Source organism: Mus caroli, chromosome 15 (assembly GCF_900094665.2).
Source record: "Mus caroli chromosome 15, CAROLI_EIJ_v1.1, whole genome shotgun sequence".
Lineage (NCBI taxonomy): Eukaryota > Metazoa > Chordata > Mammalia > Rodentia > Muridae > Mus > Mus caroli.
In genome coordinates this window covers 19,177,104-19,249,192 of record NC_034584.1, presented here as the reverse complement: position 1 = coordinate 19,249,192, position 72,089 = coordinate 19,177,104, and positions in this window count along the sequence as shown.

Sequence of the window (72,089 nt, the reverse complement as noted above, 5' to 3'; positions counted from 1 at the left end):
GCTATACACTGAAAAGGAGTAAAGACAGTTTCATAGTAAGACTTTAGTTTAAAACATCCAGGAGAAACACTTACCCTAGGCGGGAGACAGCATGATCATGAATGTGTGTCTTATCCGGTGTGTTCTAGATGTGCTGATTCCTGCATTTTCCTCAGTAGTGCAACATTGGCTTGTAACCTGTGATAGTGAATACTGGTTTCGTGCTCCTCCCTGAAAATAATTTCTCTTTTACAACCAAGAAAACCTTTACAGATGTTCAAAAGTAAGAAAGACTTCCCTATACAATATATAGACTTTTCTGAGATATGCTGTACTTCCCAAAACTTTTTAAGTACCCAAAGTGTCATAATCAGGAATTAAGTAAATATGGGAGAAATGCAGCTACTTTAATTATGTTGTAGACTAGTGGTTAATGGTATGGGTAGAAGCTTAGTGTATATCAATTATTGTAAATTATTGAAATATTTTAAATGAAAAATAATTATAGCATTTCTTGTCTATTAGCTCCTCTTTCCAATCTGTGCCATTCTTCTTCCCTTTCTTTTTCTTTTTTTCCTCTCTCTCTCTCTACACACACACACACACACACAAACACATACATTGTATATATATATATATATATATATATATATATATACTTATATATATATGCACATATATAATACATATATACATGCATACATATGTAAATACATATATGCAGCAGTAAATGGACACAGTAATACAGTAGGTTGTACTTATATATTAATTTGTGTGTGTGTGTGTGTGTGTGTGTGTGTGTGTGTATGTGTTTTCAGGGCTGTCTACCTGGTGTTGAATAATCAATTAATACTCTTTGAAGTTTAACTGTAAATAAGTTTTTAAAAATTCCTGAAAAATAGCTGATAAAAGGAAAGAGAGAAAGGATCTATCATAAACAACACAGCAATCAGGAATTTACACCAAATAGGGAAAAACAAAAATATTTCATGTAAACTATGGAGGAAAACATTCATATACAATATAGTGCTATTCTCAGGCAGTAGGCAGAGGCAATGAGTGACGGAGGTTCAAGGAAAGTTAACAAACTCAGATATGAACAAGAAATACACAATGATGAATTAGGCCACTGGCATTTGATCTTGCATTGTAATTTGATCTCTCTCTAGAGTAATCAAATCAGTCAATGACATGATTTACTTTGGTCTCATATTTTTCTTGCACACTTGTGGAGATTCATTTTGTTGAGATTTAATATACTGCAACAGCAATAATTTTCTTGCTTGATACCATATTGTACAAGCATAGCTGGCACGAAGGTCAGTCCTTGTAGAGGACAATGTTTATGATGGAACCTCCTGAACAAATTACAGACTAACACGAAGTTGTTTTCAGGTCTGTTGCCATTCCTGAACTTACTAAGCTGTAATATATTGAATCCTTGAAAAGAATATCCCTCTCCATTTCTAAATTTGCCACGGGGGGTTCTGATCATTAATCATGAAAGACAGCTAAGAGAAGATCAGCTAATATGGGGATTTTAGTGATGTGGAGCAACAATCACCACAGAATATATAACAGTAAACTATTTAAACGATCCATGTGTTACAGGATTTATATCTGTCTGTCTTCTCTCTAACTAATTTGTTCATTGAAATATTACCATGCACCATTTATACTACACTGGATACATAGTTAGGGATTTTTAGCCATCAGTGGAAATTCACACAGATCAGAATTAAGCCTAAAAAAATCAGAATCTAGTGAGTCTATTCTTTTAGAAAAATATCAGTAAATTTTAAACTAGGTTTACAAAATGACTCAGATAAGGAATATTTATTTGGTAGTGAACACATTTTTAAATTTCTTGGGATTCTACAGGAGTGCTCTCTTTAAAAACATGCATATTTAATGAGGACATGAATTAAAACAAATGGGAATGGGGATACTATAACCAGGTGTTGGCTCTCCGAAGAATGGATTCTTTATAAAATATCATCCAATCTGGTAAATGTTTCTCTGCATTTTGCATGGAAACAGAGTCCCCTTTTATCCAAAACAGACTTATTTGTCATGATTTACATTCATAGGGGAAAGAGATGTGGAAGGTTGCAGTGTTCTAAATCTGTGGGCTTGCTATCACCTCAACCATTGCTCAGTAAAGAAAAGAAGAAAAGCAACAGACTACATTTTCCTAGTAGCTCTAACTAACTTTTAGTATGTTTTCAAGTTGGATCTTTAACAAGAAAAAGTCCATTTCTTTATTTATTTCTTTAATTTTTGAGATCATAATATACTTGCCTAATTTTTTCTTTAGCTTTTCTATCATTCCTACATATTTATCTTTGCTCCCGTTTGAATTCATGACCTTTATTTCCAATTTCCATCAACAGCTATTGTAAACATTATATATATATATATATATATATATATATATATATATATATATATATATTGAGAGAGAGAGAGAGAGACAAATGCCTGTATATATGATGCCTGTATTTCTTTAAGTAGATTTGGAGCTTCAAGGTTTCTTTTCCATCCAGTTTGGCATGCCAGTTGGTCTCATCTTTGTTCAGCTTATGCGTGGGGAGTCATTTTGGTGAGACTTTATGGTGTGGTTTCTGATGTTGCTAAAAAATGCAGAACACACACCTTGATCATGTCTTTGCATCTAAGAAACCTGAAAAGGCTGAGTTTAGCTCACTTGTATACCATTAGGAACGAGGACGTGAGTTCTAGACATGGAAGAGTAAAATTAAGAAGGAATAAGAAAAGAAATAAGGAAAGACAAAATACAGTAGGGAAAGAGGATAAGATATTTGTAATCATGTCTAGGAAGGCTCAGTAAATAAACGTGTCTTAGCCTTGGCCTTTCTTGGAAAAATACCAAAAGCTGTATAGTTCACATAATTTACCATATTTATATAAAATAATAAAATCATTTGCCCTGGGCCATTGTGTTATTTAAAATAGATTTAGAGGGACTATCTTATAAGCCTTCAAGTAAACATGCATAATGTAAAAAGTCTGCTAAGAAGATAAATGTTATGATGCAGGTTAAAATAAAGTTGCTTTTCTCTATGGTAGACTGTGATACTCATGAGGAATCACACCTCTCAAACAGATCCTGGCTGAACTTAAACACGTGGGGGGGGGGTGTTTGGTCTGTCCTGAAATCATATTATTGCATTTTTTTTTATTTGCTGAAGTGCTCATAGTTTCCAAAACATAGATTAAGGAATTAAAAATGATATTTTCCTATCACTCTTGAATGAGCATTAAATCATTAGTTATACTGACAGTAAAAATGCACTAATTTGAAAAAAAAAAAACATTGAAAATATTGCCAACTTCAATGACAGATTTTGCTCATGTGGTTTCTCCCTCAGTGGAAATGTAGCTCATAGAATAATCAACTGCTTTTATTTTATATATGTAGATAGATAGATAGATAGATAGATAGATAGATAGATAGATAGATAGATAGATAGAGAAAAACATAGATTAGATAGAGGCAGAGACAGAGAGAGACAGAGAGAGAGACTTCTGTGTTAATGTACCCATGATTGCAAGTGTCCATAAAGGCCAGATTCTTCAGACCTCCCTGAAACTGGGGTTACAGCTTGTTGTAAGCTGCTAAATGTGCTTTCTGAGAGGGGAACACTGGTCTCCAACAGCGTGTTCTATTATTCAACAAGCCACTTCTCTAGTTCCTAGATATTGGATATTTTTTAATTATATCCAGTATATTGAGATCATATTCTTCCAAATACTTTTCTTATCTTCTTCCAAATCCTGCCAGTTATTTTGTCTCAGCCATGAGAAAAGTGACTAATGAAGGAAGTAAAATATTTGAAAATATTTGAACATATTTTCTAAAAGGAAGTGTCATAGTTTGTGTGATCAATTCTCCCATCCCCTCTCTTGGGAATTTTAACACTTGGTCCCCAGTTGTTGATAGTATTTGTTGATAGAGGTTTATGAAGTACATTACTGGTTGGGTTTAAATAATAATAATAATAATAATGATAATACACAATTCTTACCTACTTCCAGTTCCCTGTCTCTGTTTCACACTTGCAGTTCAAGATAGAAGCTTTCAGCTTGCTGCTCTAGATGCCATATTTGCTGCTCACTGCCAGTCTTCTCTGTTATCATATTCACTCTAATCCTCTGGAACTGTAAATTCAAATAATCACTGTGTTGCAAATCGCTTTGGTCATGAAGTTTTATAGCAGCAACAGAGTAGTGGGTAATACAAACATTATACAAAAGACAAGAAAGTATGTGGAAAGTTGTGATTTCATATCAGTTAGGATAGAGCATAGCAGTTCTACAATAAGATAGTACCCCATGAGATCATAACGACAAGTGATAGGTAAATCTGTATCCCAATGCAGTTCCAAGAGTACCATAAAGAAGAATATGTTCATAGGTCTTCAAATATTGCAAGTTTTCCAATTGTTGGAAATAGTTCTTCAATTTATTGAAAGTAATTCCATAGTCTGGCATTTTCACGCTTTACTCAAGAAACAAGGAATCATAGCCTTAAAACTACTGTATATAATAAATATTTACAAAAATATTATTCCTGAAATCTATAATCTAGAAGGAACCAAAATGTCCACTGGATACTTGACTGATGCATAAAAGTAGTATGGCTACACATTGGAATGATATTTAGTTATAAACATAATAATATATAGATATAGTCCACAGAAATAATACGCATTATAGTAAATGAACAAAGATAACTAGAATAGGTTATTTTGTAAATTCCAGTTTTATAACCCTTAATATTTATGAAGTTTTTCCAGGATGAAGAAATGAGACACTTATTTTTCTATATTTGACGGTTGGTAAGTTATTGTGATTGAAATAAAGCAGACAATGAAAAGCAAGTTATTGACTGATATTTGTACACCCAATAGATGAGATTTTAGTTTTGCGAATTAAATATAATTGAGTCATAACTGAGTGAATGAAGGTATCAAAAAGTAGGAGTGGTGACTATTGTCGTTTTAGCATGAATTACCATTAAATTTAAAAATCCAATTGACCTATAACACAAACAATTCTCTCCTGTTCTGTTTATTTCCCCATAAACTCATAGTCACAGTTTCTTCAGTGGCTGAAAAATATTAATATATTAATTATTTGATGATATGATTATATTTTAAATAATTGATTTAATTGATTAATAGATAACATTTATTAACAGTCAACAATAAATAAAGATTAAGTTATGAATGTAAGAAAGAGTAGAGGGGACAAGAAAAGGGCCAGAGGTAGGAAATACAGTGATGAAAATTATATAAATATAGTACTCATATAAAATTCTCAATTGTTAATTTATAATTTTATATTACTACATATATACATACTTTTAAAATATGTAATTTTAAAATTAAATATTTATTATAGTTCATAAAAGATATTGTATTTGAGCAATGCTATTTTGCCAGTTATAATATACCTGTTACATCACGTTTATTTTTAAAAATGTTATAAATTAGGAGCATTCCATCAAACATAATTTTGATCTGTTATATACATTACATTTCAAGATACTTTAAAATTTAATCCACAATGAGTAATCTATATATCCCCAACTACTTTTCTTTAGTATTCTATGTAAAGTGACATTTCATCAATTTTTTCTTCTTACATTGATGGAAAACAAGCATTAAAAAATCTCCATATCCATCATTACATGGGTATTTTTATGACAAATTTATTAACAAAATACACACTATATATTCATTCTTCTTGAAATTTATATCTTACCCCCAATCAGTTATAATAATTAATATTACTTGACGTTTCAGGATCAGTTTGACTTATAAATGAAAATATTGTCCACCATTTTCATCACTTAAAGCCAGCACTTTTGATTTATATTATGTTCATCTACAATATTAACTTTTCTCAGCTGTTTAATAAGCAACTTTCATTCCAATAAAAGCTCTTCTTAAACATTCACAGTGTCCCTCCTTGATCCTATTTTTAGTAAATATTATAAAATTCTTTTAAAACTGCAGTTGGATAGCTCATTTCAGAGCATACATTTTTTAATATACTCTGCTACTTTATTTGTGCTTGATTACTAGCTTTAAGATTTGCAAATATAGTTTAAAGTGCTTGAAGTGGTTTCGACTCATATTGCAAACCATGAACAGCTTCATGGTGAGCAAATTACCCTAAGAATTTGGCAGTCAGCTCAATTTGAAATAGAAAAATGTTTTTGTTTTTTTTTTTTAAATATTGTAGGATAGCAATTGTGGATACATGCAGTTAAAGCAAAGGTAGCTTTTTTTTTATTTTTGTATGGGAGTGAAGTGTATAAGCACATGTGGTGTGAGTCTTAAGTGTCACAGAACTTTGAATGTCAGAAGTCTAGGACATATGACTATTTCTGGAATGTTAAGATGTCAAATGAAGCTTGGGAACCTCATTAGTCTAAGGGTATAAACAGAGTCAAAGGGTAGTTTACTGCTATATCAAATTAGGTTTCTTGCATCACCCCAAACTCCCTCCATTATCCTCCTCTTCCACTGAAACCTGTTTACCCAAGTCCTCTCCTTACTTCTAGACATTTTTGCATGATAGCAGCTGAGCTTAGAATTCTTGGAGAAGAGAGCATGAAAAGTGTGATAGTTTGTATATTCTTGTCACAGGGAGTGGCATTACTAGGGAGTGTGGCTTTGTTGGGGTAGGAGTGGCCTTGTTAGAGAAAGTGTGTCTCTGTATGACTGGGCTTTTAGATCTTCCTCCTAGCCATGTGGGAGCCAGTCTTCTCCTGTTCCAGGCCCCATATATATCTAGCAGCTATCTGAGTCACTTGCCAAATAGGCTAAGTAACACACCCAAGTGAGAAATGTGGTGCCTCTGGAATCCAAATATACCCACTAAATGTCCATCTTTCTTGGTGGTGGGAGGGGCCAAGTGAATAACTTATCTTTCACTTAAGGCATACCTCTGCATGCCCCACACCACTGGATTCCTAAGAATTTCACTCAGGTTGAAGGTCCTTGAATTTTGGTTGAATTTATTTCCCATCCTCTGATATGTGTATGTTTTACCAATAAGTCCAAAGTGGTTGCTACTTGCTCCTCACTTTGTTCAACCAGCATGATGTCATCAATATAGTGCAACAATATGATATTTTATGGAAGAGACAGATGTTCAAGATCACTTCTACCTAAAGTGTGACACAGGGCATGAGACTTAATATATGATTGAGGCAAAACTGAAAAGTTATACTGATAGACTTGCCAAGTCTAACAAAATTGCTTCTGGTGGTCCTTAAGGAAAAGTACTGAGAAGAAGGCATTTGCTACAACAATAATTGCATTCCAAGTACTAGGAGATGTGTTAATTTGCTCAAGTAAGGAAAGTACATCTGGTACAGCAGCAGCAATGGAAGTTACTAACTGATTTACTGTTCTATAGTCAACTGTCATTCTCCTTGATCTATCTGTCTTCTGCACGGACAAGATAGGAGAATTAAAGGAATATTTTCCATATTACTTCTAAGATGTAACATTAAGCCCCACTTAAAGCATTCTACCATTTTCCACATCCAAAGTCCCAAATCCACAATCTTCAAAACAAAAACATTGTCAGGCCTATGACAACAATACCCCACTTCTGGTAAAACCCGCTGTATTAGTTAGGGTTTCAATTGCTGTAAAGAGGCACCATGACTAAGGTAACTCTTCTAGGAACAATGCTTAATTGGTACTTTTTTTTTTTTTTTTTTTACAGGTTCAGAATTTCAGTCCATTATCATCAAGTCAGGAAGCCTGGCAGTATCCAGGCAAGTATGGTGCTGAATAAGATGCTGAGAGTTCTACATCTTGTTCCCAAGGAAAGCAGCAAAATACTAGTACCCACAAGGTTAGGAGAAGGGTCCTAAATCCCACCTCCACAGTAACTCTCACACTTCTTCCAGCAAGGCCACACCTACTGCAACAAGGCCACACCTTCTAATAATGTCAGTCCCGGGAACAAGCATTGGCAAACCAACACAACTAGTAATTCATTGGGATTGTACATGGAAATGTTGTTGTCTAGATCCCTCTCTGCCTCTCTCTCTCTCTCTCTCTCTCTCTCTCTCTCTCTCTCTGAGCCTCTTAGAATATTCATGTTGCTGTCTTTATTGTGTTGCTATGCTGCAACAAATTTCAGATTCGAAAAGAAGCATTCATGAGATAGAAGTACAGGAAGTAGTCACTCTAGCCATAGAAATTTTGAAAATTTCTTCAGATACTATGTGGGTTGGAATCTGTCATATTTACTGGTCAATGTCAAAAGACAAGAAAAACTGAATTCAGATTTGGATAAATAAAAGACATGATAAAACTGACTTTTACAAATCCAGAGTAGGAAGTTGATATTCATACAATTTAATATTAAGTACACATGTATTAGGATGATTCAAATAATTTATGAGCAAGATCAATTTCATATAGCCATCCAGCTAAATCTGCATATTAGATTTTTGTTCTAAAATTTTCCTCTTGATTCTAAACACAATAAAACAAATAAACAGAAAATATTTCTTTCCCAAAATGATTTCTCTGTAGAATAATTTTAATCCAGTAACATGACTGCTCTGGCAAAGGATCACATTCAAAGATCTTCTAAGTCTGTGTGATTATTTAATCCCAAACATTAAAGGTAAATTTAGTTTTTAGAAGGAAGCAACCATGTTTAAAATTGTCAACTAATAGAGGGACAGACAAAGTGATGAATCAGAGAAATATTTGATAGAGTGATTCAGAGATAATGTATGCCCAACTCTCAGGATAAGAGGGAGAGTAATTAAGAGCAGTGCTGGAAGAGAGAGTTAGTCAGTGATTTGGAAATTGAATCAGTAGGGAGTCAAGTCAGTGCAGTTCAGTGCCCTGGAGTTGAGTTCCTTTGTGAGTTCATCTAATTCACTGAGGGTCAGCAGAGGCAGCTGAAGCCATATAAGAATCCCCCAGAAGATTAGAACAAATTGCCAGAGTTAGATTGAGGCCAAGCAGAGCAATTCAGTGTGAAGCTGAAAGAAGCCGAATTGAGTCCATCAGCTTGAAGAAGGGTTTGAACAAAATAGCTGAGTTGAACAAACCAGTCACAGGTTCAGGAAAAAGTAGAAATGGAACTTACTCAGCAGTAAGCCTCCAAGAAGATTACATCTGGCAAATAAGAGGTATTTTATAATTCTCTATTTGATGTATTTAATTTTATTCAAAATGCATTGAATGTTTAAACTTAAACCCACATTTTAAAATTATATATTCACAAAAATATTCAAAGTAATATTTGCAAATTTGTCAATATGCATTTACAAGAGTAATATTCTAGCTAAAGACTTGGTTCCCACTAAAAAGTACAAAAAAGCATAGCAATTTATAATGTAGATGAGAAACATTATGATGTAAAAAATTAACACTGGATATTAGATGACAATATAAAATAAAAAGTATAACATTAAAGCTTTTTGTTAAATTTCTCTAACTAATATTCATAGTCACAGTATAGATTTATGATATACATTGAAAACATATGTAATTTCTTTTTCTGTTACAATATTGATACATTAGTGAAATGGATATTCAAGTGTATCCCTTTTCTTTTTTAATACAGTTAAGAAAAGCGTCAACATTGTTAAAAAATTGTTCATTTTAAAATTTATGTTTGTAGTATTTAATGCCTTATAATTGCTGTTAATCAAGGTACTTTTTTATTGAAATATCCATTTCACTATTGAAGGACTCATAGTACCCTATTTGTTTTCTGTAACAGAATTCATTTGCAAGTGATACAATTTAAAACGTGGCTTTAGAAATGTACACACTAACATAGATGTATCAGTTTTGTTTTTTATCTCCATACATATGCAAATGAAATATATGTAAAACACACAGACATACACATAGCTGTTTATGAGAATTATTAGCATGGACAAGATTGTGTGTTCAACTCCCAAAGCATTCCAAAAAGAAAAAGTATTGATTTAAAGAGTGTGAGTATGGGTTTTTCATTAAAATTCAAAGTAGAAAACACACTGATTTGTATAATAGACAGCTATCCCAGTTTCAGGAATGCTGCTACAGGATTCAAGAACAAGCACCAAGAGAAAATGGAATTATTACATGAAAACACACAATAATATCTCTATATTCATTTTGTTTCCTATGTCGAACAAATCACTTGGAGACAAGAATATGGGCCTAGAATGCAGGTGATTAGCTGCATAGCTGTTGAACCCTGAAGACAGGAAACACTGGGTTTTTATTTTAAGATGTTGAAATCAATGCCTATCTGTGCCTAGAGAGAATGTTCACATTATTTAATAAACACATGTTCTCTTTGCTCTTGAAAGACACACTGTTATGATCTTACAAGGTTGGTTGTTATACACATATACATAAAAAGACGAGTCCAGAAAGAGCTATTGCTGTCTCTCCTCACTCAGTCTGGAGAAATGTATGAGGTTCATGGTGAATTTCTCACAAATAAAATAATATTAATTTTACTGTTCACTCTTAATTATGATATGTGTGCCCATTTATTTGTGATTATGAAACAAACACAAAAAATGATTATTTCATGAAAAAGCAATATAAGTATAGCTTAAACTTGAATGCAACACAAGCAATAAGATATTTGAAATGATAAAGGCATGTCAGAAAAATTACAGTATCAATGTAGTTTTAAAATACATGGTTGTACTAGTTCCCTGGTATGTTTTTCGTTCTTTCTTTCTTTCTTTTCTTTCTTTCTTTTTTTCTTTTTTTTCTTTTTTTCCGAGTCAGGGTTTCTCTGTAACCCTGGCTGTCCTGGAAATCACTTTGTAGACCAGGCTGGCCTCGAACTCAGAAATCCGCCTGCCTCTGCCTCCCAAGTGAATGGATTAAAGGTGTACACCACCATGCCTGGCACCCTGGTGTGTTTCTAATGCATCTCTGATAATTTTCAGATAGTTATCAAAGTGTACTTGCTGAGATCATGGTCAAAAGTGAGTGCTTTTGTTTATTTGCAGAAGTAAAACAGTCCTTGTCTATATTTTGATCTTTAACTTACTTTTTGTTAGATATTCAATCAATAGTTTTGAGGAATATTCTCCTGCTTTCTCTCATATATATAGACATTCAAATTTACAACACTTTATTTTACAGCTTGTCTTTGACCCATTGTTTTCATGTCAATAATTAGACTTAATCCTGGGTTACCTTTTATTTTATAGTCCATTGGTCTGTGTGTCTTATATTCTATGAAAGTCTTGCTGCTTTTCTTATCATGACTTTAGAGTAAATTTTAAGTAGTTTGATATTTGTGTCTCTACTCATTTTCAATTTTCCTCTGTCCATATAGATCATCTGTAGTGATTGTTGCTGTATAATTATGAATATTTTTAGTTAGTTGATATTTGTCTATGAAAATAAGCATTTGCAAAAAAGAAAATATATATGTCTTGCAGTAAATCTCAAATATGTACAATAAAATTTAGTTTTTGAAAAAAGATTGCCAAAGTTTACACATACACTCAAAATAAACTATGATAAAAATAGTTGAAATATTTGACTGTTTCTACTTAAAATTGACACTTGTATATATTAGCCTCCAAATTAGTATGACTAAAATATATGGTAATAAATTAAAACCATTTGGGATATTAAATAAAGCTGTTAATTATTATATCATGACATCTTCAAATTTTGATACAATTAACTAAGCCATTACAGTTGCCCTTCTCACAACCTCAGTTGTATCATCATTCATACTATGTAATTTTATTTTCAAGGATCCCACCTTTTTCTGGGCTCTTATTTGAAACATTTAACAGTATTTTTTTTCTGTATGTTATAAAACTTTGTTTTTGTTTTTGTTTTTGTTTTTCCTAGACAGGGTTTCTCTGTATAGCTCTGGCTGTCCTGGAACACACTCTGTAGACCAGGCTGGCCTCAAACTCAGAAATTTGCCTGCCTCTGCCTCCCAAGTGTTGGGATTAAAGGCGTGGACCACCACTGCTCAGTGTAGAAAACTTTCAATGGATACTTGCCAGTATATATTAGACAATTAGTCAGATCCACTATTTCTTACTTATTTTTATCCACCTTACCATAATTACATTCTAGTACTCAAATCATAAAGTTCTATATTCTGTGAAGCTTTCTGTACTGAGCACTATCCTGTGGGCATATCACCCACTGACTAATATGTCTTCACTCCTTACCATTGTGGAAGGTTTATTTATTAATCTTAGTACTTCACAGGCATGAGACTAGGTTAAGTAAGCTGGGTGTTATGCATAATGTCTCACAGTCACTATAGAGTGGAGATACATAATCACTCCAGTCAGTCCCTTCCTACAGTATGTTTTCAGAAACCGTACACTTTTAACTCCTATATGGATATATTGTTTTGCAGTCAGTCTTGATTGTCACTGATGTGGTAAAGTTTGGAGAGACGATTCCACAGACAAGGCACTAATACTATCAGTTTGTTCTCAAAGGACAATTGGAAAATAGAAGGATTCTCTTTTTTTTTCTTTTTCCACAAGACTCTTGCTGATTAAGATGATTCGAAATAGTAGATCAGGATGAGCCACGCAGATCTGGAGTGATTAAAGTTTGATTCCAGTACTTCCCACCATTTTCCACAAGTTCCATGTTATTACTCTCAGGAAAAAAAAATCACATTTGAACAGTGAGTGTAGAAAATCCTGCCTGCTAGAAATGAATACATACTACCCCAGGGAAGGATAAAAGTAGTAGCCATCTGAAATCATCCATCAGCTCCCTGCTCCTTCAGTTATACTGATTTATACTTCAACTGCTGGATACCATAAAGCCAAACTGTGAACTCATACAAATGAGTCAGCAAGAGAAGCATTTAATGTATCTGTCTACTGACAAATGAGGAAGCATCTAAACATTAGGTTTTTTTGTTTTGTTTTGTTTTGTTTACCTTTCAAACTCTTGAGAAGAAATTATGAGATCCCAGTCCAGATGTGCTAATGGTCTCTGTGTAGAATATCAACACAGACCTTAATGAAAAAAAAAGTCTTTGATTTTAAAATCACCAAAGAGTTGGAATAACAGGCAGGAAGAAAAATTATCTTCATGTTCTCAAATTAAAGTCTGTTCAAAGTAGGTTCAAAAGAAGATGTGTTTCTTAATCATTTGCCAAAGTGTAACATCGGCTCAGAAAATTTGCAGACCACATGGCAAAAAGATTCTGAGATCCAGAATATTAGAAATCCTGTCGTGAAACCATCTCTCCTAGAAGTGTCTATTTGGGACAGACTAGAATTATGGCAATATCAATGGCCATGTTAATGTAGAAGGAGAAAAAATTCAGGCTTTCAACTTTAGAGGAAGAACTACAGACTACTAAAGACTATTGAGATGTGAATTATCCTCTCTCAGACTGAGCCCCCCCCCTTTACTGATTGTCAAATGCGGTGTGATAAGACCTGAAACCTTATCTGCACTAGAAAAAAAACAGACTAATTAGGTTATATTTATATAATTGTTCACTCACAATCATGTACGTGTGTGTGTGTATGTGTGTGTGTGTGTGTGTATGTGAGAGAGAGGGGGGGAGAAACAAATGGGACTCTGCATGGGTTTATTATTATTATTTATTATTATTATTATTATTATTTAATCCTTTTTAACAGTCCAGTCATTATCCCTCTTCCAGTCCACCCTCTGACAGTTCTTCATCCCATTCCTCCTCACTTGTCTCCAAGAAGATGTCCCCTCCAACTCCCCACCCCAAAACATCTGTCCTCTCCCTTGGGCCTTAACTCTCTAGGGTTAGATGCTTTTTCTCTAACTCAGGCCAGACTCATCAGCTGAATATGTATCAGAGTCCTCATATCAGCTAGTATATGGTTGGTGGCTCAGTGTCGGAGAGATCTCGGGGGTCCATGCTAGTTGAGACTGCTGGTCTTCTTATTGGGTTGCCCTCCTCCTCAGGTTCTTCCAGCCTTTCCCTATTTCAACCACAGGTGACCCTAGCTTCTTTCCACTTGTTCGGTGTAAGTATTTACATCTGGTTCTTTCAGGTTCTAGTTGGGCCTCAAGGAGAGCTGCCATGCTAGACTCCTGTCTGTAAGCATACCATAGCATCAGGCCTTGCAACACTCCAGAGATGGATCCCAATGTCAGAATTGTGACTGTGATATAGTAACTCCATCCCTCCACTTGATGCCCTGTCTTTCTACTGGTGATGGGCTCTATAATTTTCCTCTCCCCACTGTTGGGCATTTCATTTGTAGGCCCTCCCTCTGAGTCCTGACCATCTCTCAAACCCCCCCCCCCAGGTCTTTGGTGCTACCTCCTACCTTCTGAGCTTGCCTGTTTCCATTCTTTCTGCTGGCCCTCAGAGCTTCACTCTTGATCCCACCCCAAGAATATCTGATCATGTTTCCCTTTTCCCCTCCCTGTCCCTTCCTTCCTCTGCACCCTGTGATTGCTTTCTTCTTCCTCCCAAGTAGGATTGAAGTATCCTCAGTTGAGCCCTTCAGCTTGGGAAAAAATTTTCACCACCCCACATCCAGTAGAGGACTAATATTCAAAATATCTAAATAATTCAAGAAGCTAGCCTCCAAAACTACCAAACAACCTAATCAAAAATGGGGTATAGGACTAAACTGAGAATTTACAACAGTAGAATCTCCAGTTGCTGAGAAGCACTTAAAGAAATGTTCAAAGTCGTTAGTCATCAGGGAAATGCAAATCAAAATAAAAAGGACCTTGAGATTCTACCTCACACTAATGATAATGGCTAAGATAAAAAACACAGGTTACAGCTCATGTTGGTGAGGATGTGGAAAAAGAGGAACACTCCTCCATTGTTGGTGGTATTGCAAAGTGGTACAACCACTCTGAAATGAATCTGGAGGTTTCTCAGAAAATTGGAAATAGGTCTACCTGAAGATCCAGCAATGCCTCTCTTGGGAATATACCCAAAAGATGTCCCACCATGCCACAGGGGCATGTGTTCCACTATGTTCATAGCAGCCTTATTTGTGATAGCCAGAAGCTGAAAACAACTCAGATGTCCCACAAGGGAAGAATGGATACAGAAAATGTGATTTGTTTACACAATTGAATATTATTCTGCTATTAACAATAAGAACACCATGAGTTTTGCAAGTGGAACTAAAAATAAAATATTATGAGTGAGGCAAGCTTGTCCCTAAAGGACAAGCATGGTATGTACTCATTAATAAGTGCACTGGTTAATTTATATTGTCTTCTTTCCTAGATTTCGAGGTGTTATAGAAAATTTGATTGAGTCTTAAAAGTAGGATCCAGAAAGGATTAACTGATAATGGAAGAGAACTAACTTTAAAGGGGGAGGTATATACTGGGGTCCTGAATTGAAGAACAGAAAGCCAACTCAAGGGTGTTGAGTGTGGGTGTATGAGACCAGTACCTTAACGTGCCTGATACCCTATCTCAGACACTGTGATGGAGTATAGTCTCAAACTGTGAGCCTTCAGAAACTACTCATTCATTAGATTGATTTTGCAGTATCACAACCACAAAAAGGTAATTAATAGAGAATATGAGTTTAAGATAGCTTATATAATATTTAATTGCAATTATTTGTTTTATCATAGTACATAATAATTATATGATGAGTGAACAAAAAAAATGAGTGGAAAAACTCTTACTCTAACCAAAAGGACGATGCAATGAGTGGGGCAGACACACCTTCACTGAAGTAGAAGTATTAAGGCAAACACATGTGTAGTCATCAGATAGCTAGAGGAGGCATGTTAGAAGCACTATTTGAATTGAATGTCATCAAAGACACATTAATTACCATTATTCTTTTAGATGAAAGAATATAATTTTAACATTTCTTTCGATCTCAGCAAATGTGGAAATACCCTTCCATTTAACTATGACTTTTATCAAGTAAAAATACAGTTTAAAAATAGTCATTCAGTAGTTTCTTTTATACCAATAAAATCATCTCAGCTAAGTCATGGAATCCTGTGACACACTGATGATAGTTTCTATACCGAAGGGAATAAAACAAAAATGATTAGATAAAAAGTTATACAATCATCTCAGCTTTGTTTATTTTAAGATGTCATAATGCATGTTTCCATATGTTTGAAAAAGTAGAGAGATATGACTTTAAAGAAGGGATACAATTTACAAAGTAGTATTTTTTTAATAGAGATGATGTGGGAATAGTATTTTCCTGATGATAATAGTCTATATAATATATAAATACAAATGATCGAATAAAAGCTTTATTAATCCATTTTTAATTTTAGATTATTTACTATTGTGGGTAGTATGCTTTAAGTTGCAAGGGTATCTAACCCTGGGCCGGGGGTGAGTGTGCACATGTGTATCAGAGGAAAATTTCATTTTCATCATTTTCTTTAATACTTTGTCACCAACTTTCTGAGAGAGAAATACTCATCCAGCTAAAATTTTACCAATTTCAGAGAGAGGCTGTCCAGAAACATCCAAAATCTACCTATTCCAACCTCCCTATCAATGGGATGTTAGAAGTATACTGTGGTGCTTAACTTTTGGGATCCAATGATCTAAACTCAGCTTCTCATTTTTGCCGAGGAAGCATTCTGTATTCCGAGCCTGTCCTACTACCTAATGCAGTCCTCAGGAAGTTCTACAACACTAACAAAGATCTCTCTTACTTACCATCATAACACAGTACAGAAAATTGTCTGTAATGTAGTAGTTCTTTGAGAAATATATGTAGAATCAATGATATAGTATGGTGAATTTTATCAGTTGCAATTAACCTGATAATTTAAATGAACCCTGAAGGGACTTTGCTGTGCCCAAGTAGCTAGATTAGTAAGATTTAGAGACACAGTGCAGGTACTTATCTAGAGCTGTAAGTAAATGTGTTTTTTTTCTTTCTGTATCAGTAAATGAACTTTGTTCTGTAGTGAATAAAGAAAGAAAAAAGATACATGACAAATTCTCCAGTTTTATCATTTCTCAGGCACAGGCAATTTTCAAAATCCTCAATGCCCTAGAAATTGTTTGAGTTTGCTGTAATTGATTAATGGTTTAAAGGACAGAATTGGAATAGTGATTTTATATTTAAAGATAGTAAATCTTTTAGTAAAGAAAAATCAAAGAAATCCATTAAGAACACATAGCAAGCTGATTCATTCATATGCCCAATTATTCTTGAATAAAGATATAACAATCACTGGCTATACTTGAGAATGTATAACTTCAGAGAGAAGCTATGACTAAGAGAGCACTTAGTCTCTGTCTTTGTGAAAATGGTTGTCTGAAAAAGCAAAGCAATGGAAAAGTAGTGAGATTGAGTCTGATGGGAAATTAATAAAATTACAGCAAAGTGACCTAAGCCTGTATGAAGACAGAAGTGAGGTAGGCACAGAGGCAGAAGTCTAGAGAGGGAAGAGAGCTCCACCAAACACCGAGAGCAGCATGGGCGAGACACAGAAGAAGAAATATGAGTGAAACAACAAAACAATAAGAAGTGTATTAGAGAAATGGGCTGATAAAAATTTGAGTATTTTAATACAATGAAATAAATAATGTTGAAGGACTATCTAATTGTAAGAAAATGAGAAATTATTGTGGCAATTGTTAGACACAATGTTTGTGAAGCAGGTTCTTGCTAAATAGTCGCGATTAGCAGAGTTCTTCATGGTTAGATAAGACAAAATAATGATAGCAAGTTTAGTAAGAAAAAGCCAAGATAAAATGGTCAGTAGTCAAACTATAACTATTCTGAAAATGATAATAGTTTTAAAATGCTAAATGTTTAAGTAGAAAAAAAATTCCAACTACCCAGAAAACTGAACTTTAGATACAATCTTAAAGTTCAGATTAACTGAAACAATATGAAAAGTCTTAGAAATAGCCATTGCCAACTGTTCTTCAAAATAAAGAAACAATAGGAATTTAATGAGAACTAGAGAGAGAGAGAGAGAGAGAGAGAGAGAGAGAGAGAGAGAGAGAGGTTTCACTTAATTCCTTCAAGTAATTTCAGAGACTGACCACCAGGAGGCTAGACATTGAATACGTGTTCATGTTGCAAAGTTAAACTCAAAGGTTGTAAATAAAGAACGTCCTTGCCCAGCACTCAGGAGGCAGAGGCCGGCAGATTTCTGAGTTCCAGGACAGCCGGGTCTACAAAGTGAGTTCCAGGACAGCCAGGGCTACACAGAGAAACCCTGTCGTGGAAAAAAAAAAAAAAAAAAAAAAAAAAAAAAAAAAAAAAAGTACTTCCTTGCTTCATTCAGACAGAATGGCAGAGTTTCTTTATCTCTCTTCTCCTACATCTTCCAAGAGAATCAGTTTAGCTAGGCGTGTCTAAGATATAGACGTAATATGTTTCCTTAAAACCAGTTGTTAAGAATTCAGTTGCAGCACCATCTAAATTAGTGTTTGAGCAAATGAGAGTTCCCCATACTTTAGCCTAGTGGATGCATGACATTAAGCAGCCCAAAGTCACACAATGAGAGATGTCAACAGTGTTATAAAAAATGAGTATCAGAAAAGCAATTAAATAAAAACTGTCAGGTCAAATACACCAAGTATGAAAAAAGCAATGTGTCTTTGACTGAGATGATGATGAACTGGGATGCAAATATTCCCTGCATTTATATTTGGTTATTGGGTTCTGTTGGTTAATGCCGTTTAAATGGAAGAAAACTAGGAGGGAGATAAATGTGGGGCAGTTTGAAATATACAAGCATTATTTTTGTAAAATATCTAGGAAAAATTTGAAATTATTTAATTCAGACAGAACCATTTTCCGGGGGAAATTTTTTCAAAAGGATAACTAAAAGCAAGTACTTTATACATTTAATTAACATGTTGGAATTAAATTTAATCAAAATGTAGTCTTTCTCTTTCCCTTTCCTTTCTCCAGCATCTCTCAGGTATCTACCCTCAAACCACTTCCATTTTACCTATCCCGATTCTCAAATTGAGAGTTTTATAAATTTTATTATTATTGTCATATAGTGAGTTGTAAATGTATATGTATATAACTGAACAAATCAATAAATGCAATCTGCTGAGGTTTTTTTTTTTTTTTTTTTTTGAGTAAGTGGTTTCATGAACCATTTTATATTGGAAAACCAGCAAGAGGGCTCATCATTGCAATAAACAAAATATCCCTTTCCAACCATAATTGGTTGCGTATAACCCCTTGTCTAAAAGTGAGAAGTTTCGAATGCTCCGGCCTTCTGTGTTAATGCGTCCATAGATCTTGCCTTTTCTCAGGTGTCTCATGAAGCCATTTATAGACTATTTCTCAGCTGATTTCCTCATATTTCCTCTTGTTCTGAGTCTCGCAAATTTCCACAGCCTCTTCTATGATATTCTGTGATGCATAGATGCAGATATAGGTACAGATAGAAATTTAGATGTATCCATCTGAGCTGAACATCTCACCCTCCATTCATCTCTGGCTTGTGGTCTTCTGTGATGGTATCCCTTGTCTGTAAAAAGAAAAAAAAGGGCTGGTGAGATGGCTCAGTGGGTAAGAGCACCCGACTGCTCTTCTGAAGGTCCAAAGTTCAAATCCCAGCAACCACATGGTGGCTCACAACCACCCATAATGAGATCTGATGCCCTCTTCTGGTGCATCTGAAGACAGCTACAGTGTACTTACATAAAAATAAATAAATAAATCTTAAAAAAAAAAAAAGAAAAAAAATTTTAATAAAGAGTTTGTGGGGCTAGAGGGGGAAAAGTCCAGTAGAGAAAAAGAAAGAGGGATGAGGAATATACAAATCAAAGGTTCTGTGATAAAACCACAAAAATCATATTATTTTATATTTTCCTAAAAAGAATTATAATACATGTAGACATACACATCTATTTATTATATACACATAATAAAGGAACATTTGCCACTAGGGCTGACAAACTTCCCACAAAGAAAAAATGGACTAAACATAGAGTATCAAAAATCTCAGCATAATACATGAGAAAATACCTTTGAATGATTGATCAGGGTAGTCCAAGTGACAGCTACTTCTCAGAAATTGAACATAATCCACTATTGCTGAAGATACTATACATTCAGAGTATAGGACTTAGGTGATTCAAATTTAATCTGATCTGAAAGCCTCCTTCCTGCATTCTAGTTTCCAGAAAACAGTTTGCAAGCTGCCAAGCTAGTGACCCAGTTAATTTTACAGTCCATTTGCAATACCTATGAATGAGAACAACAATGAACATTTCAAGATATTAATAAAGTCCCAAAAGTGGTGGTACTCACATGTTTGGTGTTAACCACCAAATTTCTATTTAGACTTAAGGTCCAGTCAACAAGAGAAAACTCATCCCAGGCAGAAAAAAACAATCCAAATTTCCAGGGATAATGTTCATGCAATTCTTTTTTATCCTTAGCCTACAGATAAAAGTATTGTTTTAAGGTATGAAAGATGGCTCAATGAAAGCAGACAATTATTGCCAAGACCAATAACCTAAAACTCATTCCTAGAATCTGTGAGATACAAGAGTGCTGACATGTACAATTTGTTTTCTCATATCTCCTACACACACTCATTATGGAATTTAAACACATTTAAACACATGTGCGCGCACAGACACACAGACACACAGACACACACACACACACACACACAAAACTTCCCACTAAAAATATGCATTTTAAAAAAATATAATAATGGTTTTGAAGAAAATTAACCTAAAGCAATGAGTCAAATGATAATGGGCAAAGGAAGAGCCCTAATTAGGAAAGGAAAGGACAAGCAATACAAAAGGAGAGAGAAATGTAAAATAAAATAAACTATGTCTGAGAAAGTAATAAGGGATGCTATTAACTACCTCACAGTCAACTATTGGATGGATCACAGGGCCCCCAGTGGAGGAGCTAGAGAAAGTACACAAGGAGCTAAAGGGATCTGCAACCCTATAGNTAGAACATCATTATGAACTAACCAGTACCCCGGAGCTCTTGACTCTAGCTGCATATGTATCAAAAGATGGCCTAGTCGGCCATCACTGGAAAGAGAGGCCCATTGGACTTGCAAACTTTATATGCCCCAGTACAGGGGAACTCCAGGGCCAAAAAGTGGGAGTGGGTGGGTAGGGGACTGAGGGGGAGGGTATGCGGGACTTTTGGGATATCATTGGAAAAGTAAATGAGGAAAATACCTAATAAAAATATTAAAAAAAAAAAACTCAAGAGAAAAAAAACCCATATTGAATATTTGTCTCACCAAACACAGTAAGCAGCTGCTGAGAAATTCAAAGTTCAAGGTGAAGCTCTTTCAAACATTCAAGAAAAACACTCAGACTTCAACCATCCAAGAGGAGAGTGAAGAAGGGGTTAATGAAATGGGTGTGAATTTAAGGACATAGAATTGGCCATGTCACAAGTAAATGTATCAAGAACAAAGGCTGTCTGAGCCATGTAAAACAACACTAATGATGTTGTAAATGCTATTATGGAATTAACAACGCAGTTATTTGACAGCAAGAACACCCCTCCCTCATCTTTCCCCCCTTTTTAGTATTTGAAAGGTGGGACTACAGCTTGGTTTAAAATTTGTACTGTTTCTATCACTAATAAAGCTGTGGCTTCTAAAAAAAAAACCTATAATACATATAAGTCTGTGTAAACATATATATGTATAGATTAAATGAAATGCTACCATCTGGAAAGACAATACCTCATTCAAGACACAAATACCTCAAAAACAAAAAGAAAACAAAAAACCTTCAACACTAAGTATTAAAAGACCTCTTTTAAATTGTTGGTAGGGCTATCGCAAAAATAGTCAGAACATAGGCTATTGTTCTTGATCTTGTTTGCCCCTAAAGATAGAAGATACATTTCTGTAACTGAACACATTATGTTCTTCTGATATAAGGCCCAGAGTCCCATGTGCTGAAACTAATTTGAATACTTCCTCCCTGGGAATTAGTTCTCATGGTACCAAGAAGTTGTTGTGCAAGCTTACAAAGAAGGGAAGCAACCAACAAAAATTCTATCCATTTATGACACCTATGAGCCATAACAACAAGGATGGCATTAAGGGTACATTAGTGGCATACATACCTTGGCAGCAAATATGTTTCTAATTGGTGTTAAGACCAAGAGGAAAAACAATCCTGTACTGGAAGCCTAGCCAACTGACTCAAGATGCAGAAATGAATGTTGGGGAAAACATGGAACCACCAGTTTACTAAGCCAACATCATCCATAACTACATTCTAATAAGTGCATTTATAACTATAGGGAAATGTAGTCCTCATCTTTTATCAATACAATCTGATCAGACATTATCTATGAATTCAGAAATATATGTTTAATATATATATATATATATATATGTGTGTGTTATACACACACACACACACACACACACACACACACATAGTGTACTGGATAGGTTTATGTCTCAACATGACACAGCTGGAGTTATCACAGAGAAAGGATCCTCCCTTGAGGAAATGTCTCCATGAGATCCAGGCTTATGGCATTTTCTCAATTAGTGATCAAGGTGGGAGAGACAAGCTCATTGTAATTGGTGCAATACCATGGGCTGGTCATCCTGGGTTCTATATGAAAGCAGGCTGAACAAGCCAAGGGAAACAACCCAGTAAGAAGCACCCCTCTGTGGCCTTTGCAACAGCTCCTGCCTCCAAGTTCCTGTCCCGACTTCCTTTGGTGATGAACAACAATATGGAAGTGTAAGCTTTTCTCCCCAACTTGCTTCTTGGTCTTGATGTTTTGTGCAGGAATAGAAACTCTGACTAAGACATATCAATACAAAAGTTACATTTAAAAAAAGACACTATGAATTTGAAAGACAGCAAAGAGTGATTACATAAAGTAAACAGGAGAGAATGATTAAATTTCAACCTCAATAAAATAAATTTTTAAGTTATAAAAGAAAGTATCAATAGAAACCAAAATCTATATTTTTTTCAAAACCTACCTGATAACGCTTGGATTTTGAAATTTTTGCATACTATAAAAACTATGTTCAATGGAAACTCACAGGTTATTGAGGCCAGTGAATAAAACTTCTATTTACAACAGCTACTGAAATTTCTTTGGGAAAAGAAGAATGCCAGCCAGCATAGTGACAAACATCTATAATCCCTTCCTCTAGAAATTAAAGTACAAGACAGTAATGAAGCTGAAATGGGCTTGGACTAAATGTGGAGACTCTTTATAGCCTTCATTTCCCACCAAAAACCAAGGAAGAACATTTTCTTATTCTAATGGCCAACTAAAGGATTTAGTTCTTTGAGATATTCACAGTGAGCAGAACTAGGCCCTTTCTCTCAATATCTGAATCCTAGTTCTTGGGGCTTGAGAATATATTAAATATTATAAAACATTTTAGATGTCATTAAATTATTATATTTACTTAAAATAAATTCTGAGTAATGTAAGTAAGAATGAGGGATTATTGAATAGTCTAGTTAAACATGAAAGAAGAACATGTGTCTAGTGAGAGGACCAGGGTAGAGGAGGTGGAGAGACCAGAAGCTTAAAGATAATAATGTTCAATATTGCCTTTCATGAACATGAAAAAGTATCTGTTAAGTAAGAAAGAAATGGCCTCAAAAAGCTGAGTGTCCTTCATGAGGGATTATTAAAACTAAATGGCACTTAGGAGTCAAAGAGATGACTAGGTGTTTGGAGTTCTTATCCAGAAACTTCAGGAAGGAAGGTGCCAAGGTCCACTTTTATTTCAGCTAAATGACTCTCTGCCAATACTGAGGGATGTGTAAAACAGATTGCTTTGAAGCGCTCAATCTCAGCTGATCTGTCATGTTAGCAATACAAATTTGATATGTTTCATTCTTAGTTTATTAATTTTATGAGAGCAGGTATTCATGCTTATAATTTCCTTGATAGAAGGCACAGGGAAGACATATAAAAATATTCAATGCATTGCAATAATTTTGCAAGTGTTTTTGGTATCTTATATTTGCAAAACAAAAATCCATAGAAATCAAATAAAATATGCTTTGAACCTTTTCAGTAACTGCTGTGCTATAGCAGAAATTATATTGAAAAATGCATAATTGTGTTTGTTCTAAAGACTTGAAGAACAACCCAAACTGTTGTCCTGATAATCGAGATGGCACAATTGTTTATAGTGTATACTTTATCATGTCTAACAAACTCTCACTAAGATGAAATACTGCAGCCAATTCTATTTTCTAGCAATAATAAGTTTTTGTTTTATCCCCGGGGTTCTTGGGCCAATTCACTCAACTGGAGATTGAAATGAACTCTGGGTCTTCAGTCCAAGTTTTTCAGTCCATGCTACTGAAGTCATTTCCTGTGTCTAATATGGTGGACCTTGTTTCTTTTCTTTTCTCATTTTCTGTTCTTTATATTATTTATACTGTACTTGTTCAAAATATAAAAGGCTGGCTATTTACCTTAGGGACATAAATCATTGCTGGGGAAAAACAAGGTGCTATCTAGCTTGCTTCCTTCATTTCAAATCATTTGTGTGGAGTTATACTGTGAAAGCGAACTGGGAGAGGGTTGGTTAGTGGGAGCAGGTATTCGTCACAATACACAAAGTAGGAAAAAAGGCACCAAATGCTCATATTCGAGGCTCAGTGTCTTTTGACTGCAGGCTCTAAAACCAAGGTGATTTAGCTTTCACTTCATTTTTAAAGCCTCTAAAAATGTCACAACATTTAAAAGAAATGTGATGTTCTGCACTTTATAGAAACAATGATCCTGATATTTCTGTTGTTTATAAATTCTATGTTCAATGCTTTTCTTTCTCATCTCACTTTCAATGATTTATCTATTTGGACAACAAAAAGAGCAATGCCATTTACCTCATGTTTTATGTTTAGCTTGTGCAAATAATCTTTGGAAAACCAGAGGAGGTGAGGAGTGGATACGACCAAAGCATTGTAAAGAGGTATTAAACTTATCAAGAGTAAATAAAATATACATTTTAAAAGAATCTCTCTCTCTCTCTCTCTCTCTCTCTCTCTGTGTGTGTGTGTGTGTGTGATAAAAATACCATAAAATTAAGTGTATTTCTGGGATTGCAGAGCAGCCATAGAAATTTTACTTCTATTTTTGCTCATAATTTCATCAACAATGCAGAGTATTTATTGATTTCTTTACATAGAATGTTTTAAAAATAGCTTAATGGATTCTATTTTAAAATATAAGCTTTATGTACCTTAGTTCTTCAAAATGATGTTCGCTCAATGGTCACAAAAGTTAAATGAAGTTGTGTAAGAAATCATTTTTGTTTCGTTTAACAAATGTTTAAGTAGTCTGCTAATAAGTGTCCTGGCCACAGTCATGGACAGTAACTTTAAATGCCAGAATCTCCTAAGAAGTTTTAATTCACTGTTTGTAATGTTACCTTTTAACCTCTTTAACTTTAGAATTAGACACAACTTTGTATTTCATCTGCTAAATTCATTTTTTTAGAGAATATGAAACCCAAATTTTCATTTACAGCAGATTGTCATTTGCACATAATTTTATATCTACTTAAGTCAACTGTTATTTTCAGGGAGTTCTGATAATTATACTTGGGACTTGTGGCCCAATTTTACATTTGAACCCAAAAAGAAAAGTAATAATAAAGTCCTGAGCAAAGTATCGTCACCCAAAATATCCACATGTCTCCAAAATATAAAATTTATATATTATGTTAATTATAATATTTATAGATTTTAAAGAAAAATTTTAAAAAGTAAAATGAATAAGGAGTAAATTAAAGAATTGTATAGCTATACAAATATGAATAATGTTATCATAATGTAACAATTCACAAGAGATGAGTATGAATGAAATGTACAAAGATAAATATTCAAGATTCAAGGTGTTAATAGTAACCTAAGTAGATATTTTAATATACTTCTTTCAGAAGTGTGCAAATTATGCAAGAAATAACATAAGTAAAATTACAAAATTTAATGACATAATTAATCTGATCTAATTAAAGTAAACATGAACTTATTAATAAATTCATGGTGAAATGTATTTTGCTGATCAAATTATCTATATCATCAAATTAATTCAGTGATTAATTAATGAAATTAATTCAATAATTCATAAACAATTAGTAATTATTTTTTTGTAAAAACTGGTGACACCTGTCATTTCTTTTTGAAGTGATTTATTTATTTATTTGTTTGTTTATTTATTTATTTATTTTTAATTTATATGAATACACTGTAGCTGTCTTCAGACACACCAGAAGAGGGGAACATATCTAATTATAGATGGTTGTAAGCCACCAAATGGTTCCTGGGAATGGAACTCAGAACCTCTGGAAGAGCAATCAGTGCTTTTAACCGCTGAGTCATCTCTCATGCCTCGATTCCTAATTGTTAAATTTCATCATTAACTGTAAAATATGTACCGAAATATAAAACATACAGAAGAAACTTCTCAAACACAATGAATGGGTGTGCATTAATTAACTTTCCTAGATAAAGACCATCTGAGCATATATAAATCAAAAATTTTTGCAATATCAATATGTAAGTATGAATTATATATCTTTTATTTTTATTTTTGGATTGCTCTGGGGGCTTTTAATCCTACTAAGTAGCCCAGGCTCGCCATATTCATGCTCTTCCTACTCAGATTCTCAAATGCTGAAATTCCAGTTGTGGACAAAACCACGTCTATCTGTACATGACCTTTATATATGAAAACCACTTTTGCTAGGACTTTGTTTGCATGACTGTAGAGGATTACAATACCACAGTGTTCCATTTGCAATCTAGGCTCAAACTAGCAGTGTCATCTAGTTATAGGTCACTCTGGAAAAGAAAAAAGAGCCACTGGTCCAAATGTAGCCAAAGATATAAAAGATTGTTTTTCTAGTTCAAAAACCAGAAATCTAATTGGTCAGTTCCTTTGTCTGCTAGCTTTGCTTTATTTTTGCCCAGCTATCTACTCTTTGGGTAATGTTAATGTTCCCTGGTGAGTAAAGTCAGCTCTCTGGGAGTCAGTGATTAAAAGTATGGAAACCACATGGAAATGCCGTAAAAGAAAAATGTGTTAAAGCTACATTTTGATGAGTCAAATTTACATGTAAAATTAAATATCACAATCAGCAATGGACTAATAATGAACATATAAAATGGTTATAAATCACAAAGGACATAGAAAATAATCTTTTTATTTTGTAATAAAGAATTTAAATTATTTCAACAATGAATGGTTGATGGCTCCAAGTAGTATTATAATGTACCAATAAATGGACAAATGCATAAGATTACACGATCGCATATATAATTCACTTTTAATAAATAGAGATAATAAGCATGTACCATTTACTGTCTTCTTACTGTAACTTTATCAGAGACAATCTGACAAGAAAATTTTCTCAAGGTTAAATATTAGATATCAATTTTGGCACAGCCATAGTCTCATAAGTCAAAATAAAAACAAGAAACAAAAGCAAAACAAAACTCTTTCCTTTAATATCCTTATTCTTTCTGTTAATTGCTGTTAATCTTTGGCACCCATTGGCTAGTATCACATTAGGTAGACATGAGGTCTTGAATTTCATTGAGATTTCTCCTTTTGTATTTATCTGTGGTTCTCATTTTAATTTATTCTATAAAACATCATTTCTCAACAAGGCCTTTCTTCACATTACTCTTTTTTTTTAATTACGTATTTTCCTCAATTACATTTCCAATGCTATCCCAAAAGTCCCCTATACCCTCCCCCCAACTTCCCTACCCACCCATTTCCATTTTTGGCCCTGGAGTTCCCCTGTACTGGGGCATATAAAGTTTGCAAGTCCAATGGGCCTCTCTTTCCAGNGATGGCCGACTAGGCCATCTTTTGATACATATGCAGCTAGAGTCAAGAGCTCCGGGGTACTGGTTAGATCATAATGTTGTTGCACCTACAGGGTTGCAGATCTCTTTAGCTCCTTGGATACTTTCTCTAGCTCCTCCATTGGGGGCCCTGTGATCCATCCAATAGCTGACTGTGAGCATGCACTTATGTGTTTATTAGGCCCTGGCCTAGACTCTTAAGTTCCCACTTAATTAAAATCTCCTAACCTTTTGCCCATATTTGCCTTTCACTGGTGACTTAAGAGAAAAATCAGTTACATGAGGAAAACCATGCATTTTCCAGAACCAAGAAGGTCAAACTCTATCTTTATAGTATTTTTACTTATAATTTTATGGAATTTAGACAGTTTCAGTAAAAGAGAAGCAATAAAGGGAGATAATTTAAGGGGATTATATTTTTTCAAATGCCAGAGACCAAATTAAAATCAAGTTTTATACATTTAGTTAATTAACATTTGGAAATAAGCTTAATTTATGTGGAATTTAAAGAGCTCTTAATAGGTTAGACACATGTAATTGCCTTTAGTACCTGTAATCATCTTGGTACATAATTTACATGGATTAGGATGAAGATAATTGATCATGAAAGTGAAAAGAACTATGATAAAAATTCCTTTTAAATGTTCAAACCAATGTTCAAGTCTTATGAAGGCTACTCCCCAATATATCTCTTCATTTTTAATAAATATGTAGCTATTTATCAATAAGACAAAATAAATATCTCCTTAAAATAATTGATGTCAACATGATACTAAAAACCAGTAATCTACTTTTAATTCACATAGCAAATTATAGAGGTAAAAATAAATTGTTTTTCAGAAAGTTTAACATGGTTCATTTGTGCTCAGTAAAACACATAGGAAAGCATAGTTTTTGCCTTTAAAAAGTACATATTTTTCTAAGTCCAGATTTGCTCAACAGTACTTGAAAAGTACTGGAAAACAAAGGAACCATGTTTAGAAAACTAATGAGTGTTTGGAAACATTAACTCTTTTAAAGGTAAGTGGGAAAGCTTACAGTTCCTCATACCTTCTCAAGTTTTCAATGTTGGTAATAAAATGTCAACCATAATTCAGAAATTGCTCCTAGGATATAAGTAGAATGAGTTTTAGAAATATTCATGGGAAAGAACAAAATGTGTTAGCAGACTTTTAATTGCAGGATTATTTCATCTTGGAGTGAGTAAAATCCTTTCATGTTCCATTACAATTTTAATTCCTTTTCTCTTTGTCAATTCAATAATACTCAAGAAATCCAATTCAGTATGAAGTAGTAATATAGAAACCTACCACATCCTAATATATTAAGAGTGTTTTGTTAGTTTGTTTTTTGTTTTTTGTTTGTTTTTTTGTTTTTGTTTTTTTTGTTTGTTTGTTTGGTTTGGTTTTTGAGAAAGGGTCTCTCTGTGTATCCCTGACTGTCCTGGAACTCACTCTGTAGACCAGGCTGACCTCGAACTCAAAGATCTGCCTGCTTCTGCCTCTCATGTGCCGGGATTAAAGGCATGCGCCACCACTTCCAATCAAATTAGGAGCTCTGAAGGAGATAGCATCTATGATACATAAAATTCTTCCTGGATCCATTAAGGTACTACTCAAAATTTCAGTTTCAGTGTGGGACACTGTTATGGGAGCTGTTGTTCAGGAAGGCTGTCAAAGCTTTTCTCCTTGGATCTCTCTCTCTCTCTCTCTCTGTGTGTGTATGTTTGTGTGTGTGTTTATGTGTGTTGTGTGTGTGTTTGCATTTGAGGATCATTTAATGGTGGAGTCCTATCCAACATATCACTGCCACTCTTCATGAACTTCTGGCTTCCTCAGTGGAGACATGCCACTGTGGTTGCTTCTTCTTATATTCTGTAGCCATAACTTTGGGGAACTGAGTACATCCCTCTGAGTATCAAATAAATATTTAACATCTTTAGCTGTCAGGGAAATGCAAATGAAAGCTTCTCTGAAATGTCACCTTACCCCTGTCAGAGTGGCTAAGATCAAAAACTCAAGTGACAACTCATGTTAGTGAGGATGTGGAACAAGAGGGAAACTCCACTGTTTGTTTGTTTTCAACGAGAGACAAAAAAGGAGTGAATTAAGATTGGGGAGAAAGTAGGTAAGATCTAGGATAGTTTGGAGGAGGGAAAACAATAATCAGAATATATTGTATGAAAGCAAATTATATGTACAATATAATAAATCTAAAAGGGATAAAAGTATGCTAACGGAGTCATAGGCCATGTTGCATAGGCAAAATTACTATTATCCTTTAACTAGTTTCTGAATGTTATGCTTCTCTTGGATGAAAATGTTAAGAATAAGCAACAGATGCTAATTCAATCCTAAAAAAAAATTATTTACATCTGTTCTGTGGTGCTCAGGGAACATTGTAGATGATAGATTGGAAAGAACATTAACAACAAAATATGGAGTTTGAGATCAATTTTCTCATCTTTCAGAAACGTCAGTCACTGTAATCATGAACCCATATTTGCACTCTTCTGCATAAAATGTCAGTCTTGAATGGTAAAGGAGCTCATGGAATTCTCTCCCTAACTTCTGAGCTGTAAGCTGCCAACTGACTTTGGGATATTGGAGGTTTTGGTCTTCAGTTGCAGACCTGTCTCCAGTGGATAATTTCAGTACCACCATAGCTACAGAGACAACCCTGATCAAACCCACAGGGTTACAAACACAATATATATATATATATATATATATATATATATATATATATATATATATACTAGCAAAGGCAGGAGTGGAGTGGATAGAAAATAGGAGATCAGAGAGGGAAACGTTGGAACACACAGACAGTATATATAATATATTTAGACAAAATTGACAAGGAACAAATGTAATTAAAATAAAATTTCCACCCCCAAATAAAAACAAAAACAAAACCAGAGGCCTGTCAATGTGATTCTGTGTTGATCACATGAGCTGTTAACTTAAAACACGTTAACCCAGTGTGTATGTAAACTCATTCTTTTTTTTTATATTGTCCACAATTATGTAGATTTCAATTCCACCTCTATGGAATTCTCTTTCAGAGCTGACCATATACTTCTCCTTCCAACAAGTAGTCTAAAACTGAACTGACATTCATTTGGCTCCTGATTCTTTACTTCTTAAAGAATTCTTCTATACCAGCCACACCAATTTCTTTCACCAGGATTAATCTTTTGTTCTATGTTATGATAATAAAAATCTACAAATTTCATATGACCCATGATCTATTTAAATGAGCAGAAATGGAAAAAAATAGAACAACAATGAAAAGTTTTCCCAAAGAAATCACAATATATTTGAATCTTCTCTGCAGGAAATATTCTAGGAAAAAAATGCGGTATAACTTAAGATGCCTTCCAAGTGAGAGGACCAACGTATTTCCATAGCTTAATCTGATTGAAAATGTAATCAGTAATTTTCCTGGGTGATAACATGGAAATTCCGAGGATAGATATGTTTGTAATATTTTTGTAAGAATTTTGAGATCTAGAAGTTAGATGAGTGCAGTGCATTCAGTGTGGAACATACATGTTTATATGTTCAGATATGTGTTTATAAATCATAGGAAAAGTTGAATTCTTTCTGCAGGAGTTTTGTGACTAATTCAAAATCTATACTCATATAAGTAATGCAGATGTGGTTTAACATCTTAAGTAGCTTATTTCCACATCAATGGACACGTGCCTTTTTAAAATATTAGAATTAGAAAATTATGTAATATGAAGCTTGTATGTCTATTGTCTATGAAAATATAAAACCATATCCTATAAAAGTCTCTTAGAAGTCATTGTTAAACTGCTGTGAGTCCACATCGCAAGAAGGAAAAGTATTTTCAAGCTGAGTTCAAAATCCTAAAAGGAATGCTTTCCACCCACCTGTGAGGTTTCAGTTCTGCAAAGGAAAGGATTATAATGTTGAATCCAAATCACACTGAGTGAAAAACCACAATGGGAATCTCTAAAACCTATAGAGGGACACATACACAGAATAATTATGGACTTTTTATATGGAGCAAGGAACCACTGAGAAAGCACCTCCCATAAGATTCTCACAAGCTTCCTCTTAGTTTTCTGTAATTGCATTTTCTTTGGCAGGGAGAGCAATTTCCCCTCCTCCTGATATACCACCTCTACCTCCCATGACTCTCTGCTAATAAAGCCCTTGATGGATGCTATCTTTTCACTCCTATTTCACAGAGAAGTCAGCTACAGGGTCCATCAGCCCCATGGTCACTTTGTTAGACTTGAAGTCTTATCAAGGTTCACCAAGTTTTACGAATCATCCAGAAAGGCTTTCCAAAGAGGAAAGGATTCCCACTCATATCCCATCATATATTTCTATTTATTCCTGTGGCTTTAAGTGTGTCTCTCTGTAATTGAAGGTGTCCTGTGGGGTAATGGGAATTGACCACAGAAAGAGTCCCTGATGGCTTGTTCAAATCATCCCATTAGTTCTCCTCATATCACAAAATAATCCTTCCCATAATTCTTGCCTGCCACAAAAATATCCCGATTTAACAGCAACAACAAAAATATATTCTCAGAAAGAAAGCTCCCAGGAATATCCTTACCTTGTAGGCTAGTTCTGCATGCTTGCTCAATGCAAAGGTGTGTAAACGATTGTAAAATAGAGGAATGCAAAATATCCAGAATATCGGTGTATTTTCCCTTATGTAGAATATACAAAGAAAGAAGCACCTTTAATGTAATATTTTTTATATGTGGTATTTATTTCCTTGTTACAAACAGTTCATAAATCTTTAAAATATATTTTACTTCTAGTTGGAGGAGTGAAAGAAGAGTCTTGTTGCTTGCTGTTCAGGGTGGTACTGACCTCAAGAGCTCAAGGATCCTTCTGAGTCTCCTGAGTAGTTGAAAGAACCACATTTATCTATTTTGGTTCTCTTACAAAATTTCTTTGCAAATACATATAACTGATATAACAAATCTCTCCATGAAACAGCACATATTACCCAAAATGGTATAGCATGCTTTTAGAAAACCGTGATGCTCTGCTTCAGAGTAAATTTCAAACACCAGAAAACACTGTTTTTATAGAAAGAAAGGTTAGCTTTGTAACAACTTAACTTTTGGAGTGTAATCTGATTTAATGGAAATGTATTCTGACACTGACAAAAGTTACTCTAAATAACAACAAAGAGTTCTTTGTTTTTCCAATTATATCATTGGCAATAAAAATTAATTTATCTTGTGGTGGCTACATTGAAAGACTAGTAGCTCATCTTGCTACTCTATAAAAAAATTGATTAATGAGATGATAGCTAGTTTTCATTGGCTTTGTACTTCCTTCATTCCACTATACACAAAATGATTTTTTCATAAATCATGATTATAAGTTTAATCAGGAGATACTTATTTAATCTGTTCTTCATTACTTTTACAACTTCATTTATATTTTTATTTAGTCTTAATTTTGAAAATGGCTATGAAATATACACTGAAATAGAATCAATTGTATATGAAGGAAAAGTATATCATGTATCCAGCTAGTTTTATAGTACTGAGAAATAAATGGTTATTCCTAATTTTCTTCTAACAACCATGTTTCAGTGTAAGGTCACTCTGTGTTATATGTTTAAAACATAGTAAGTTCCTTCATGGAAAACTGTTTAAGTCAACATCATCTAATGAACATGCTAATGCTCAAGACTCAAACTTTTTAAAAATACTCAAAATGAGTTACAAAAAATGCCATTAAAAGAAAATTAATGAAACATACTTTATACACAGAAATATTGAAGTGTGCTATTTACCAGTTTGTGAAGGTGACTGTCTCAGGAACTATGTTATTTGGAGATGGCTTGCCTTTTGAGGCTTTTCAGATAGCAGAAAATACTTGGGAGCAAGGAAAAAGAAGATGCTGCAAGAGAAACACTCTTCTAACAAGGAAAATCCAAGCTGCCAGAAACTCAGGGTAATCTAGAAAACCGGCTGTTATTTGCAGCTATATGAGTAAACATAAGAAAACAACCATTTCCCTAAACCTACAAAAGTGCATACATTTTTGTTACAGCACAGACTACAGCAAAACACTATTGTCTTACTTTCAATTTCCCCTTCTATGCTCCAGCTTTTGAAGTATGGGGGCTCCACTTGACATTTTGCAAGGACCACTTTGTTCTGGATACTATAATAAAAAGACTGCTGAACCAGTAAGTGTCAAATGAACAAGAAAAACATCAACTTAAATTGATATCCAAACAACTCAATCTGCTTAGCCCTAAGGCCAGCGACATCTGTATTACAAATAAATGTTATGTTTTCACTTAAGGGCTGAAATAATCCCCTTTTAGGAGAGGGTATTATTGCTTTCTTTTCATTGGTATGAGTCAGTTCAGATATATTAGTGAGTAATCTGAATGTTTAGAAAACATTGATGGGGAAAACTGTAAAGCAGTGGCCTCTGCTCTTTCCTGCACTCTTTGCTCATGGTTGTCACCTAAGTCTTTGATCTTTGGCTTCCAAAAGCAAGTCCTGAATCCATGCTTTCATGGTCGCTTGGTATTTCTGGATAGACACTTAATCTGAGAATCTTAGAATTGGATTATTAAACTTCTCTACTGCATATAATATCATTTTAACAATCTACCTATACTGCGATTCAATCAACTAGGAGATATACCTGATATAAGCAGTTTTAGGACAGAAATGGAAGTTTGACAATGTATATGCAGTACTCCATTATAGTTAATAATAAATTTGCTTTGTACTTAAAAGTTTATAATTCAATCATTCCAACATCTTATTTGTACAAAACTCCATATTAAAATTTTAAATTAATATTAAAACTGTGTTATTCAGAAAGGATTTTTTCTGAATTTCTGCAACTGTGAAATTTTTCTGCTAGTCTTTATTTTTCTGCTTTTTGTTGCGTTGTTTGCAAATTAAGTTAGAAATATTCTTATGCACATAGTTGCTAACACATCTTAAATATTCATTAGCCTGCTCAAATATTTAAGGTATGTGATTTATATCAAAATAATCTCTTTATGTTTGTTGTTTTTGTTAGCAAAATCATTCTAAAAATAGTTCACATTGTTACTTAAAAGACTGTACAAACTTAAGTTGTTTTAATTTCTAGTATTTTCTATAAAATATGTAAAAGTCACCTAACAATATTCTTTTATATAAACATACAAAAATAAATATAGAAAAAGTGCTATGTTTTCAAGTTCAAAGATGGAATGACTTTAAATAGAACAAAATGCTCAGAGTTTAATAAAATGACTTTAGTTTGTGGTGAAAAATTTAAAACTAGTATTTTATACAATATAGTCTTTTTAATTTTTAAACTACATTGATATTAAATACTTTTAATATGCCAACAGTTCCATAGATAAAATCTACCCAAATTACATGCCATTATTTATAATATTTAGTGCAAGAATTTTACATTGTCCAGTGATGCAAGAACTGAAAGATGCAGAGGAGATACAACGTTGTTGAATGAACACTTGCGGATGAGATATTCTCCAACTGATGCTTCATACCTTGGTACCAGATTCCACCAAGGTTTGGTAGTACAGGCAGAAATAAATTGGTCCTTGCTGTTTTATGCTAGTCAGGGAAAGTACCCAGCCAGTGTTAAACATTTAACACATAGCAAAAGGTGTGGTTGATTATAAGACTATACCTGCTTCCTGTTAATTGTGTGAAATGATATTTCTGTGGATTTATTCCAATATTGTGTTATTTTAACACCTGTCTTATAATAGGATGGCATACTTCATTAACAGATAAAACAATGTTTATTTTTATAAAAGTAAATGTCGGTCACATGCATATACTTTGTTTTCTTTCAGGATTAATTTAAGATATGATTTATATATCATATGTATTATGATCACAACCCTTCAATTTTAAGAGAGTTTATGTAAAGAAGTATTTATAAAATAAATGTTATCCCTGCTCTGCCAGAGTCTGACCAATAAAGAGGCAGATACTTTCAGCCAAGCATCAGACTGAGCAGGGGATCCCAATGGAGGAGTTAGGGGAAAGACTCAAGGAGCTGAAGGGGTTTGGATCCCTATAGGAAGAGCAACATTATCAACCAACCAGAACCTCCTGAGTTTCCAAGGACTAAACCAACCAAAGAATATACGTGGATATACCCATGGCTCCAGCCACATATGTAGCAGAGGATGGCTTTCTCTAGCATCAATGGGAGGGGCGGCCCTTGATCCTGTGGCAGCTCTATGCCCCAGTGTAGAGAAATGCCAAAGTGGGGAGGCAGGGATATCTGGATGGGTAAGGACCACCCTCAGAGAAGCAGGGGGAGGAGGGAAGGGATGTGGTGGAGGGTCTGGAGGGGAAACCAGGGAAGGGGATAACATTTGAAATGTAAATAAATAAAATAACCAGTAAAAATATAAGATAAATGTTATCAAGTGGAAAATTTTAAATGAGCTTGCCAGGAAAATGAATAAAACTACACCATTCTTATATTTTCTGTGTGTTGTGTATTGATAGTTTGTCTGCATGTCTGTCTACACATCGTGCTCGTGGCTGGTGTCCTTGGGTGGTGGAATAGGGCAGCCATCCCCAGAACTGCAGTTACAGATGGCGATGAGCTACCCATGGATGCTGGAAAGCAAATCCAAGCCTTTTACAAAGACATTAGCTGCTTTTAAGCACTATGCATTATCCCTTCTCCCAAATACAGTTTTCTCTTACGTACAGATCTCATCTTCATTCCCAATATCCTGAGCATCAATTTCAAAGGTGAAACTTCTAATGATATAATGTATCATACTGAGTACATAAAGATGCTGTTCTTGGTACAGAATTCAGAATGAAATATACTTCTGGGACCTTTATGTTCTTTTCAGGAATGTTTTAGAATTGACACCATCAATTTTACTGGCTTATTCGCCCATGAAGCCAAGACATTATTTTAATCATGCATGATTCAAGAGACACTGTACCAGCACTCATTACCACAGGGAACAGGAACTACAAATGCCCTTGTCTATAGAATCTGAACTTAATTTAGCAGATGCAAGAGGTGAAAAGGAATTATAAAGTAGATTTATACTCAAAGAATAAATCAGGTCACACCGTTGAAGGGCTATTAGATTAGCTGAGATGAAATAGAAATTGTCTCAAAATAAATCAGGTATAATTTGAAAGCTAAAACAATCTCTTAGTGAAAGGGCCCAGGAGCTGTGTTATTGTTCTTACATTGGAGATGGCCAAAAGTTAAGGAAGCATTGCCCAGGGGAGGAGCCTGAAACTGGGTGATTGCTGTTATCTTTTCCAATTCTGTTACACAATCACACAAATAAAATTGTCTTTGAGAGAAGCTTGATAACTTAGCAATTAGATATTGTTCAAAAGAATGCTGCTCTTCTCAAAACACCTGTGTAGTTTATAACTGTTATCACTAGAGATGCACTTGGAATGTTCCCCAGATACGGATGTAAGGAATGCTGTAATCAGGAAATCCCAAGTACAGATACAAGATGGGAATTATATTTTTGAAACTAAATTTGAGAGCCATGCTGTGACAAACTTGTCAAAGTGTCACATTTCTCTTGAGTGTGAAGCTCCCCTCTAAGCCTAAAACCCAGAGGGAAAGAAGAATTTTGAAAACTTCCCAGGGATTGAGATCCCATGTTCCCATTTACTTTCATCCTTAATTGAGCTCATTTTCAACCCCCATGTCTTCGGCCATAAAAAAAGTATGAGATCATTTGGTATCCAACCACCTACTAGTTTCAATCCCTGGCTTACAAAGTATACTCGCATCCAGTGGAAAGCTCTACCAATCTGTTTCATCAGTTTGTAGTATTTTAACAAGTATTATTCATCGAAAGTTTAAATCTTATTTAAAATATACCTGAATAGCTACTGCCCAAAACTTGAAAAATCTGCATAGCACAGCAAAAGTTTGCATATTTATTCTCCTTCTGTGATTATGCAGAGATATGATGTAAAATTCATATGCATATCATTATGTGTAGAAACGCAAAGAGAGCACTTAACACACTTATACTGCTGTTTTGATATCTTAAATATACACTTCAGTAGAGCCAGGGAGAAGTGGGACAAGACACAAAGATATAGTCTCCTTTCTACAAGACTGGGGAGGAACAGTTAACACATGGACTAATAAAGATACCTTCCTTTATTGGCTGCATTCTTCTTCACACTTCATAGACATACATTTACTGTAGGTTTATACACACAAAAAATGGAAAAATAACAGCTTTATTAACTAAAGTGATCATGAATTAAAATGTATAGACATTTTTCAAATTCACCAAATATATTTTAAAGTATTATGTGTATGCACACACATATCCATTCATGCATGTACCCAGACATGCACATAAGAGTACCTATGCATGTACATGTGCTCATATGCACATGTATGTGTACAATATTCAATAAGAATTAAAATTATTTTTAATTGATACATACAAATGACATTACTGGGGCGAGGTGTATGGGATAGGGGGTTTAAGGAGGAAAACCAGGAATGAGGATAACATTTGAAAGTAAATAAACAAAATAACCAATAAAAAGTTGACATTATACTTTTACATCTATAAATATTGTGGTGTGGATAAATTTAGTGTTTTAAAGAGTGTCTTTTCATAGCCAATTGTATATGTAGAAACTTTAAGATTTATTTTTTACCTCTTCATTGAGGACCACATTGTGGTTTCTGGAACTGTGTCCAGTGGCTCACAAATTTCTGTACCTTCAACATCAGGAGGATCTGAGGACCTCTTCATTACTCAAGTGATTCTGTGTGCAATTGTACGAGCTAACACTCAACCATATGTACATATGCATAATTAAAACAATTAAAATCAATAATGCCGTAGATCATTAATTCTCGTCACTGTATTAATCAGTATAAATCCTGAACCTTTCTTGCTAGCCATATGTACTTGTATACATCTTAGCAGCAGCATCCTCCCACTCAATAAATATATGAGCATTGTCTTGCTCTGCCTTATTTATCTTTGCTAACATAAAACTTTCAAATTTAACCATATTGCTTCAAATAATGGAGATTTGTTTTCCATTATAAGTAGATCAGTCTGGTGGTTCCTCAGAAAATTGGACATAGTACTACCGGAAGATCCAGCAATATCTTTCCTGGCATATACCCAGAAGAAGTTCCAACTGTTAATAAGAACACATGCTACACTTGTTCATAGAAGCCTTAGTTATAATAGCCAGAAGCAGGAAAGAACCCAGATGTCTCTCAACAGAGGGATGGATACAGAAAATGTGAGACTTTTACACAATGGAGTTCTACTTGACTATTAAAAACAATGAATTTATGAAATTCTTAGGCAAATGGATATATCTGGAGGGTATCACCGTGAGTGAGGTAACCCAATCACAAAAGAAGTCACTTGATATGCACTCACTGNTAAGTGGATATTAGACCAGAAACCTAGAATACCCAAGATACAATCTGTAAAACACATGAAAATCAAGAAGAAGGAGGACCAACGCGTGGATACTTCATTCCTCCCTAGAATAGGGAACAAAATACCCATGGAAGGAGTTACAGAGACAAAATTTGGAGCTAAGACAAAAGGATGGACCATCCAGAGACTGCCCCACCTGGGGGTCCATCCCATAATCAGCCACCAAACGCAGACACTATTGCATATGCCAGCAAGATTGTGCTTAAAGGACCCTGATATAGACGTGACTTGTGTGGCTATGCCAGTGCCTGGCAAATACAGAAGTGGATGCTCACAGTCATCTATAGGATGGAACACAGGACCCCCAATGGATGAGCTAGAGAAACTACCCAAGGAGCTGAAGGGGTCTACAACCCTATAGGTGGAACAACAATATGAACTAATCAGTAGCCCCAGAGATCGTGTCTCTAGCTGCATATGTAGCAGAAGATGGCCTAGTCAGCCATCATTGGGAAGAGAGGCACCTTGGTCTTGCAAACTTCATATACTCTAATACAGGGGAACGCCAGGGCCAAGTGGGAGTGTGTGGGTAGGGGAGCAGGGTGGGGGGAGGGTATAGGGGACTTTTGGGATAGCATTTGAAATTTAAATGAAGAAAATATTTAATAAAAATTTTATAAAATAAGTAGATAAAATGAAACTGTGTAGCGATATGAATTATGTTCATTCTTGATTGTGGTATATAAAGCAGACCTCTCTTCAACATGTTACCTTTATTTCTTTGGAACATCTAAACTTGTCATAGTTCAACTCAGATACAGATACAGATTTATACTGAATGAATAAGAAAAATAGAATCAAAATTAGAGGTTAGTAGAAACTAATAACCAAATTAATCAGATGAGGAACCATGTGCTGGTGGTAAAGATATGACAATTCTAATAAAAGTTCTGATATCACATTTAGTCTGAGTAAGATACTTCTTGTTCCCATCATTCTTCAAGGTCCCTGAGGTCCTCTTTCTTTCTCACTCTCTCTGTGTGAGTGGAAGAAATGTGAAGTGTTCACTCCTATGTATAACCATGAAATGGCCAGAATTTAAAATCAGGTGTCCTTCTCTTATCACTTTTCATATAATTTTCCCGATAAGTTTCCTCTTTTGACCTCTTGTCGTTTTGACAGAGCATTGACTCATCAGTAATCTTCAGGCATCCTCTTTTATCTCGTTCCCTCAGCCCTGATTCTTACAGGCATGTGATACTTCACCAACTTTTACACATGTCTAGGGAATCTGAACTCAGGACATCATGCTTGCAAGAGCAGCAGGTTACTAATAGACCCATCCCTTTAGCCCACTATGTGTCTTTTTTTTTCCTATTCAATTTCAGAAGAATTTTAGTCATATAAATAGTCAATCACTAAGATATAATTAATCACAATGGCTATATAAAGATAAATACAAAAGAAGGGCAAATTACAAAGACTGTATACATGCATTCAGTGTATGTAGTATCACAAAGTAATTTGCTTAATTATGAAAGTTCATAATATGCTCCTACTATTTTATATACTGTAAAACAGAACCAAATCTTAAAGATGTCTTTATTTATCTCTTTGTGTTTCTGCAACGAAGACCATAGATATCATGAATACTAACCAAAAGGATGTATTTTTAAGAGTTTTCTTGTGTGAGAAAAAGTCACTCACTGGATGGAATATGCTAAGAGTTGCTGAAGTACACATAGATATTCATTATGTTCCAGATGGTCATATATTCGAAGTAAGAAGGAAATGTTAGAGATCTTTTAAGGAGCTGTATTCAGGGCTCTGTTCTCAGGCCCTAGTCATCTCTCAAAAAGTTCTACTCTCAAAAAGTTCTACTCATTTGATGAAAATGAGTCTTCATGGGAGTTTTCAAAAAGAAAGAGTTACTCTAAAGCTATTTCCAAAGAACTTGAAAGCAATTACAATATTTCAAACCTAACAGAGGAAAGGAACTACAGTTAAAACGTGCTATTTGTTAAATATTTAATATTGACATATTGTACTTGATTTCTAAATTGTTTCATAAAGATATTTAATTTTTGCATGAAGCAATGATCACTCAGAAGTGATGACTGTAAGTGAGGAATGTGCAAAAAGTATAAATTTTTAAATTAAAGTTTTGATGCAAAGGTAATGACACTGAGTGGCATACACTGTATAAATTTTTCTATCATTCCTGGAAGCTGGAAGTTTGAGATCAAAGGAAGAACAAAGCTTTACTCTGTGTTATATTTCTGGTTTGTAGATGGCTGTCTTTTCCCTTTATCTTTGTGTGATCTTTTCTCTGTGTCTCCATATGTCATTGGCTTATATAACTCTTGTTGAAAAAATATCAATAATATCATATTAGGTATTATATTATGACCTCATTTTAATTTTAATTATTCCTTTAATCATGTGATATCCAAATACAGTCACATCTTGGGGCTTTGGTATCAAGCTACAGCTGTGGCTATCTCTGTGAAAGGTCTTTCACTGTGAGGAAGGAGAACACAAAATATAAAGGCAGTGTCTTTTATCCCAAGCCAAAAAAAAATGGATATGTTTTCAACATTCCTCAAGATTTGTAGATGTAGAAGTTAGTGGACAAATAAAACTTGTTTGGATAAAGTAGAGACAGACAGGGCTGGAGAGATAGCTCAGTGGCTAAGAGCACTGACTGCTATTTCAGAGGTCCTATGTTCAATTCCCAGAAACCACATGGTGGCTCAAGACCCTCTGTAATGGGATCTGATCCCCTCTTCTGGTGCATCTGAAGATAGCTAAAATGTACTTACATACTGTACATTAAATAAATAAATAAATCTTAAAAAAAAAAGTAGAGACAGACAAATGAAAATCTATGGTGAACATTGCTGTACCCATGGCAGCTAATATGCAGAGAAGGTTCAAATGACCCTCTTCTACTGTAATTGAAGAACCTATTTCTGTCCCACAAGTATGACAGTAGCATTGAGCTCCCAGGGGACATATTGTTCACAAATGTTGAGCAAGAAAACAAAAAGAACAAAACTAAAGAACAACAACAAAAGCCTACATATCAGTTAAGATACAAATAAAAAGCTTGTGTTGCTAATGGGTATGGCCAGTCCTCTTGTGAAGGTTCTTTATTGCAATTTCCTTGGCTTGCCTCACAGAGAATATTGTCATATAATATACATATAATATTCATTGTAAATTCACTACCAATACAATGAATGAATAAATATTTTATCAGGGTAAATAACTCAGTCCATAACATATAGCAATATTATATTAGGAATTACGAATTTTTCTCTCCACTCCATATCATGCTGATGTCTATAAAAATGTCAAATGCCACATATTAAATATTGACTTTTGGTGCTATTCAGTAACGTGCCTCAATTTTGAAATTTGCTATCGATTATTATTGGTGTGTTCCACATCAGGGGCTGTACTACAGATATTGTAGCAATAGATGATGTAAGGACCTAATTGGTAACAACAGAACAACAAAATAAAACCTTATTTTTAGCCATCACTTAATAAGAATATTAGTAACTTACCTACTTCCCTAAGTCTTGATGTTAATTGAAGTCATTTCCACAGCAAGTACTTTTAAAATCCACCTATGTATAAATAATGGAAACTACACAAAGAAAACAACTAATATATACATCTCAACTTTTGAAAGACAGGTATTTCAAGGAGGTTAAAATGTTATGTTATATCATTATTTAAAAAAACATAAATATGTGATGTTTCATAAGTTACTAATCATGTAGCTGTGTAATATCAAAACTGTTTAAAAATATCAGGAATACACACATTTTAATGATCACCTTCTCAGTTATAAAAACAAGACATGTGGAAAAATTCAATGATATAGTTCCAATAACCTTGTTGAAATATGTGATTGGAATGGTACTCAATTAAATCCCACAGGATGGGAGATCAAGGATATTATTCCTTAAATTCTGAGAAATTCTATGCATCAATCATCACAGAACAAGATGTGGCTGTGGCAATTAAACTGGTAGTAATCATCCAGAAAACATTTCTCTTCAAGCTGAGTTTTATTATCTAATGACAGATCAATTTGAAATGCCAAGACAAGAATAAAATACAGAGGCAGATGCTAGCAGTCAACCTTTGGACTGAGTGCAAGATCCCCAATGGAGAAATTAGAGAAATGACTAAAGGAGCTGAAGGGGTTTGCAACCCTATAGAAAGAACAACAATAACAATCAACCAGACCCCTCAGAGTTCCCAGGGACTAAACCATTGTACTGGTTAGTTTTGTGTGTCATCTTGACATAGGCTGGAGCTATCACAGAGAAAGGAGCTTCAGTTATGGAGGTGCCTCCATGAGATCCAGATGTGGGGTATTTTCTCAATTCGTGATCAAGGGGGAAGGGCCCCTTGTGGGTGGTACCATCACTGGAGTGATAGTCTTGGGTTCTATAAGAAAGCAAGCTAAGTAAGCCAGGGGAAGCAAGACAGTAAGGAACATCCTTCCACGGCCTCTGCATCAGCTCCTGCTTCCTGACTTGCTGGAGTTCACCTGATTTCCTTTGGTGATGCACAGCAATATGGAAGTGTAAGCAGAATAAATTCTTTCCTCCCCAATTTGTTTCTCGGTAATGATATTTGTGCATGAATAGAAACCCTGACTAAGACAACTACCAACCAAAGAGTACACATGGATGGACCCATGGCTCCAGCCGAATATGTAGCAATGGATGGCATTGTCCATCATCAATAGGAAGAAAGGCCCTTGGTCCTCTGAAGGCTTTATGCCCCAGTATAGGAGAATTTGAGGGCAGGGAGGCAGGTCTAGGTGGGTAGGCAGAAGAAGAGAACCCACATAGAAGTAGAGAGGGGGAGGATGAGATGGGGGTTTCTGGAAGAGATAACATTTGGCATGTAAATAAATAAAGTATCCAACAAAAAGTAAAATATCATTTTTGAGATTTCAAACAGTAGGCATTACAAAATGCAGCACATAAACTTTCTTCCTTTTTCTACAATTGTAGGAAATGTGGTGATCAGACAAGTCTAACTTCCATAAGACATAGGCAAAAGCAAAGGTGTAACAGGCCATGGATATCCTAGTTGAAGCAAGGTCAATGAGAATTTGTTTTCTCACAACAATGAAAATAGGAGTCAACAGCTCAGCCATGGGTTTGAGAACTGCAGTTAATCAGCAGCCTGAATTCATCCAGTCTTCTTTCTTTTCATGATGTAAGACTTTCTGAGATTATTTTAGTGATCATGTTGACTTAGTACTGTGCTAAGGCTTGCTCTTTACCTCCCTTTGTCCCTCTGAGTAGAGTAAACAGCTGTTCCTTTGAGTCATGTGCCTTCTACCTAGTGCAGCTGTATCTTAGCATCTCAGTATGGTGTGTGTGTGTGTGTGTGTGTGTGTGTGTGTGTGTGTGTGTGTGTGTGACAAATTGGATGAAGCTTTCATAGTATCTCAAATAGAGCAAGCAATGTTCTTCGAGAGAAAGGCATATGGGGTTGTTTTCTTTGTTTTGCTGTTCTTTATGTCACTAATCATGTGATATATTGGTGTGTGGTTGACTACAGTATATTCTGTGATCTCACCATTGTCATGCCTGATTGTAGGTGGATTTTACTTTCTTGACATTAAGCTTAACCATACTTTTGTCTAATGGACATACTCCCTTCCATGTTTCTTAAGAAAATAATTCATTTGCTCTCCCTCATTTTGTTACTGCAATCAACCATGAAAATGTGGGGAGACTGTCACACCTGGGTCCATGAATAAAGCTCATTAGAAATGCACAAAGTTCAGAAAAGCAGAAACTCACGAACAAAATGAACAATGTATGTGACTAAGAGTTTGAAGGTATTGGATACCTTTATAAAGAAATGATAAAAACATATAATTGATCCAACCAGAGATTCATACAAAACTCATGAGATTTCTCTTATTTCCATCTAAAAAATGGAGTCAGTTTCCTGGTCTAAAGAAATGACTGAGAAAGAGTGAAAATCGTCATATCTTGCAATGGAAAGATTTTAAAGTGTGTGTGTGTGTGTGTGTGTGTGTGTATAACAAGTTAATTAAATCTAAATAAATGAATACATTTATTAAATAACCAAGTTGGTTTTTCTTCTTGTTGTTGCTGTTGTTTTGTTTCTTATTTTCAAACAGGCTTAGGGTAGTTCCCATGTCCAGGTGACAATGTACTTCAGGTTTTGCTGGGACAAACAGGAAGACCAGCCTGTTCCTTCTAGAAGAGTCTCTATAAGGCAGATTATTTAACACAGATCAAGGTGTGTTTCATAGAACATGCTTCTGACGTGACTTCTTATATATTTTGAAATGTTTTCTTTAAAGGTAAACTTGTGCTCTTTTATGAATGTGGAAATATTATTATCTTCCTTCAAACACATGACCTCCTGGTATTATTGATATTCTTACTCATGGTCCTGTTTCAGTATTTTATATATATAATATTTTTTTACTACCACCAAAGCCTCCAGTCCTTAGTATGTAGGTGATATATCATAATGGTAGAATTTATATAGTCTGCTCAGCTAAAAAGAAAGGGATAAACATTTCCTTTTCCTTGGTGATCCACTGTTCTCAGTCATTTATGCCTCCAGTTTTATTAAAGTTGTTTGAGAATCTACTCCAACTATATTGCATCTTTTTCTATAACAACCTATTTAATGCAAAAATCTGCACGAGTTTTACCAAAAGGTAATCATGAATCAGCTTCCACTACTTGTTGAGAAATCTTAGGGAAATCACTTTTGTTTGAATTTGTACAAAGAAAATTAGAAGCCAAGTTTCTTATGAAATGCTTTGGTTGTAAAACCCTGGAAGACTTAGGGCATAGAAAGCACATCTAAGGATACACCAACCTTTATGCATTTTTAACTCAATAGGTCAACAATGGTGATGATGAGTAAGCTCTGTGAGGGGATGTGTGTTTGAGATATGCATTGCAAGAATGACCAAAGCAACATGCTTGAGATACAAGGACAGAATAGAGGAGTCTGGGGTTAGTGGAAGATATTGAATTGATTGCTTGCTATGATTTGAGATTATAGACAGATTATATATAGTTGATGAGGTAATGACATTGAAAGTGAGCATCTCCTGTTTTGTTAGACAGTAGAAATATGCATATCCAAAAGCATTGACCTCATGAGAGATAACAGGATAATACAGTACCTGAAAGAAATCTGATGTCTTTTACTGAACCTGAACAGAAAGACACAAACAAGTAATGTATGCCTGATGGTGACTTAAGTGTTGCAATTGGAATGAGCTAGTTAGCCATGGAATAAAACAAATTAAGAAGTCTTAGTAAATACATTTCTTTAAAAGTACCTTCCTGGTATGTACCTTTCCTAGTCAATTACACATGTCTGCTTTTTTCTAGCTAATATCGATAAATTACATGATGAAGCGAAAGCACACTAAAGAAGTTTTATATGTCAAAAACATTTTTATAAACTCAATTACATTATCAGAAGATTTAGAAAATCTTTATTGTATTGAAACATCTCTATGTTCAAACTAGTCACTAGTTTTTATATATTATGGCTGCATTTTAATATTCATAAGGTAGTACCATGATAAAAATAAAACATGAATAATTTAAAATGAAAAAATGTCTTTGAAAGAGACACTGTTATTAGAAGTTAATATTTATTTTCAATATTTTAGATTAAAATGTTTTGCTATCCAGTAGAACTATTAAGCAGCTTTAAACTTTGTAATATATACAGGTACCTTTGAAATATATCTTAACTGGCTTTATTAAAATATAATTTACATAACAGTTACCTGCTAGAAGCATATAACTCAATGTGTTCAAATTATTTACAATGTTCTACAAGCATTAATATTATGTACTTTAAAATAATTTCTTTAGGTCAAAAGTCGTCTCATATCTATTAATAATCTCTCTTTTCTCGACCTAAATCAAATCCCTTAAAGCTATGGTTTTAAGTTCTGGCTAAATACATTTTCAGTTTTTAAATTTTGATAACTAGTATCAAATAGGGTACAGGTTTTTGGTGAGTATGCCTTTCATATATATAAAATATTATAGTTGGAGTATGTGTAGATTTTAAATATTTTTATTCTAAAATATATGCTTTTATATATATATATATATATATATATATATATGGCTGAAAACATTAAAATTATTTTCATGCATTGAAAAGTGGGAATATTGTTATTGTGAACATTTATGAAAAAATTTGGACTATATATTTGCTCTGTTTATTTTAGACATACAGAAAGAAGAGCTTACCATCTATTTTATTTGGGAATTTATTTTCTATCCAAAAACAGAAAAATGAAGCTACACTCATTACATTTTGCAGATGAACACACACACACTGTAATGTAAAATTTTTAATTTTGTCTAGATACTAGGAGCTATTTTTGAAATTCAAAAACTAAAATACAGAAAGCAATGAACTCAGAGGCGCTGTGATTCATATTTTAGATGGCACTTTCTGCCAAGCTCATATTTTTTGTCAAAATAGGATATGTACTTACTGTGGGTTCTCTGAAAACCTCAATGACAAAAATGATCAGGTAGGTAGTAATTTTGTAATTTTTTGGCTGAGTGGCCGTAGTCTATTGGCACCCAACAGTGAGGAAAATGATTTATAAACAGCCACATCATCTGAAGTTCTAAAGCTCCCAAGCTCTCAGGCTTTAAAAGTATTCACAAAAGTTATCACAGCAAAGGTTTTACATAATTGATTGACTCTTACTAAATTCAGTTTCCAATGAATTTTTGTCAAAATTAGCACTTTATTATTTTAATTTTTTCATGTGCTCTGCTACTTATTTCTTAAGTCCAACCTGTCTATCAAAAGTTTATAAATTTAAAGAAAAAATATTTTATTGTTAAAATTTTAAATTATACACAAATATGTCATCCTAATTTGTAATTAATTATAGCAACTCTATTTCCAGTGTCAATAATCTAATGACATTAGAGATTGATTCTGATTTCCTTATTTAATCATATTGTTAGATTAATTATTACTTTATTGAATTTATATTAATTTTAAAAGGGTCATAACCAATCTTCAATTTAGTTTTTTAAGTTCCAGGAGCAGCTGGGGCTCAGTGGTCAAATGTTGGCTCCCCTCATTTGCACAGGATTTATACTCACTCCCTGGAACTTGAGACAGATTTTTTAAGTGGTCAAGACACCATTATTAGAAGCACTGGAACATTTTATTCATTTATTTTCCCTACAATTTTATATATTATTGATATGCTTAAATATATTATCATGGTTAGCAATAATAATTCCATGTAATTACATTTAAGGTTAGCTAATTTTTTTTCAGTTCTTGAAAAGATAAACTCTCTGTCAAAATGCCACAGCTTGTTCTATAATGAGTTAAAACTTGAGCCCCAAAATTTGCCAATTCAAAGCACGCAATCTCTTCCCACACAGGAATTCCTCTCCTTCTAACACACTTATGTGGTCAATATTTAGAATTACCAAGACTACAATAGAAGAAGTTCACAAAATAGAGTACCATACCACATCTTCCGTGAAGAGGCTGTAGACAATTGGAGAGGTGGAGACAGTTACTGCATTTAATGATAAGGAAATTTGTAAGGCAAGTACTTACACATACTGTCCTAGTTTGAGTTACAATCGCTGGGATGAAACAACAGGACTCAAATAATTGTGGTAGATAAAATTGAAACTGAATACCAAGGTGAAGCATCAGTTCAACATTTGATTATATACAGGTCGGATTGCTTGTGCCTTAATTTGGGTTTCTCAAGCTTCAACAAAACACCATGATCAAAAAACAAGTTCAAAAGGAAAGGTTTGTTTGGCTTATACTTCGACATTGTAGTTCATGACTGAAGGCAGCCCAGACAAGAACCCAAGCACCGCATGTGCCTGCAGAGGAGCCGATGCAGAGGTCATGGCATGAGGCAGAGGGGAGTTGCTATTTACTAGCTTCTTTCCCATGCTCATCCTGCTTTCTTATAGAACCCAGGACCATCAGACCATGGATGGCATTAACCACAATGAGCTAGGGCCTCTGCTATCAGTCACTAATTAAGAAAGTATCCTAGAATCTGATCTTATGGAGGCATGTTATCAATTGAGGTCATCTACCCAAGCATATGTAAAGTTGACATATATCAAATGTCATATCACAAACACATACAATCTCATACAAACACTCATAAACAAATATGCCACATTTTTTACATATGGAAAAAGTGTGAAAGTAGAAATATGTTAGGTATATTCATTTTCTTAGAAAGTGGTGGACATTTTAAAATTGTGATTACAGAGACACAAACCTCCTGATATTTAGTGAGCAGTGTCAGCAATGGCAAAATCTAAGCCATACAGTAGCATGCTGCTCTACAATGTACATTAAATGCTTACCTCAGAGTGACCTATCTACCCCAATATCAGTTATTCTGGGTTTTTTTTTGTTTTGTTTTTTACTGAAAGCATTTCAGTTTTCATAAAAAGTTTTAATATCCTAATGGCAATTGAGATAAATAAACTATGTAAGCCATGAATTTAAGATGATATTTGTAGCAGGATTGTTCCTATCCAATTAATTTAATTACTAATACAACAAGAAGTCTGTGATTGGACAAGGAAAATGGAGATGGAGCAAAGAGTTGCAGAATGGAAGACAGAGGAGAGAGGGAGAAAAAGGAGGAGAGTGTTGGGCCCCATTTTGGCCCTGGTTTGAGCCTTGAGGACAAATCTGAGCCTGGCTCGAGTTTTGAGACCTGTCTTAGTCACTTCCGTATCTGGATGACTGAGAAAGACCTGTTTGACCTTGCCCCTGACCCACTATTGCTGATGTAGAACTTTGCAATTGGCCCTGTCAGTCACTCCATACTCTCTGTCACCCTTTCCTGCCTCCTATGTCATCTTACTCCACCAAAAATCCCCCTCCGTATGTTCCAAACTTATATAAACAAGAGGCTGATGTCATAAAGTTGAGCTCCTGCTTCTACAAGACTCCTGACTCAGTGTGCTTCTTTTGGGCCTTCGACACCGGCCATCCCACTCATCCCCTGAGAAATCCCAGTGACCAGGACCTCTGACCTCTTTTCTTTCTCCTGGACCTGCTGGCAAGGAGCCTGCAGGGGAGAAGGAAGCAAAATGAAGGATGAACAGGATGATTCAGATTCATGTGGATTTAAATAGCCACAGATAGATAAAATATCATATAGGGGTAGAATAATTGTAGCAAATTATCTAAACTAGGTGGGTAGCTTGTACTATTATCAATGGACCAGAATTTATTCTGTGGGCATCTTGTGTATTGAGAATTTATTGATATATCAATCTGACTGATTAATTATAAGCTTCTAGAGTTTTGATTTTAGTGGGTTACTGGGAATTGTGACAGGTAACCACAAGATAAGAACTGGCTGGCAATGCCACTGTGGCTGAGAGTAGCTGGGAGAAGCAAGGGAACTTGGAGTTCAATTTTCAATATTTCCAGCAACAGATATGTTCTAGAATAATTAGAAAATAGAGCATAATGTGTTCTAATGTCACTATATTTTTATTTGAGGTAGATGTGTGATATTCTTTGAATTCCTGGAGGTTTAAGATAAGATGAAAAGGCTAGAGAGACAGTTGAGTGTTTATGAGCACTGTCTGCTATTCCATGAGGTTACAAGTTAGATTCTCTTGGACTATCGGGAGACTCCCTAGTATATTTTACGCTGTAACTTGTAAGAGATTGGAGATCTTTTCTGGCCTAGGAGGTCACCAACCAATCACATGTGCAGTTCACACACATACATACAGACTAACCATACACAGGAAAATAAATTAAATTTTAAAAAATAAGAAAATAAAATTCTATGTGTATAGCAGAATATGGTTAGGAATCATTCCATTAACATTTTTTTGTTGTTGTTGGTTAGTAGTATTTGGTCCTACCCTAGGGCTCTGAGCTATCCAGCACCCAGATCCTGGTCATCTTTTCAGTGCCAGGCATAGGTTGTCTCTCAAGGTGTAGGGTTTAAGTTAGACTAGTCATAGGTCAGTACCTAGCCCAATTATCATCAGAGATGCTTCTTTCAATGAGAGCAGATAGAAAGACACACAACTATGGAGGGAATCCAGTGGAAGAGAGGGAGAATGAATTGTAGGAGTCGGGGTCTTTGAGGACACTAGGAGAACAAGACCCATAGAATCAACTAATCTGGGCTCATAGGGGTTCACAGCGACTGAACCAGCAACCACAGAGCTTCCATGGGTAGTTACTATGCTCTCTGGGCCTCTCATACATGCTGTGTATGTTTAGCTTGGTGATTTTGTTGTAACAATGGGAGTTGAGATGTTCCTGACTCTTTTGCTGGCACATTGAGCCTTCTTCCTCCTATAGGATTGCCTTTTCCAGTGTGATATCAGGGTTTATCCCTAGTCTTATTAGTATCTTTTTATGCCATTGTTTAGTTGACATCACTAGAAGGCCTGATCATGTTTGAAACTAAACAGAGTGTCTGTGGATTTTGGGAAGAGGTGTACAATACTTGAAGAAGGAAAGGGAAGGGTTCTTGCAGTAAGGATTTTTGTATGACAGAAAGAAAAAAAACATTAAAAGATAGAGAATTATATTTTTCAAATAGCAGAAGTAAATGTAAATTATTTTAAAAGTATATGTTTGTGTGGGATTTATGGAAGACCAGAATCCAGTTAGAAGGCAGCCAGGGAAGGGCCATAACAAAGATGGCACTAGTTACTAAGATGGAGGAGCTATGGAAGAAAAATTCAATGAGGACTACAGATAAATATGAAGGGAGTCTTCACTAGTCAGGAGCTCGAGAATGAAATAATCCTAGTCACCAATAAAACAGTATTAAATGTTCTGTTAAAAGCAATATCAAGGGCCTAAAAAATCTTTATCTTAGGTATGTGCTCTCCTTCCCTCTTGCATACAAATTACTTACATTGTGCTGCACACACTGTTGCATCCCCTATCCTTGTAGAATTTTACCTATATCAGGCATCAGACTTTCAGTGGCATTCAGTAACTTTTTGATGAGGTATGATTGACAGTAATCATGAATCACAAGTCATATAACATATGGCATAGGTTTGACTATGCATAGAATTCTCTTTTCTCCATGAACTGAAAAATGACATTTTCTTATCTATCTCAAAGCTGTTCATCAACTCAAATTTTTATAATCAGGTAATTTCTTCAAAATAAGTATTAATATCAATTAATTCTGCTGTGCTATACTTGCTCTTATTTTTCATACCTATTTCTTTAACATTACATAATCAAAATAAAACCACTTAGTTATATTTCTATGTATTTAGGTGAAAAATTCCACAAATTTTTTTAACTATAAAAATTAGCTTTTTATTTTATACAAGTTTCAGTGGTTAGTGTTTGTTATTGATTTGAATGGATATGAGAAACCAATAAGGGAACCCGGCAGAGCATACCTGTTAGGGATTTTCTTTTCTCTCTCTTTTTTTCTTTATCTTTATCTTTTGTTCACTTTACATCCTGATGACAGCACCTCTCCCTGCTGTTTTCCCAGTCCCACACTTACAAATCCCTCATCCTTACCCTTATTCCTTAGAGAAGAGACCCCCTTTGGTATTTCTTGCTTCAATATGACTTAACAGATTTTAATGTCTCCTTGCACGATTTTTATAAACAGTTTACATAAGTATGTATCTTTTTAAATGATAGAGGATTTACTTTAGTGGGCACTAAACTTGTTCAGTTTGCCTTTTCTTTCCTTATTTCTACTGGAACCTGGCCCTTCCATTCCAATGCCATGGAAATTACTGCAATTATCCTTTCATAATTATAGACCAGATGATCTAGGTGACCAGATCCTTTGACAAGAGTTGGGATCACAACATCACAGCTGTTGCCATAGAAATTCAGTTATGTCAAAAGGCTTTCATTGTTACTGGTTTTGAACCTATAAAATAGAATAAACCCTGCAAATATTTATAGTTAAATAGCTTTTCCCTGTTCTCAGAATCTCTCACTGTCACACAGTGGCATGGTTGCAGTTTGACAACTTGCGTTTTTATTGTTACGACACTAATCTTAGGGATTTTATTTGTATACAAACAGACATTACTGATTGATTTCATTATAATTGAGAGCACAGCTGATTGAACACCGAAAACAAAGTTCCCACATTGTTGTTATTTGCAGAGGACACATTCTCTGGAACTGTTCTTCATTACCAATTCTCTAGTTATTCATTTGTAACCTATAAACGAATTAGCATGAAATTTCTAAAATCCTATACCTTTTCACTACCAACTCAGTTTTCAAATTAGCTGTTAGGTTTTATTTGTTTTCTTTTTCTTTTTCAGTGCTAGGATAAGTGCAAATTGGTAAATTAGAGCTATTTTTATGAAAAAGTTCACAAATCAGTATTTCTAAACAAAAATACTAGTGGCTGCTTCAAAGCAGATCAAGCCAAACCTACACCAGCTAATGAAGCTAGATTTTGTCATCAGGATTGCTAAATTAATTGAATTGACTTTGTAATTTTCTAGTTATTTCCGTCTTAACCGCTGACTCAAATCCAATCTATACTGACTCATTCAATTTCTGACAAGTGGCTATTACTATAGCTAAAGGAACAATTCTGAGTCTATTAAGGAGGGATTACTTTTAATGTTCTAAAAATAGCTTTAACAATGCAGTAGAAGATTAGTATAATGTCAAGTACTGCCAACCCACAATGATATTTCAGTCAACCATGGACAGTATAGTCTTCCTGGATCAGGACTGTATTAGGCTATGTTGAGTTTTTGTAAGTTTATTCTATGGTGTGTGGACAAAGACAAAAAAGCCTAGTGCACATCTTAGGGTGCATTGTCCATTAAGCTAATTGTGGCTATATTGTTTCTGTATTAGAAAGAGGAAGTGGAATCATAATGACTTCCTCTTAAAGTGGAAAATAGTAGACACAAATGGACGACATAGTGTTTCACCATCCAATTACATTTGAATATAAAGCATTTCACATTGAAAAATAAGCACACTTTTAATGCAAGCATTGGGTGTTTCTGTGACACAAACTGCTCAACTACACCAAGTTCTCCAGGCATGAAAATGAAGGCACATTATCATTGCCTAAAAGTTTTCTAAAAATCTTGGCCCCATTCTTTACTGTATATTTGGAGTGCATATCGTTGGGTGCATGAGTCACCCCACAAACCACAAAAACACCATCTCAGATAGGGATGGTTTATTGAATGTACACCCTAAATCAACCAGGACTCTATTCTGGGTTATGTCTTTGAACATCATTCTCTATCAACTTATAAAGGAAAAAAATAAAACCCACAAAACTCGCAGGAAATTCCTATGCAGGTGCAGGAAGTGCTGCTTGGTCCTTATCTCTGACTCAAGCCAGTTTTACAGTTCACATTAACCTTTAATTTGATGGGTCCTAAAAAAAGCTTTGTGGAAATTCTTAAAATTAACAAACCTCAAAACATACAAAACATAATAGGATATGTGATCAGCATGACCGTGCTCTGAGTCGAGTAATTTTTCTGGGCCAATACCGGGTAGAAAAATTACGGCAACAATACAAAATAGTTGGTGGGCATGGAACAAAATGACTACACTTATGCTGGGGGGAGGTGCAGACCTCAATATATATCACTTGTATTATTTCCTTGAGTAGTAATTATTATTATTATTATTATTATTATTATTATTATTATTATTATTATTTGTTTTTGTTTGGGTTTCTCTATGTAGTCCTGGCTGTCCTGGAGCTCACTCATAGACAAGGCTGACCTCGAACTCAGAAATCAGCCTGCCTCTGGCTCCCAAGTGCTGGGATTGAAGGCGTGTGTCACCACTGCCTGGTGAGTACTAATTATATATATATTTTAATTTTATATAATTATATATATATATTCATTCCAATTTCAGCTTACTTACTTTTAGTTATCTGGAGTTTAGGCGGGGCTCTCTTCTTCACTTTGAAGTTATGATGTGTAGGTAATTACTACTACCTCTTTGAATAAAGTAGTGGTACTCAGGAAAAAGGTATACATGTGAAACCATTTTATGCATAGATGGATGGGCTCAAACTGCTGCAGTCATGGCCTTGACTGGCTTACCAACAGTCATCATACCACCATTATGGCCAATACCACTATGAATACCATCAATAACACCAGCACAGGTTATGCATACATCTCTTGATAATTGCACTCAATGTTTGAGAACATATTGGATCTTCCAGTTTTCATTTATACTATTAGTATTTAAAATATTTTTGTAAAGCTTAAATCTATTAATATACTAAATTCTTAACCACCTCAAATTGCAAAGACATGTAACATTGCTAAAAGCTAAAATATATTATATGAAAGTTTAAAAACTTCTCCTTAGCAACCTTTGTCCTTGAGGGTGGGGAGGATTCTGAACTTACCTTACTGGAACAAATGTTATCCTAGAGTACTTGACAAGTCATCAAAAGCAAAGCTGCAACATTACTATTGTTGAATTCTGCTACCTGAGGACAATAGCCTTATCCAACTTCAACTTGAAAGTTAATCTCAATCCTACCTAAAAGTGTGAAAAGAATAATTAGACTGTTACCTGAGATCTACACTCTCCTCCCTACCACTCACTCCAGCCCTGTGTAATTATCACTAAGATGAATGTCGTGTCCAGGATTTGGGAGGTACTTTGGAAGTTTAATGGCATTTCCATCAATATTGAGGTGACACACTATCATGAGGCTACTTTTGGTGTCATGGTACTAAATCTTATCCCCAAAATATCATTGGTTTGCCAAGTTGAATGTGGATGGCTTTGCTATTTTGGTCTTTTTTTTTTTTTTTGGTCAATATTCAAGGTGAAACGATGTTTGCACACAACATACAAGAATTAATTTGTATAGCAGTAGCCTCAAAAGTAGAAGAGTAGCATTTTAAAAAGGGAGATGCCATCATTTAGGACTGGAACTCTCACTGAATCAGAGACCTTTGGACCTTGTTAAAGTAGGGAAACATGCTTGAAATCTCATTTCTGCTTATTATACCAGACTACACTGCATCCTGTACAAGTCATTCCACAGCATCCCACGAGCAGAAAGAATATTTATTAAAATCTATTTCAGTGTCTTAGTGAAACAAAAATGAAGAGAGGAATTTGGGGTACTAGGAAACTCTGACTCAATGTGAGTAAAGGAAAGAAAAGTTTTGTGAAATCTCCAAGACAAATAAAGACTTTCTTGACTGCTAGGAGTGGGGCTGGGCTGGCATTGCTCCTGCCTCAGTTGCCAACTGTGAAAGAGCTCAGAAAACACAAGTACCATCGAGGCAGTAGAGGACAGGCTGAGAGCTCAGCAACTTGCTCAGTTAACTCATTTTTGTTGTTGTTTATTTATTTTGTAATTGGAGGTCTATTCACCTCAAACTAAATGCAACCTTTGTTCTTACAGTGAGTTTACTTTCCTTTGGTGGTTTTGCTTCTTGTTATAATCCATCAAAAGTAGCCCCCTTCTTCTCTCTTGTTTTCTTCTATAAAATATCATCTAAAAATCTAAAATCTAAAAATTAAAATATTATAATACTGATAATGATGAAAAAACAATCACTATTGACATTGATTTAAATCATATGCCTCCTGTCCTTGCTTTCATTATTCATATATTTCTCAAGAAAATTACCACCCACACACCATTTTAACTTGAGACTCTGCCATTGATCTTTCTGTCAATCTCTGACAAAATTCATTTCCTGTCAGTTCATCTTCGCTGAATGTGTTATTGAAAGATCAATTACCAATTCCTCTCCCTTCATTTTGTTAAAAGCTAAACAACAATTGATTTATTCAAACATTCATTCTCTGTGCAGTAATAATGTCCATTTCTGACAGGAAGCTCCTCAGATGTCACTAGCATGCTGTGTGCTTGGTCATTCCTTCCCCAAATTGTTTTCCTCAGTTTCATACTTCAGGGCTATGCAGCAGACATGTGACTTCTGTCTGTTCTTACTCCTGAAAACAGTACCATCCTATTTTCATTAGTGTGTTGGTACTAATAGTTCCTCTCCCCCATCCCTGTCTCTGTCCTTCTCTCTCCCTTTTCCTCCACCCCTCCTTCTCTCTCTCTCTCTCTCTCCTCCTCTCTCTCCCTCTTCCTCTGCCCCTCCCTCTCTACTTCCTCCTCCCCTCCCCCAGTCTCCCTCCCTCCCTTTTTTTTCTCTCTCTCTCCTTCTCTCACTCCCATTCTCTTCTCTTTTGTATCTCTAATTTCCTTCTAAGTCTTAATCCCATTTAGCTCAATTCCTCCTTGATAACCATGTACAGATGTTTCTTACATGACATAAGATGGCAAGGCCAACATATTTATTTCTCCCCAAACCTGCTACTCCCTTAAATTACTATATATCAGGGGGAAAACATGTGATATTTCATTAATTTTTGAAGCAAGAGGATTTAGAGTCATGTTTTACATTTTATATAAACCGACATACAAATTTACAAACAAAATTATACACACTCATGATTTTTTCCTACTTATATTTTATGATTTCTTCTACAAGCATCCATTTTGTCTGCTTCCCATAATTGCCATGCTGATTGTTTTGTCATATCAGAAGTAAATATCTTAATTTCTCACCTTTTAATTCTCTTGCAATTTCCAATGCATTTGTCATAAAGTTGTCATGACAATGATACATATGAAATATAACATTGATAATATTATTTTTACTTTAAGATTTGTATTGCACTCAGAATAAAATATGAGCATTTCCCCTTTGGCTATTAAGTTCTCTGACCAGTTTTAGCGTTTTGCTCCTTAGAATTCTTCAACATTCTGCTACTAATGGTTCTCAGTTACATGCGAATGCTTAGTATTTTCACATTATTTCATGAATTTCCTTGTTTTTCCTCATAGTCTTTCCAAATATATTGCTTATGATGGTTTTCTAAATTTAATTTAACATTTGGGGTATATATATACCTTTCTCTTTCTCCCTTCCCCTGCAAATGAACATTGGATAAATATTAGTCAATCACTTCAAATCAAAATATTCTGTTATCTAGTAATCAAAAGAATTGAAAATTCATCAGGTCTCTTACAAAATAGTTTCTTTTGCAACGGTTCCTCTGTTTTATCATTTAATTCCTTACACAGCTTCTTTCCCACAAATATTTGCACTATCTTTTAAATTTCATGAAGTCTAAATCTATCTTGATGGCTCAGATTTCTTTTACATAATTCTAGGAAAGTAACTATTTTAACCAATGATAAAGCATTCTTTTGGTTATCAATCGTGGTTTTCATTTTGATTTTAAAAACAACCTTTCTCTATCTATCTATCTATCTATCTATCTATCTATCTATCTATCTATATCTATCTATATATAATTTATCATTTCTCTATTATTTATCTAAGAAGCCTATTGATAGCTATAGATTTTTCACAAATAATGGAATATCTTGAATGTTTTGCATCCAGAGACCCAGTTTTTAATGTTTTGTTATGTTATTGCTGTTCATCATCCCTACATAATTTGTATTGTATGCTTTTAAGGGATTTGATAAATACAGAGAAAGACTGCTCTGAAGGTCTTTCCAACACATTGAAGCAAGCATTTGGCACATATTTTGCAAGTTTTGGTATTATCACTTTTCTAATCTCAAAAGATTTGAGACTTCTTTTCTAATATCACTGCCAGATGCACTTTGTACTGAAACACCAATGTGTGGAGCTTTCTAGGTCAAAACCTAGGAAGAACAGTTAGAGTATCACTTGAACATGTTCTTTAATTATTCACACATTATTCTGAGCCAAGTGCTGCATCCTTACTTCTGCAACTTGTAAGACTGAACTATTTCACCTTGTTTTTTTTTTTTTTTAATTCCGATCCTCTTGATATCTCTTCTTCTTATATGTAAGTTGAAGTATAATAACTTTTCCCTTGCTTGTATATTTTAGTTACATGAATAGCTGCTGATGTGACTGTGAATTTTTTTCCCCATAGGTTCAGTATGTCTTGTCAAAAGATATAACTAATTCAAGTGCTCTGATGGCCAGTAAATAGCCCAAAACTCATTTATGATGACAGTTATTTCTACAACATCAACAAAAAAGCTGTACCCTGGGGCATGACAATAGAAATTTGTGGTAATAATCTGGAAATATTTAGGAAGGGTAGGTGGGGAAATTGGAAAGGGGGTGTATTAGTCAGGGTTCTCTAGAGTCACAGAACTTATGGATAGTATCTATATAGTAAAGGAACTTATTGATTTATTGCAATCCAATTACCAACAATGGTTCAGTAGTAGCTGTGAATGGAAGTCCAAGGATCTAGCAGTTACTCAGTTCCACACGGCAAGCAGGCAAAGGAGCGAGAGCAAGACTCCCTTCTTCCAATGTCCTTATATGGTCTCCAGTAGAAGGTGTAGCCCAGATTAAAGGTGTGTTCCACCACACATTTAATCCCAGATGACCTTGAACTTGGAGATTTCCCTGTCTTAATCTTCTGGCATCCATAGACACTATGACTCAAGATCTCCATACCAAGATCCAGATCAGAAAATTCTATCTCCCAGCCTCCAGATTAGGGTCACTGGTGAGCCTTCCAATTCTGGATTGCAGTTCATTCCATATATAGTCAAGTTGACAAACAGGAATAGCCACTACAGGGGGTGAAACAAGGAAGGGTATGGATGGGATATATTATATGAGAGAAACATAAAATAATTGGTGAGGCAGATATAGGATATCGTGCATTCTGAAAACAAATATGCTTAGCAGAAGGAAGGTTGAGGACTTCTGACTCAGCAAAGTCTCTGATATTTTTAATACTGGGGACAAATGTCTGTTAGACCATGGTTTGCCTTTCAAGTCTTCTAGTGTACAGCTTTCCAGGCCTATCTGAGAAGCAGCCATGTCCTGAAGCTCTGATAAGTGGAGTTCCTCCCTGAAGAGATGTGCCAAGCAGGGATCAAACATTATATCTTTGGCTCGTGCTGTCACCCAAAGACTCATGGCATATGTTATCAGGGCTATACAAAGTTCCGTGGTTGACCCCTCATGGTTATCTCCCTTGCTCTAAATTTTTATTTTTCTTGTGACAGAACAGTTTCAAGAGACAGGCCTCCAAATCTAAGAATTCTGAGAACCTTTCTTCATTTCTTACTCTTTGATTTCTCCTGGGGGCAATCTCTGTCATGGGTTTTCTATTTAACTCTATGTTAACAACTGAATTTATTTGGTCTGTTGGACACACATACACAATGGTCCCATCTTACAACGTGTTCTCGATTTTACAATAAAGGATTGTCATTAAAAAAAAAAAAACAAAAAAAAAAAACAAAAAAAAACTTTTGCTTTAGTTACATCTCTTAAAATTAAATTTATTATTATTGTATATTCATGCATATAAATCAGTGTATGGGTGTGTAGAGTTCAGAGGACAATTTTGTTGAGTGATCTTTCTCCTATCTTTTCTTGTGGGTAATGTGGATTAAATTCAGATCCAAGAAATTCTTAATGATGTAAGCAATCATTAACACAGTGACCCACATATGGCCAAGGTGCAGAGATTAAGGGACTACAGAACACTTAGCCCTAAATGAAACATAGACACAATACAAACCACCCAAAGCTCAAGAATATGGTTAGAAGAAGGACAAATAAGAATGTAAAGCATGAGTTGATGAGAAAATATCTTCTGTGCACATCAGAAGAACCTTATGCATGAATTCACAGCCATTTTAATAGCATGTGTAAAAACAATGCAAGCCCAAGACAGACCAAGATAAGCAAGAAGAGAAGGTCTTGAGTCTGGGTGCACAGTTCCAAACCAAATGTGGACCTATTGATAATTGTTTGCTACCAGGAAGAGAGACCATTTTTGTAAGTATGTAGCACTTGGAAGTTGACTACTTTCCAGTTAATGACCACACTTCCAGGAATATTTGGGCAGCACAAAACTGATCTGAGATAGATAGATAGATGATAGATAGATAGATACATAGATACATAGATACATAAATACATAGATAGAGAAAGATAATGATACAACATGGATGAGTAAAAATGATGCATGGCTTGGGAAAGAGTTGAGTGAGGAAAGGGAAATTGCCCAAAACATGTCTGAAAGTCTCAAATTAATACAAAAGATGCAGTAGTAATCTATAGTATAGTGTAATCTTACAGTATAGATCATATATTTTTGAGCTTATAAAATGTACTTCTTTATTCTACTCTTTAGCATATGCACTTTAATGTTCTAGTCATATTGTATAAGCAAACAATGTAAAGGTATATTTTTAAGAAAAGCTTTGCCATTGCTACATTTTTCTTTCTATTTCAAATTCCAGAAGTTTGTAGGCTTTGTTTTAAAAAATGGCAGTTACTAGTTTTACAACCTATGAGGACTGGTGAATGCTCATATAAGGATGCATTTTGTTGTGTGCTTAATGATACATCTTCTCTCACCTCACATAAGAGAAACGTGGCAGGGTTTTACCCTGACAATGTCACAGCTGTTTCACATTCTCTTCCTTAGTCATTCCCCAGTTTTTATAGCCTAAGCAGCTGTCAGCAGCAATGACTCTTTCTTTGTGAGGCAGGGAATGACTAAACTTATAATTAGACCTCAGTTATGAAAATGTAACTAGTTAATCATAGCCTTCATTAGGACCTTTTGCATTCCAAAGGAATTTGCACACAGCCAAGAATGGTGAAACAAATCAAACAAAGGGGTTGAGTCACTTCAGTGCTGATTTTTCTACTTCACATACAAATACTCATCTTCAACGCATCACCCACAATTATCGTTTGAACTGTAATTCAGCATCTTTAATCATTTAGAATGTTTACAGCACCTGTTACACCTTTTTTCAAATTATGTGCCCCCTTCTTTCCTGAAATAATTTTTGTAACAAAAATGAAAAATACATAAACAAAACAACAATAAAAGCCATCAGAGCCTTAAAATAATAAAGTACACCAATAAATAAATATGAATAAAACAATGAAATATTTAATTTACATACTGTTTAACTGTTTTTAATTTTTGAAATTAAGTTTAATTACATAATTTTTCCCTTTCCTCTTTCTACCTCCATGCTATCTTTAAAATTCATGGACACATTTTTTCCTTAATTGTCGGTAGATACATCTATGTAAATGTATGCATATACACATAGTATCCCAATAATTGTCCCAAATGTCTAAATATTGTTGCTGGATGTTTGGTTCAGGATGAGCAATTTGTGTACAATTCTCTGGTTAAAACTATTTCTTCCATTCCCATCATGGCTTATTTTCCCATGATTCTAGCACAGAGCAGAGACTTTTGGGGCTTTCTCAGGTACATTAATATGTCTGTCACTTGTGGTCTTGTTAAGATCATCGTGCAGCGATCAATTTTAAATTACAACTGTAAGTTACTAGCAGGATACATACTTTTTTAAAGTCCATTAATAAGTTTCATCTTAGATTGAAAATATTGAGCCTGGTCTTATTTGCCCTTCTTAATTTCTGTTTGTTTTAATTGAAAAGTATTTTTAAGCTTCAGTTACCGTAACAGAAAATTGTATTATTTTTAATGTTAGGATGTCTTTATTTTTAAGATTTTTCATATGTATATTCAATGAAAAACTATCATAAACACCCTGAATTTTCTCTCTCTAATGCAAATATAACATCTTCAAAATATTATGTCATTAAAAAACAAACAAACAAAATAACCCCAACTTACTAATTTCAATTAGTGTTGCCATGCACTGGTATGGGGCAATCCACTGAATCTTGAACCAACCCCAGTAGCTACCCAGTTTTCAATAAATATTATTCCTCCTAACTAGCATATCGCAACATTAATAGCCAAGCCTCTATCTATTCTTGTCTATCAAGAAACAAAACTTACTCACAAGAAACAAAAGTCTAACCTTTCCCTTTGAGCTCTGGTATTTCAAGGTGTCAACACAGACTTTATCTCTCTTCCCAGAAAACAAAGCTTAATAATATTTGGCTAAAATTTGATTCCTTAAACCAAATAAACTAATATAAGCAATATTATTCCTCACATAAAGGAAATACATTCCTTACAGCTAACTAACTGTCTTTAAACTCTTGGGACTTTGTCTAGAAGCCACAGCTCTGTGCCTTTTTACAGAATTTAACATGAGAAATACTCTTAGCTCTCCCAGGAACCTTAAGCCCATTGACATTCTACCCTCCCTAATGGAACACTCAGTATTCCTTGCTTTTTTCATATCTAAATTAGATTTTACAGATCATGAACTTGCTAACCATATTGAAGATCCTGTATACTCCTTGTTATCTCAACTTTTAAAATACTTATGGATAGTTTCCTAACTCTACATTCTATTTTTGCCAACTGAAAGATTCTCAAGTTTAACAGAGCATTAAAAAGATTCCTCCAAAAACTTCCATGGCTTCCAGTCAGACCAAAAGATTCTAGCAATTTTGTAGAACCTAAATATAATTTGAAATTTAAGAATTATGTTACTGTCCTCAAATAATTCTTCCAAACACAGTTTTTAAGCAATTTATTCCTTCTTCTTAATCATAGATAGCATAATAACACTCAAAAGACCCAACTCATGTCATGTCTGTCTCACAATATGGAAGCACACAGACCTGTGGTTGTAGAAATGTCAGTCTTGGCTGAGTTGATGCAGTTTACAAAATCAAGAATTTAAAACTACAATCCCTGAACCACACAGAGATGGCAGATAACTATGCCAAACCAAAGGAGAGGAGAAGGGAGTGTGGAAGAAAGAAAGGAAAAGAGGAAATGGAAAGAGCACTATTTTTTTCAATATTTCTATTGGTTATTTTATTTATTTATTTTTCAAATGTTCTCCTTCCCAGTTTGCCTCCACAAACCCCCTGTCCCCCTCCCCCTCCCCTGTCTCTACAAGGGTGCTCTCCCCATCAATCTGGCCACTCCCACCCCAGAGTCCTAGCATTCTCCTATGCTGGATCATACAGCCTCTACAGGACCAAGGGGCTCCCCTCCCACTGATGCCAGATAAGGCTTCCTCTGCTACATGTGCAGCTTGAGCCATGGTCCACCCCTCATGTGTACTCTATGGTTGGTTGGTTTAGTCCCTGGGAGCTTTGGGGGGGGGGTCTGGTTGGTTGATATTGTTGTTCTTCCTATGAGGTTGCAAACATCTTCAGCTTCTTGGGTTGGAGATATGACTCAGCCATTAAAGGCTAGGCTCACAACCAAACATATAAGGACAGAGCACTATTAGCAATTGTAAAATCTGAATAAAAGATTAATGCTGCTTAGTTTCCACTACTTTACCATAGAAGGAGAAAGCAATAGTCTTAGGGAAATCCCAACATATTTGTAGCTTCTATTGGATAGAAGTAAGCCAAAAGTCCAGCTGACTCACATAGAGGAAGTGAGTTTTATTAAAAATACATATGATCAGTATAGGATAAGTTTATTTAGATCTACCATAGTTCTTAAAAGTTATCTTCTGTAATTGAAAACCTTAAGCCATTTCAGAATCATCAGTGATTAATTCAAAGAATTGGAATGAAAGGATTAGACTTGAATTTAGATTTAGACCTAAGAGTCCCTTCTAATAATCACATAACTTTTACTTAAGACCAATCCTAATATAAGATGGATTATTTGGTTATGTATAATCTACTTATAATAACAAGGCTGATCAAATTAGTGTACTTATTCCAGGGTATAATCGCCTTCCTTTCTCCAATCTTTCTTAAGTTGCCTATAGTTTATTTAGCAGTGCTGAGGCCTTATGGACTTTTATCTGTTAATTTTGCCATGTCCATGAGTGCTATCATTGTGCACCTCATGTTTGGGAAGTCATGTTGACAAGACTCTTGGATTAGATTCTGACATTACTATGAGACATAGCCTCACAGCAAACTCCCAGATCCTTTGTCTCTTAATATTTTTCTGACCTCTCTTTCTCAAAGATGCCAGAGCCTTAGGTGTGGGAGTATTTTGTGAATGTATCCATTAGGACTCTGCATTTTATTGATTCTTGTTTTCTGCAGTGTTCTTAGTCTTTTACAAAGAGAAGTTGACTTGATGAAGGTTAGAGACTACACTATTCTCTGTGTATAAGGACTAATGTTCATAAATTGCAAATAGGTGTTATGCTAGTTGTTGAAATTATAATTGTAGATTCCTCCTTAAATAATTATGACTTCACTAACACTTAATTTTTAGCTAGGTTTCTAGTACCAGGAATGGCTTCCCACTCATTGATTGGGATTTTAGTCCAATTGGAGCACTAATTATGTGTGCTATTAATGCACCATTCAGGTTGTCCTTCAAAGCTGGATACCAATGTGGTTGAGATGCATAATGGCTGAGTAGGATTCTGAATAAAATTTGGTCAATATTGTAAAATCATTTATTCATGATTATACAAAGAGATAACTAGACTCTGTAAGAAATTCACATCATAGAATATACTGAATACTGAACAGAAATCAAAAGCTTAAGGAATCTAATAATGTATTTCAAAATTAATGTGAAAAAATGAAGAATTACTTTCAGAAATATCAAAGTATATACTTAAGTAAGTATTTAATATTCCAGGAACGGTGTGGAACTCTGCCCAACTATTTTATGCCTATATCTTATTATTGTCATCTGCTCACACCTTGATAATATATACATTTTTCTCATTTTTAGTATTTAGGATGTGGAAAGAGTTTTGATCTCTCATTGTAAAGCTGTGACAATTGTATTAATTGACCTGGTCTTCTTTTCATGTGGACATTCAAATGGGAAGGGCTCTGATTCAATGGCTGCAATAAAATTTTTGTAGAACCACAATAAAATGTTCACTTTTTCCACCTATAGTTGAAAATTTTTCCTTCTATTTGTTTTTTTTTTTTTTCAGAAAAGTATAGTAGTAGATTCGTACCCTCCTCCTATAGATGGAAAATTTTCTTGTTACTTGTGGATTTCCCAGGGTTAGTTCATTTTCATTTACATGACAAAGTCTGTAGAGTAGACATTATTTACAAAGAAATTTGGTGGGCTCTCATTTATGTAGACACAAAGACATAGAACTAATACTTTCTCAAATATGGATGAAGAATCTCTAGCTATACCACTTCATTGTGAATTGCTAAATGTAACAGGTGATCATGCCATAAAGCATGATCACCTGTTACATTAACTCAGATATGAGAAGGCCCATATTAAAGTGGGTGGATCCAGCTCTGTGAAGCTGGTTTTGGATTGTATAAGCAGGTTGGGGAAGCTGCAAGCAATGAGGAAGCTGGTAAGCAGTAGGTTTCCATGGCCAACATTTCACTTCCTGCCTCTGATTTCTGCCTTGAATTCTTACCATGATTTCTTCCAGTTATGAACTATGATATAGAAGCATAAAAAAAGAAATATGTTCCTTCCCAATGTGCTTTTTTTTTTAATCACAGCAATAGAAACCATAACTCAGAAACAACTCAGTCCAACTGATGGCTTTCTCAGAAGTAACAACATATTATTTACAAAAGTGATATGCCTTTTGCTACACAATCATGAACTCATGCATTCTCCTTATATCAGTACTGCTGCTTCCGTTTATTTGAAACTGGTCCCAGACAGATCCTGCATTGATGAAAATAACAGTCTTCTATATTTGAATACCATAATACCATGTAGGTAACAAAAAACAATGGAGCAAATTCTTCTTAATCATCTTCAAACTCTTTATTTGCTTTGTATTGTGATATTATTCTAAAATTCTAAAATTTTAAATATGTCCTCCAAAGAAAGTCCACTGTTTTCAAAGGCATCTATAATGATAAATGAACATAACTATGCTATTCTCTCCTCTGTGAAGTTAACCATGTTGAACTGTTTTTTATCGATCTTTTATTTTACTGTAGTAAAATGTTTACATTACGTATTCCCAAACTAATGTTCATGTTCAGGATAAAACTATTATGTGGTGCTTTGTCAAGTTCTCAATGAATAGTAGTGAAATTGTCATATTATTTGATATCTTCAAAACCCCCAATTTCTCATTTTCCTCTTATAAGATCTAAAAGCATAAGTGATTTGTGTAGTTTTATTCAGAAAGGGAGGTGGAATGAGAAACTAGGGGAAAAAAGAGCAATATGTCCAAGAAGTATATTTTACATGTGGCTGTGTGGGAACAATTAACATGGTCTTATTTTACTTTTGAGAAATTCATACACTCATCATACATCTAGAGAAATTTTGTTCCTCCCTTTCATGGTCAACTCATCTTGTGCCCCACTTTCATTCCAAATTCATGACCTTTTCTTTCATTTTAACTATCTTTGCCTCTGTCTTTATCTCTCTGTCTGTCTCTCTCTCCTCTCTCCCTCTCTCACTCACTGTAGGGGCATATGAAGTGGGTTCGTAGGTGTATGTGTATGCATTCATGTGTACAGATGGATATACAGCCTACTTAGTTTGTGTAGCATTGCTTGTTGTATATGTGTCCTAAGCTGATCACTTAGTACTATAGAAATTATGTGGGAGTTCGTCCCTGGAGAAAATTGATTCTCCCATGTCGTTAACCATAGCCCACCTGTAAGAGTTAATAAAATCCAGTAGGCAGAGGAATCAAGAGCCTTTCTGTGGAATCTATAAGTACTTAATCTTTCTAATCCCCAAATCTCAGTGTTAGAATTTGAATATATGAGTTTAAATAAGAAACTCATTCAGATGAATATATACCAAGGAACAACCTCAGGTTTCTGAGAGAAAGGGATCTGGGAGCAGGGAAAAAAACTGGAAGTCAAATCAGTGGCCCAAGCTAATAACCTTTGTTCTGCTGAGACAGCTTTGCAAACTACTTTCTCCGTTCTGTTTTTTTTTTTCCCCCCCTGGAGATCTCTCTAGAGTTCCTGGTCAAGGCAGTTTTCCAAGCAGTTATGTCTTGCTATTCTAAAAACTTTCTCTGGATAGCTCATCTCTTGCAGATCCCAAACCCAGTCTTTTATTTTACATATCAGTCTAGTCACTTAATCCAGGTTCCTTTTTGATTGTCCTATAAATCAGCATCCCATGACCTCAACCCCTTGATTCTTAAGGACATAACATAGATGACACGCTAGCTGGAACTTGAAATTACTGTGTATGACTAAACCCTGAAATTCTCATTTCTAAAATGCTTGGGCCTATATATAAATACCCACTGTCCCAGGCTGACGGTAAACTCAGAAATCAGTTTACTTTTATAAGCATAAACTAAAATTTAGCTGGATGGATTCTCCTACAATCATCTCTCCATAAGTCTTTTTACTCCTTCCTTATTATTTTTTGAGAACTTGACTAACATTGCAGCTGCTTCTGTTGTTTTTCATTTTTTATTAGATATTTTATTATTTACATTTCAAATGTTATCCCCTTTCCTGGTTTCCCTTACAAAAACCCCCTATCCAATTCCCCTTCCCCTGCTCACCAACCCACCTACTCTAGCTTCCCTGTCCTGGCATTACCCTACACTGGGGCATCAAGCTCTCTTAGAGCCAAGGACCTCTCTTCTCATTGATGTCCAACAAGGCTACATATGCAGCTGGAGCCATGGGTCCCTTCATGTGTACTCTTTGGTTGGTGGTTTAGTCCCTGGAAGTTCTGGGGGTACTGGTTGGTTCATATTGTTGTTCCTTCTGTGGGACTGCAAGCTCCTTCAGCTTCTTTGATCCTTTCTCTATCTCCTACACTGGGAATCTTCTGCTCAGTCCAATGGTTGGCTGAGAGCATCCACTTCTGCATTAGACAGGTACTGGCAGAGCCTCTCTGGAGACACATATATCGGTCTCCTGTCAGCAAGCACTAACAAGATGCCAACAGGCATCACAATATTGTCAGGTTTGGTGCCTGTATATGGAATGGATCCCCATGTGGGGCAGTCTCTGGGTGGTCTTTCCTCCTGTATTTGCTCCATACATTGTCTCTGTATCTCCTCCCATGGGTATATTGTTCTCCTTTTTAACAAGGACTGAAGTATCCATACTTTGGTCTGCCTTCTTCTTGAGTTTCATGTGGTTTTTGAATTGTAACTTGGCTATTCTGAGCTTCTGGGCTAATATCTACTTATCAGTGAATGTATACCATGTGTGTTCTTTTGTGACTTGGTTACCTCACTCAGGATATTTTCTAGTTCCATCCATTTGCCTAAGAATTTCATGAATTCATTGTTTCTAATAGCTGAGTAGTATCCCATTGTGTAAAAATGTACCATGTTTTCTGTATCTATTCCTCTATTAAGGGACATCTGATCTGGGTTCTTTCCAGCTTTTGGCTATTATAAATAAGGCTGTTATAAACATAGTGAAGCATGTGTCCTTATTACACGTAGGAGCATCTTCTGAGTATATGCCCAAGAGTAGTATTGTGGGGTCCTCCAGTTGTACTATGTCCAATTTTCTGAGGAACCGCTATACTGATATCCAAAATGGTTGTACCAGATTGCATTCATACCAGCAATGAAGGAGTGTTCCTCTTTCTCCACAACCTTGCCAGCATCTACTGTCACCTGAGTTTTGATCTTAGCTATTCTGTTTGGTGTGAGGTAGAATCTCAAGGTTGTTTTGATTTACATTTCACTGATGATTAAGGATGTTGAACATTTCTTTAGGTGCTTCTCATTCATTATTCTTCAGTTGATAATCCCTGTTTAGCTCTGTACTCCATTTTTAATAGTATTATTTGGTTCTCAGAGTCTAACTTCTTGAGTTCTTTGTATATATTGGATATTAGCCCTCTATCAGATGTAGGGCTGCTAAAGATCTTTTCCCAACAGACTGAGAAAGAAATTAGGGAAACAACACCTTTTACAATAGTCACAAATGCTATAAAATATCTTGGTGTGACTCTAACCAAACACATGAATGATGCATATGACAAGGACTTCAAGTCTCTGAAGAAAGAAATTGAAGAAGATCTCATAAAATGGAAAGATCTCCTACACTCGGGGATTGGCAGGATTAATATAGTAAAAATAGCCATCTTTCCGAAAGCAAATTACAGACTCAATGCAATCCCCATTAAATTTCCAACTCAATTCTTCATAGAGTTAGAAAGAGCAATTCTCAAATTCACCTGGAATAATATGAAACCCAGGATAGTAAAAACAATTTTCAACATTCTGGACCTCAAGTTGTACTACACAGCAATAGTGATTAAAACTGAATGGTGTTGGTAGAGGGGCAGGCAAGTAGATCAATGTAACAGTATTGAAGACCCAGAAATGAACCCACACACCTACTTGATCTTTTAAAAAGGAGCTAAAACCATCCAGTAGAAAAAGACAGCATTTTCCACAAATGGTGTTTTTGTTCTTTTAGATTCATGGAGCTCCTCATATAAATCATATTGCATCCTTACGGTCTGCATAGTTGAGAAATTATATATTGTTGCACTCATGTTTTTAGAGTTCTTTTCCACAGCCTTAGTGGCTAACCCATCATTTACCATTCTACTGAGACATTAGCCATACCTTTACTTCCCTGACTCTGGCTGTCTCTGGTCACCATGGAGTTATTAAGGGTTACAGGAAGGACATACCTAGCCCTGTTCCAGGGTACAAAACCATGTCACTTTATGCCTACCAAGGACATGGAGCAATGATACTCCTCATGTAAATGACTATAGTGTTCTGAAAGGTTTTCTTTATTCTTCAATTTTTATACCCTATTTTTGTCAAATTTTTATTAGATATTTTCTTCATTTAGATTTCAAATGCTATCCCAAAAATCCCCTATACCCTCCCCCCCACTCTGCTCCCCTACCCACCCACTCTCACTTCTTGGCCCTGGTGTTCCCCTGTACTGGGGCATATAAAGTTTGCAAGACCTAGGGACCTCTCTTCCCAATGATAGCCAACTAGGCCACCTTCTGCTACATATGCAGCTAGAGACATGAGTTCTGGAGGTACCGGTTAGTTCATATTGTTATTCCATCTATAGGATTGTGTGAGGAGCAGGTGTGGCCACCACCCCAAGATGGCGCCTGGGATGGCTGCCAGGTCTTATGACCTGTGCCTGACTTCCTCATTATCTCACACCCCCTCCTGATGAAATTATTGTACCATATGATAGTAGACAAGTTGAAGTGTTGTCTGCCACTGTAGATGACTGGGCAGTTTTAAGATGCAGGGTTTTTTTTTGTTGTTGTTTTTTTGGGTTTTTTTTTTTTTTTTTGGCCAGATAGATAATCATTTTCCCAAAGATCCTATTTTACAGTTGTGTAAAGCTCACCCTGTAATTTTTCCTGTGATTACCTCTCGAGTACCATTGAAAGGGGCTCCTCTAATTTTTACAGATGGATCAAAGTCAGGATGCAGAGCCTATTTAGTTCAAGGCTCTGCGCCTATAGTTTTACAATTCCCCCCTGCCTCACCACAAATTATAGAATTACAGATTGTAATTAAGATTTTTGAACAACATTCAGGGGCCTTTAATTTAATATCAGATAGTCAATATGCGGTTAATGCTCTTGCTATCTTGGAGGTGGTTGGTAGGGTGAACCTTAGGTCCAGCATTGGGGATTTNTTAAGTAAATTACAAAATTTGCTATTGCATAGATCCTCCCCCTTCTTTGTTCAGCATATCTGAGCTCATACTGGATTGCCAGGTCCATTGGCTGAGGGTAATGACATAGTGGATAAGGCAGCACAAGCTGCTGTATTTCTGGCATGTCCTGCCCTCGACCTTGCTCATGATTTTCATTCTAAATTTCATGTAAATTCTAAAATATTAGCCTCTCGCTTTGGAATCACCCGAGCAGAGGCCAGGGAGATTGTCGAGGCCT